Below are 72,089 nucleotides of genomic sequence, written 5' to 3'. Positions count from 1 at the left end.
GCCTTGCCCTACTCGCTGGCGCCTCCATGCCCCTCAAGTTTTGGGATGAGGCATTCCTCACTGCTGTCCATCTCATTAACATCCTTCCCGGTCGTGTCATCAATAATGAAACACCCATGCAATGACTACTTCACACCCAGCCAGACTATTCCTCCCGTCGTGTTTTTGGTTGTGCCTGTTGGCCAAATCTTCGCCCCTACAATCCTCGCAAACTTATGTTCCGTTCCAAACAATGCGTTTTTCTTGGCTATAGTGCACAACACAAGGGTGTCAAGTGTCTCGATGTTTCCACTGGTCGTGTCTACATATCCCGTGATGTTGTTTTCGATGAAACAATCTTCCCTTTCGCTCATCTTCATCCTAATGCCGGTGCCCTTCTTCGCAAAGAGATTCTTCTCCTTCCCTCACACCTATCTGGAATTAATCACGGGGATGATATTTTGAATGATCACTTGACTAACCCCTCTGACCATGCATTTGAGCCTCCTGTTATAGGACATGATGGTGATGCAGCAGAAAAAAATCTGGTTGAAAATGGTCCAGCAGCCTCCTCCAACAGGCCATATTTCATGTGTTCCCCGAGCGGACACAACCCTGCTCCCGTATCTGCATTGGGATCGGGGCTGCCAACCCTGGCACGATCCTTCCCGGGATCCTCACCTTGCCAGGAGGGCAGGGGCAGCGAATCTGCGCCCGACTCTGCGCCCGGGGCGTTGCGCCAGCCTGCGGCTGCCACGCGACCGCGGTCGGACCCAGCAACCCACGCGCGTGCGGCCTCGGGTGATTCATCGCGTCGCGACGCGGCTCCCCCGAGCCCCCCCGCACCCTGCGGACCGGTCGCCTGCACGGTTTCCTCCAGAGCCGCGGGTGTACGTCAGGTGGGCCCGAGCTGAGGCGGGATCTGGTGTGGCTCCTGCTGGCTCGCCCGCCTCTGAGGCTGCGTGTACCTCGCCTCCGCCATCCACATCCGATCCTGCGGGCGACAATGCACCCTCGGGATCGCCGGGATTTGCCCCCTCTGAGCCGGGGGGTCTTGGATCTTCTGTGCCCGCGTCCTCTGCAGCGAACCAGCAGCTTTCTCCACCACGCACACGTCTTCGCGCAGGGGTAATAAATCCGGTAAATTACAAAGTCAAGTATGGCCTAACTTGCTCAACAGGAGAACCCAGTTCGTTTCGCGAAGCATGCACAGATCCAAAGTGGAGAAAGGCCATGGAAGAAGAGTTTCAAGCACTTCAGAGAAATATAACTTGGCACTTGGTTCCTGCACTCCCAGGTAAAAACCTAATTGATTGCAAGTGGGTGTTCAGAATAAAGAAAAAGTCAGATGGTACAATTGACCGTTACAATGCCAGACTTGTTGCGAAGGGGTTCAAGCAAAGGTATGGCATAGATTATGAGGACACGTTTAGTCCTGTTGTCAAAGCTGCTACTATCCGTCTTGTTCTATCCATTGCTGTCTCAAGAGGATGGTGCCTTAGACAACTAGACGTAACAAACGCGTTTCTTCATGGTGTTCTGGAAGAGGAAGTGTATATGAAACAACCTCCTGGATTTGAGGACAAGCATAAACCGTTTCATGTGTGCAGGCTGGATAAATCTTTGTATGGACTAAAGCAGGCTCCTAGAGCGTGGTACTCTCGGTTGAGTTCAAAACTACAAACACTTGGTTTTCGTCCATCTAGATCTGACACATCATTGTTTATTTACAATAAGTCAAATACGGCCATATTTGTTCTTATTTATGTTGATGATATTATTGTCACCAGCTCATCCAATGATGCAGTCACAGCCTTACTGAAAGATCTTAACTCAGAGTTTGCTCTCAAGGATCTAGGAGATCTGCATTTCTTTCTTGGTATTGAGGTTAAGAAAAACTCAAGAAGGTGGTCTCCATCTCTCTCAAGAAAAATATGCAGTTGATCTCTTGAATAGGGTAGGTTTGCAAAGTTGTAAACTGTCACCTACGCCGTTATCTAGCACAGAAAAGTTGTCTCTTGCAGAAGGTGAAATTCTGAACCAGGAAGATAGCACCAAGTATAGGAGTCTGGTAGGGGCACTCCAATACTTAACATTAACCAGGCCTGATATTTCTTTTGCTGTGAATAAAGTTTGCCAATTTCTTCATGCTCCCCTTCATTACATTGGACTGCTGCAAAGCGTATACTGAGATATGTGAAAAATACTTTGAGTGTTGGTCTCACTTTTAACAAGTCATCATCCACACTTGTCAGTGCTTTCTCTGATTCTGACTAGGAAGGATGCTTGGATGATAGACGTTCCACAGGTGGCTTTGCAGTTTTCTTTGGGCCAAACTTAATATCATGGTGTGCAAGGAAACATGCCACAGTTTCCAGGTCAAGTACTGAAGCAGAATATAAGGCATTAGCAAATGCCACAGCAGAAATCATCTGGGTCAAGTCTATGTTGAAAGAACTTGGGATAACTCATATACAGACTCCTTGTCTGTGGTGTGATAATCTTGGTGCTACATACTTGTCAGTTAATCCTGTTTTTCATGCTCGCACAAAGCATATTGAGATTGATTATCATTTTGCCAGAGAAAGAGTTGCCAACAAGGAATTGGAAATTCGTTTTTTGCATTCAAAGGACCAAGTTGCGGACGGCTTTACTAAGGCACTTGCTACAAAACCGTTTGAGGAGTTTAAACGTAATCTTAACTTAGTCAAGTTATGATTATGGGAGGGTGTTAAACAACTATATAGTTAGGCGAGTAGTTAGGAGAATATTGTGTTTTATCTTCTGTATTCTTATCTTCTCCTAGCGCCTCTTATCTCCTCCTATCACCCCCATGTAAATCTCTCACGGTTGAAGATCAACCGAACCTTGTACTCCAAGACACAATCAATATATAAACATGCGGGCTCCTATGTTTGGGAGTTGAGACGCTTCACACAACTTTCACAAGGCTCATAGGTCTAGTGGCTTTTTTATGAATGCATATCAAGCATGAAAGAATTGGCCTTCCTTTATGAAAGAGAATTAGCCATAATGCAAAAATATATTAGCTTTGCTCAAAAGTTACAAAGTTTGAACCATATCCAAGCAAGTGCTACATAAAACAAATATTCAGAACAAGTTGGTGGCAAAAACAACTCAAAGATAGGAAAGCTTGCAATCATGCAGCAGATGATATTCATAGCAGCGGCAGCTGGCGAAGCCCGGATAGAGGATGTGAGCATTAAGAAGGTGAGAACATATCCTCCAATTCATAAGTTCACATATTTTCTTCAGCAGAGATATGTTTCTCAGCTTCTCCGAACACCATATGACATGAATGTATGATTAAATATCATGAGATCATGGACGATGAAAATCTAGCGTTCAATGACTTACCTCACTAGAAGGTCAGGGAACTGTACCACCAAGCCCCATGCCAGTCGTTTTCAGCATTTGAATTTTTCTTTGGAATGCAAATAACTATGCAAGTTTGCCAACGACAGTATGTTGCTACGCAAAAGGCCCTGCAACAGAAGGTAATGAACAATACATGAAACTGGGTTGCAAGTCAACTTCATTGCTGAAACTATCCTATCGTCATGGGTTTTGGTAAAAACATTTGGGCATCTCAAATATCCAATCATATATGGTACAAGGGAAACACCAAGGATTCAACGGAGGTAAGACCCGGACTCTTAACTGAAGAAAGGTCTGCAAAAGCTCAAGTTGTAGCTACAGTTACTGCTAGAAACTTCAGAATGAAAAAGAATTCAGTTTATTCTTACATAAGTTTAGATTTCCACTACTAAACTTATAATCTTGAGTGTATCCTGGATGACCATAGTTACTGCAAATGATGTCAATCAGAAAATTCTTGTCAGCACAAAGCACCAAACCCATACATGCATTGCATTGTACATGAAGAAATGATTAAGACAATGAGAATTTAGTATGCTCATCATTAGCTACTTCACCTTCCAAATTTCCTTTAAACCCTTTTGCAGGATCTCAAAGGAAATATTTTACCATCTCAAATTAACTACTGCAACTATTTGATATTGCTAACCAAAGAAAAAACAACTTTCTCTTACCAAACTCTTCCTGCAGATTATCCATCTTCTCTTCTTTCCTGGATATGCAAGTCTGCTTCGAGCTGGAGAATACAGGAGGCAAAAAGAGAGCTAGGTACAGAAAGATCAGAACGGAATAAATAAGTGCAACAACACCACATAGGTAGGAGGTTCAGTACAACAAAGACCTCTGGCCCGAATTCTGGAACTAAAAAAACAATATTCGATACAGTATTTACAGTGCACCTGCCTAAAGGAAAACATGACAGTTTCTTCCTTCACCAACTCGCGACACATCGATCATGGTACTTGTCTGTTGTCAAGGCCATCTTCAGTTAAAATCAACACTGTCGGCCGCCATCAGTCCTATGCTGCCAATGAAAAGGATCGGAATAATTAACAGCCATAACAATTGACAAGCACTTAAACACATACGTAGGATTGAGGCATCCATCACAAAAATGCATTTCTCAGTTAATTTTTCTGTAGGCAAAGTAAGAACATAATCACAAATAAGTTGGTACAATTTTGTACATGCTGAGATCTAGCATGAGTACAACTACAATTTCCTATTCTTGCACTTAGTCACATAGAGATCTGTGAAGGAAATATGCCCTAGAGGCAATAATAAAGTTATTATTTATTTCCTTATATCATGATAAAAGTTTATTATTCATGCTAGAATTGTATTAACCGGAAACATAATACATGTGTGAATACATAGACGAACAGAGTGTCACTAGTATGCCTCTACTTGACTAGCTCGTTAATCAAAGATGGTTATGTTTCCTAACCATGGACAAAGAGTTGTCATTTGATTAATGGGATCACATCATTAGTTGAATGATCTGATTGACATGACCCATTCCATTAGCTTAGCACCCGATCGTTTAGTATGTTGCTATTGCTTTCTTCATGACTTATACATGTTTCTATGACTATGAGATTATGCAACTCCCGTTTGCCGGAGGAACACTTTGTGTGCTACCAAACTTCACAACGTAACTGGGTGATTATAAAGGAGCTCTACAGGTGTCTCCAAAGGTACATGTTGGGTTGGCATATTTCGAGATTAGGATTTGTCACTCCGATTGTCGGAGAGGTATCTCTGGGCCCTCTCGGTAATGCACATCACTTAAGCCTTGCAAGCATTGCGACTAATGAGTTATTTGCGGGATGATGTATTACAGAACGAGTAAAGAGACTTGCCAGTAACGAGATTGAACTAGGTATGGGATACCGATGATCGAATCTCGGGCAAGTAACATACCGATGACAAAGGGAACAACGTATGTTGTTATGCGGTCTAACCGATAAAAGATCTTCGTAGAATATGTAGGAGCCAATATGAGCATCCAGGTTCCGCTATTGGTTATTGACCGGAGACGTGTCTCGGTCATGTCTACATTGTTCTCGAACCCGTAGGGTCCGCACGCTTAAGGTTACGATGACAGTTATATTATGAGTTTAAGCATTTTGATGTACCAAAGGTTGTTCGGAGTCCCGGATGTGATCACGGACATGATGAGGAGTCTCAAAATGGTCGAGACATAAAGATTGATATATTGGAAGCCTATGTTTGGATATCGGAAGTGTTCTGGGTGAAATCGGGATTTTACCAGAGTACCGGGAGGTTACCGGACCCCCCTGGGAGGTATATGGGCCTTAGTGGGCCTTAGTGGAAGAGAGGAGAGGTGGCCAGAGATGGGCCGCGCGCCCCTCCCCCCTTGGTTCGAATTGGACAAGGAGAGGGGGCCGGCCCCCCTTCCTCCTCTCTCTCCTCTTTCCCCCCCTCCACGAATCCTATTCCAACTAGGAAAGGGGGGGAGTCCTACTCCAAGAAGGAGTAGGACTCCTCCTGGCGCGCCACACCTTGGCCGGCCGGCCCACCTCCCTTGAACCTTTATATACGGAGGCAGGGGCACCCCTAGAGACACAAGTTGATCCACATGATCATATTCTTAGCCGTGTGCGGTGCCCCCTTCCACCATAGTCCTCAATAATATTGTAGCGGTGCTTAGGCGAAGCCCTGCGATAGTAGTACATCAAGATCGTCACCATGCCGTCGTGCTGATGGAACTCTTCCCCGACACTTTGCTGGATCGGAGTCCGGGGATCGTCATCGAGCTGAACGTGTGCTAGAACTCGGAGGTGCCGTAGTTTCGGTGCTTGATCGGTCGGGCCGTGGAGACGTACGACTACATCAACCAAACGCTTCCGTTATCAATCTACAAGGGTACGTAGATCACACTCTCCCCCTCTCGTTGCTATGCATCACCATGATCTTGCGTGAGCGTAGGAATTTTTTTGAAATTACTACGAAACCCAACAGTGGCATCCGAGCCTAGGTTTTATATGTTGATGTTATATGCACGAGTAGAACACAAGTGAGTTGTGGGCGATATAAGTCATAATTCTTACCAGCATGTCATACTTTGGTTCGGCGGTATTGTTGGACGAAGCGGCCCAGACCGACATTACGCGTACGCTTACGCGAGACCGGTTCTCCCGACGTGCTTTGCACATAGGTGGCTTGCGGGTGACAGTTTCTCCAACTTTAGTTGAACCGAGTGTGGCTACGCCCGGTCCTTGCGAAGGTTAAAACAACACCAACTTGACAAACTATCGTTGTGGTTTTGATGCATAGGTAAGATTGGTTCTTGCTTAAGCCCGTAGCAGCCACGTAAAACATGCAACAACAAAGTAGAGGACGTCTAACTTGTTTTTGCAGGGCATGTTGTGATGTGATATGGTCAAGACATGATGCTAAATTTTATTGTATGAGATGATCATGTTTTGTAATCGAGTTATCGGCAACTGGCAGGAGCCATATGGTTGTCGCTTTATTGTATGCAATGCAATCGTGCTGTAATGCTTTACTTTATCACTAAGCGGTAGCGATAGTCGTGGAAGCATAAGATTGGCGAGACGACGACGATGCTATGATGGAGATCAAGGTGTCGCGCCAGTGACGATGGTGATCATGACGGTGCTTCAGAGATGGAGATCACACGCACAAGATGATGATGGCCATATCATATCACTTATATTGATTGCATGTGATGTTTATCTTTTATGCATCTTATCTTGCTTTGATTGATGGTAGCATTATAAGATGATCTCTCACTAAATTATCAAGAAGTGTTCTCCCTGAGTATGCGCCATTGCGAAAGTTCTTCGTGCTGAGACACCACGTGATGATCGGGTGTGATAGGCTCTACGTTCAAATACAACGGGTGCAAAACAGTTGCACACGCGGAATACTCAGGTTATACTTGACGAGCCAAGCATATACAGATATGGCCTCAGAACACGGAGACCGAAAGGTCGAGCGTGAATCATATAGTAGATATGATCAACATAGTGATGTTCACCAATGAAACTACTCCATCTCACGTGATGATCAGACATGGTTTAGTTGATTTGGATCACGTAATCACTTAGAGGATTAGAGGGATGTCTATCTAAGTGGGAGTTCTTTAAGTAATATGATTAACTGAACCTAAATTTATCATGAACTTAGTACCTGATAGTATCTTGCTTGTTTATGTATGATTGTAGATAAATGGCCCGTGCTGTTGTTCCGTTGAATTTTAATGCGTTCCTTGAGAAAGCAAAGTTGAAAGATGATGGTAGCAATTACACGGACTGGGTCCATAACTTGAGGATTATCCTCATTGCTGCATAGAAGAATTACGTCCTGGAAGCACCGCAGGGTGCCAGGCCTGCTGCTGGAGCAACACCAGATGTTGTGAACGTCTGGCAGAGCAAAGCTGATGACTACTCGATAGTTCAGTGCACCATGCTTTACGGCTTAGAACCGGGACTTCAACGACGTTTTGAACGTCATGGAGCATATGAGATGTTCCAGGAATTGAAGTTAATATTTCAAGCAAATGCCCGGATTGAGAGATATGAAGTCTCCAATAAGTTCTATAGCTACAAGATGGAGGAGAACAGTTCTGTCAGTGAGCATATACTCAAAATGTCTGGGTATAATAATCACTTGATTCAAATGGGAGTTAATCTTCCAGATGATTGTGTCATTGACAGAATTCTCCAATCACTGCCACCAAGCTACAAGAGCTTCATTATGAACTACAATATGCAAGGGATGAATAAGACGATTCCCGAGCTCTTCGCAATGCTGAAAGCTGCGGAGGTAGAAATCAAAAAGGAGCATCAAGTGTTGATGGTCAACAAGACCACTAGTTTCAAGAAAAAGGGAAAAGGGAAGAAGGGGAACTTCAAGAAGAACAGCAAGCAAGTTGCTGCTCAAGAGAAGAAACCCAAGTCTGGACCTAAGCCTGAAACTGAGTGCTTCTACTGCAAGCAGACTGGTCATTGGAAGCGGAACTGCCCCAAGTATTTGGCGGATAAGAAGGATGGCAAGGTGAACAAAGGTATATGTGATATACATGTTATTGATGTGTACCTTACTAATGCTCGCAGTAGCACCTGGGTATTTGATACTGGTTCTGTTGCTAATATTTGCAACTCGAAACAGGGACTACGGATTAAGCGAAGATTGGCTAAGGACGAGGTGACGATGCGCGTGGGAAACGGTTCCAAAGTCGATGTGATCGCAGTCAGCACGCTACCTCTACATCTACCTTCGAGATTAATATCAGACCTAAATAATTGTTATTTGGTGCCAGCGTTAAGCATGAACATTATATCTGGATCTTGTTTGATGCGAGACGGTTATTCATTTAAATCGGATAATAATGGTTGTTCTATTTATATGAATAATATCTTTTATGGTCATGCACCCTTGAAGAGTGGTCTATTCTTATTGAATCTCGATAGTAGTAACACACATATTCATAATGTTGAAGCCAAAAGATGCAGAGTTGATAATGATAGTGCAACTTATTTGTGGCACTGCCATTTAGGTCATATCGGTGTAAAGCGCATGAAGAAACTCCATACTGATGGACTTTTGGAACCACTTGATTATGAATCACTTGGTACTTGCGAACCGTGCCTCATGGGCAAGATGACTAAAACACCGTTCTCCGGTACTATGGAGAGAGCAATAGATTTGTTGGAAATCATACATACAGATGTATGTGGTCCGATGAATATTGAGGCTCGTGGCGGATATCGTTATTTTCTCACCTTCACAGATGACTTAAGCAGATATGGGTATATCTACTTAATGAAACATAAGTCTGAAACGTTTGAAAAGTTCAAAGAATTTCAGAGTGAAGTTGAAAATCATTGTAACAAGAAAATAAAGTTTCTACGATCTGATCGTGGAGGAGAATATTTGAGTTACGAGTTTGGTGTACATTTGAAACAATGCATAATAGTTTCGCAACTCACGCCACCCGGAACACCACAGCGTAATGGTGTGTCCGAACGTCGTAATCGTACTTTACTAGATATGGTGCGATCTATGATGTCTCTTACTGATTTACCGCTATCGTTTCGGGGTTATGCTTTGGAGACGGCCGCATTCACGTTAAATAGGGCACCATCAAAATCCATTGAGATGACGCCTTATGAACTATGGTTTGGCAAGAAACCGAAGTTGTCGTTTCTGAAAGTTTGGGGCTGCGATGCTTATGTGAAAAAGCTTCAACCTGATAAGCTCGAACCCAAATCGGAGAAATGTGTCTTCATAGGATATCCAAAGGAGACTATTGGATACTCCTTCTACCACAGATCCGAAGGAAAGACTTTTGTTGCTAAGTTCAGAAACTTTCTGGAGAAGGAGTTTCTCTCGAAAGAAGTGAGTGGGAGGAAAGTAGAACTTGACGAGGTAACTGTACCTGCTCCCGTATTGGAAAGTAGTGCATCACAGAAAACTGTTTCTGTGACACCTACACCAATTAGTGAGGAAGCTAATGATAATGATCATGAAACTTCAAAACAAGATACTACTGAACCTCGTAGATCAACCAGAGTGAGATCCGCACTAGAGTGGTACGGTAATCCTGTTCTGGAAGTCATGCTACTAGATCATGATGAACCTACGAACTATGAAGAAGCGATGGAGAGCCCAGATTCCGCAAAATGGCTTGAAGCCATGAAATCTGAGATGGGATCCATGTATGAGAACAAAGTATGGACTTTGGTTGACTTGCCCAATGATCGGCAAGCAATTGAGAATAAATGGATCTTCAAGAAGAAGACTGACGCCGATGGTAATATTACTGTCTACAAAGCTTGACTTGTCGCAAAAGGGTTTCGGCAAGTTCAAGGGATTGACTACGATGAGACCTTCTCACCTGTAGCGATGCTTAAGTCTGTCCGAATCATGTTAGCAATTGCTGCATTTTATGATTATGAAATTTGGCAGATGGATGTCAAAACTGCATTCCTGAATGGATTTCTGGAAGAAGAGTTGTATATGATGCAATCGGAAGGTTTTGTCGATCCAAAGGGAGCTAACGAAGTGTGCAAGCTCCAGCGATCCATTTATGGACTGGTGCAAGCCTCTCAGAGTTGGAATAAACACTTTGATAGTGTGATCAAAGAATTTGGTTTTATACAGACTTTTGGAGAAGCCTGTATTTACAAGAAAGTGAGTGGGAGTTCTGTAGCATTTCTGATATTATATGTGGATGACATATTACTGATCGGAAATGATATAGAATTTCTGGATAGCATAAAGGGATACTTGAATAAGAGTTTTTCAATGAAAGGCCTCGGTGAAGCTGCTTACATATTAGGCATAAAGATCTATAGAGATAGATCAAGACATTTAATTGGACTTTCACAAAGCACATACCTTGACAAGATTTTGAAGAAGTTCAAAATGGATCAAGCAAAGAAAGGGTTCTTGCCTGTATTACAATGTGTGAAGTTGAGTCAGACTCAATGCCCAACCACTGCAGAAGATAGAGAGAAAATGAAAGATGTTCCCTATGCTTCAGCCATAGGCTCTATCATGTATGCAATGTTGTGTACCAGACCTGATGTGTGCCTTGCTATAAGTCTAGCAGGGAGGTACCAAAGTAATCCAGGAGTGGATCACTGGACAGCGGTCAAGAACATCCTGAAGTACCTGAAAAGGACTAAGGATATGTTTCTCGTATATGGAGGTGACAAAGAGCTCATCGTAAATGGTTACGTTGATGCAAGCTTTGACACTGATCCGGACGATTCTAAATTGCAAACCGGATACGTGTTTACATTAAACGGTGGAGCTGTCAGTTGGTGCAGTTCTAGACAAAGCGTCATGGCGGGATCTACGTGTGAAGCGGAATACATAGCTGCTTCGGAAGCAACAAATGAAGGAGTCTGGATGAAGGAGTTCATATCCGATCTAGGTGTCGTACCTAGTGCATTGGGTCCAATGAAAATCTTTTGTGACAATACTGGTGCAATTGCCTTGGCGAAGGAATCCAGATTTCACAAGAGAACCAAGCACATCAAGAGACGCTTCAATTCCATCCGGGATTTAGTCCAGGTGGGAGACATAGAGATTTGCAAGATACATACGGATCTGAATGTTGCAGACCCGTTGACTAAACCTCTTCCACGAGCAAAACATGATCAGCACCAAGGCTCCATGGGTGTTAGAATCATTACTGTGTAATCTAGATTATTGACTCTAGTGCAAGTGGGAGACTGAAGGAAATATGCCCTAGAGGCAATAATAAAGTTATTATTTATTTCCTTATATCATGATAAAAGTTTATTATTCATGCTAGAATTGTATTAACCGGAAACATAATACATGTGTGAATACATAGACGAACAGACTGTCACTAGTATGCCTCTACTTGACCAGCTCGTTCATCAAAGATGGTTATGTTTCCTAACCATGGACAAAGAGTTGTCATTTGATTAACGGGATCACATCATTAGTTGAATGATCTGATTGACATGACCCATTCCATTAGCTTAGCACCCGATCATTTAGTATGTTGCTATTGCTTTCTTCATGACTTATACATGTTTCTATGACTATGAGATTATGCAACTCCCGTTTGCCGGAGGAACACTTTGTGTGCTACCAAACGTCACAACGTAACTGGGTGATTATAAAGGAGCTCTACAGGTGTCTCCAAAGGTACATGTTGGGTTGGCATATTTCGAGATTAGGATTTGTCACTCCGATTGTCGGAGAGGTATCTCTGGGCCCTCTCGGTAATGCACATCACTTAAGCCTTGCAAGCATTGCAACTAATGAGTTAGTTGCGGGATGATGTATTACAGAATGAGTAAAGAGACTTGCCGGTAACGAGATTGAACTAGGTATGGGATACCGATGATCGAATCTCGGGCAAGTAACATACCGATGACAAAGGGAACAACGCATGTTGTTATGCGGTCTGACCGATAAAAGATCTTTGTAAAATATGTAGGAGCCAATATGAGCATCCAGGTTCCGCTATTGGTTATTGACCGGAGACGTGTCTCGGTCATGTCTACATTGTTCTCGAACCCGTAGGGTCCGCACGCTTAAGGTTACGATGACAGTTATATTATGAGTTTATGCATTTTGATGTACCGAAGGTTGTTCGGAGTCACGGATGTGATCAAGGACATGACGAGGAGTCTCGAAATGGTCGAGACATAAAGATTGATATATTGGAAGCCTATGTTTGGATATCGGAAGTGTTCCGGGTGAAATCGGGATTTTACCGGAGTACCGGGAGGTTACCGGACTCCCCTGGGAGGTATATGGGCCTTAGTGGGCCTTAGTGGAAGCGAGGAGAGGTGGCCAGAGATGGGCCGCGCGCCCCTCCCCCCCTTGGTCCGAATTGGACAAGGAGAGGGGGCCGGCCCCCCTTCCTCCTCTCTCTCCTCTCCCCCCTCCATGAATCCTATTCCAACTAGGAAAGGGGGGGAGTCCTACTCCCAGAAGGAGTAGGACTCCTCCTGGCGCGCCACACCTTGGCCGGCCGGCCCCCCTCCCTTGAACCTTTATATACGGAGGCAGGGGCACCCCCTAGAGACACAAGTTGATCCACGTGATCATATTCTTAGCCGTGTGCGGTGCCCCCTTCCACCATAGTCCTCGATAATATTGTAGCGGTGCTTAGGCGAAGCCCTGGACAGTAGTACATCAAGATCGTCACCACGCCATCGTGCTGACGGAACTCTTCCCCGACACTTTGCTGGATCAGAGTCCGGGGATCGTCATCGAGCTGAACGTGTGCTAGAACTCGGAGGTGCCGTAGTTTCAGTGCTTGATCGGTCAGGCCGTGGAGACATACGACTACATCAACCAAACGCTTCCGTTGTCGATCTACAAGGGTAGTAGATCACACTCTCCCCCTCTCGTTGCTATGCATCACCATGATCTTGCGTGAGCGTAGGAATTTTTTTGAAATTACTACGAAACCCAACAATCTGGGGTATGGTTTATCTCAATAAGAGATCAACGCCTCAAATGGGGCTTGCCCCAAATTATTAAAAGAAATAAAACATGCTCACCAATTCTGAGCTCCTTGACACCTTAACAACACAAATTAGGACCTTATGGAAAGAGTGTAAAGATGCATTAAGCATATGTATTGGCAGGGACGCATTGCATGTTACTTATAGGCACAGAAGATTACAGGGTTAGGTAGTTAGGTTGTAGGATTGATCTCCAAGTCATGATCTATACAAAGGATTGAGGTCAACCAAACACATCCTAACCACATGAGGTACAACGCACGCCCACACATGTATACGGTTTATACATACACCATATACATCCTATACTACACACATTAACACGCCCCCTCAATCACAACTTTATCAAGTTGAGATTGTTCTTGAATTGTTCCAGCTTGTGCCAAGGCTTTAGTGAAACCATTTGCAACTTGATCATTAGTGGGAATAAAACGAATGTCCAATAGCTTCTTGTTGGGGAACGTAGCAGAATTTAAAATTTTCTACGCATCACCAAGATCAATCTATGGAGTTATCTAGCAACGAGGGAAAGGGGAGTGCATCTACATACCCTTGTAGATCGCATGCGGAAGCGTTCAAGAGAACGGGGTTGATGGAGTCGTACTCGTCGTGATCCAAATCACCGATGACCGAGCGCCGAACGGACGGCACCTCCGCGTTCAACACACGTACGGTTGGGAAGACGTCTCCTCCTTCTTGATCCAGCAAGGGGGAAGGAGAGGTTGATGGAGATCCAGCATCACGACGGCGTGGTGGTGGAAGCAACGGCGATCTCGGCAGGGCTTCACCAAGCTCAGCGAGAGGGAGAGGTGTCACGGGAGGGAGAGGGAGGCTCCAGGGGCTAGGGTGCGGCTGCCCTCCCCCTATATATAGGGCCTCTAGGGGGGGCGCCGGCCCTAGAGATTGAATCTCAAGGGGGGGCGGCCAAGGGGGGTGGCTTGCCCCCCAAGCCAAGTGGGGCGCCCCCACCCCCAGGGTTTCCAACCCTAGGCGCAGGGGGAGGCCCAAGGGGGGCGCACCAGCCCACCAGGGGCTGGTTTCCTTCCCAACTTCAGCCCATGGGGCCCTTCGGGATAGGTGGCCCCACCCGGTGGACCCCCGGGACCCTTCCGGTGGTCCCGGTACAATACCGGTGACCCCCGAAACTTTCCTCGATGGCCGAAACTGGACTTCCTATATATAATTCTTCACCTCCGGACCATTCCGGAACTCATCGTGACGTCCGGGATCTCATCCGGGACTCCTAACAACTTTCGGGTTACCGCATACTAATATCTCTACAACCCTAGTGTCACCGAACCTTAAGTGTGTAGACCCTACGGGTTCGGGAGACACGCAGACATGACCGAGACGACTCTCCGGTCAATAACCAACAGCGGGATCTGGATACCCATGTTGGCTCCCACATGCTCCTCGATGATCTCATCAGATGAACCACGATGTTGAGGATTCAATCAATCCCGTATACAATTCCCTTTGTCAATCAGTACGTTACTCGCCCGAGACTCAATCGTCGGTATCCCAATACCTCGTTCAATCTCGTTACCGGCAAGTCACTTTACTCGTACCGTAATGCATGATCCCGTGATCAACCACTTGGTCACATTGAGCTCATTATGATGATGCATTACCGTGTGGGCCCAGAGATACCTCTCCGTCATACGGAGTGACAAATCCCAGTCTCGATTCGTGCCAACCCAACAGACACTTTCGGAGATACCCGTAGTGCACCTTTATAGTCACCCAGTTACGTTGTGACGTTTGGCACACCCAAAGCACTCCTACGGTATCCGGGAGTTGCACAATCTCATGGTCTAAGGAAATGATACTTAACATTCGGAAAAGCTCTAGCAAACGAACTACACGATCTTTGAGCTATGCTTAGGATTGGGTCTTGTCCATCACATCATTCTCCTAATGATGTGATCCCGTTATCAATGACATCTAATGTCCATAGTAAGGAAACCATGATTATCTTTTGATCAATGAGCTAGTCAACTAGAGGCTCACTAGGGACGTGTTGTGGTCTATGTATTCACACATGTATTACGATTTCCGGATAACACAGTTATAGCATGAACAATAGACAATTATCATGAACAAGGAAATATAATAATAACCATTTTATTATTGCCTCTAGGGCATATTTCCAACAGTCTCCCACTTGCACTAGAGTCAATAATCTAGTTACATTGTGATGAATCGAACACCCATAGAGTTCTGGTGTTGGTCATGTTTTTCTCTAGGGAGAGGTTGTTGGGGAACGTTGCAGAAAACTAAAATTTTCCTACTCGTTTCACCAAGATCATCTAGGAGTTCATCTAGCAACGAGTCATTGGATGCATCTACATACCTTTGTAGATCGCGCACGGAAGCGTTCAAAAGAACGGTGATGATGTAGTCGTACTCGACGTGATCCAAATCACCGATGACCAAGCGCCGAACGGACGGCACCTCCGCGTTCAACACACGTACGGGACGGGAGACGTCTCCTCCTTCTTGATCCAGCAAGGGGGAAGGAGAGGTTGATGAAGATCCAGCAGCACGACGGCGTGGTGGTGGATGCAGGGCGTCATAGTAGCAGGGCTTCGCCTATACTACGCGAGAGAGACGTAACGGGGAGAGAGGGAGGCGCCAGGGGCTGGTGTATGAAATCCCTCCTCTCCCCCACTATATATAGGAGGGCCAAGGGGGGGGGTGATGCGCAGCCTAGGAGATCTGATCTCCTAGGTGCGGCGGCCAGGGGGAGGATTCCCTCCACCCCAAGGCACCTTAGAGGTGCCTTCCACCACTTGGACTCCTCCCCCATGGAAACCCTAGGCGCATGGGCCTAGTGGGGCTGGTGCCCTTGGCCCATGCAGGCCAAGGCGCACCCCCTACAGCCCATGTGGCCCCCCGGGATAGGTGGCCCCACCCGGTGGGCCCCCGGGACCCCTCCGGTGGTCCCGGTACAATACCGATAACCCCGAAACTTGTCCCGATGGCCGAAACAGCATTTCCTATATATAATTCTTTACCTCCGGACCATTCCGGAACTTCTCGTGACGTCCGGGATCTCATCCGGGACTCCGAACAACATTCGGGTTTCTGCATATACATATCTTCACAACCCTAGCGTCACCGAACCTTAAGTGTGTAGACCCTACGGGTTCGGGAGACAAGCAGACATGACCGAGACGACTCTCCGGTCAATAACCAACAGCGGGATCTGGATACCCATGTTGGCTCCCACATGCTCCACGATGATTTCATCGGATGAACCACGATGTCGAGGATTCAATCAACCCCGTATGCAATTCCCTTTGTCAATCGATATGTTACTTGCCCGAGATTCGATCGTCGGTATCCCAATACCTCGTTCAATCTCGTTACCGGCAAGTCACTTTACTCGTACCGTAATGCATGATCCCGTGACCAGACACTTGGTCATTTTGAGATCATTATGATGATGCATTACCGAGTGGGCCCAGTGATACCTCTCCGTCATACGGAGTGACAAATCCCAGTCTTGATCCATGTCAACCCAACAGACACTTTCGGAGATACCCGTAGTATACCTTTATAGTCACCCAGTTATGTTGTGACGTTTGATATACCCAAAGCACTCCTACGGTATCTGGGAGTTACACGATCTCATGGTCTAAGGAAAAGATACTTTGACATTGGAAAAATCTAGCAAACGAACTATACGATCTTGTGCTATGTTTAGGATTGGGTCTTGTCCATCACATCATTCTCCTAATGATGTGATCTCGTTATCAATGACATCCAATGTCCATAGTCAGGAAACCATGACTATCTGTTGATCAACGAGCTAGTTAACTAGAGGCTTACTAGGGACATGTTGGTGTCTGTTATTCACACATGTATTACGATTTCTGGATAACACAATTATAGCATGAATAAAGACAATTATCATGAACAAGGAAATATAAAAATAATGCTTTTATTATTGCCTCTAGGGCATATTTCCAACAGTCTCCCACTTGCACTAGAGTCAATAATCTAGTTACATTGTGATGAATCAAACACCCATGGAATTCTGGTGTTGATCATGTTTTGCCCTAGGAGAGGTTTAGTCAACGGATCTGCTACATTCAGGTCCGTATGTACTTTACAAATCTCTATGTCTCCATTTTGAACATTTTCACGAATGGAGTTGAAGCGACGCTTGATGTGCCTTGTCTTCTTGTGAAACCTGGGCTCCTTGGCAAGTGCAATAGCTCCAGTGTTGTCACAAAAGAGTTTGATTGGCCCCGACGCATTGGGTATGACTCCTAGGTCGGTGATGAACTCCTTCACCCATATTGCTTCATGTGCTGCCTCCGAGGCTGCCATGTACTCCGCTTCACATGTAGATCCCGCCACGACGCTCTGCTTGCAGCTGCACCAGCTCACTGCTCCACCATTCAACATATACACGTATCCGGTTTGTGACTTAGAGTCATCCAGATCTGTGTCGAAGCTAGCATCGACGTAACCCTTTACGACGAGCTCTTCGTCACCTCCATAAATGAGAAACATTTCCTTAGTCCTTTTCAGGTACTTCAGGATATTCTTGACCGCTGTCCAGTGTTCCTTGCCGGGATTACTTTGGTACCTTCCTACCAAACTTACGGCAAGGTTTACATCAGGTCTGGTACACAGCATGGCATACATAATAGAACCTATGGCTGAGGCATAGGGGATGACGCTCATCTCTTCTATATCTTCTGCCGTGGTCGGACATTGAGCTGAGCTCAATTTCATACCTTGCAACACAGGCAAGAACCCCTTCTTAGACTGATCCATATTGAAATTCTTCAATATCTTATCAAGGTATGTGCTTTGTGAAAGACCTATGAGGCGTCTCGATCTATCTCTATAGATTTTGATGCCTAATATATAAGCAGCTTCTCCAAGGTCCTTCATTGAAAAACTCTTATTCAAGTAGGCCTTGATGCTGTCCAAGAGTTCTATATCATTTTCCATCAAAAGTATGTCATCTACATATAATATGAGAAATGCTACAGAGCTCCCACTCACTTTCTTGTAAACGCAAGCTTCTCCATAAGTCTGCGTGAACCCAAACGCTTTGATCATCTCATCAAAGCGAATGTTCCAACTCCGAGATGCTTGCACCAGCCCATAAATCGAGCGTTGGAGCTTGCACACCTTGTCAGCATTCTTAGGATCGACAAAACCTTCCGGCTGCATCATATACAATTCTTCCTTAAGGAAACCATTAAGGAATGCCGTTTTGACGTCCATTTGCCATATTTCATAATCATAGAATGCGGCAATTGCTAACATGATTCGGATGGACTTTAGCTTCGCTACCGGTGAGAAAGTCTCATCGTAGTCAACCCCTTGAACTTGTCGATAACCCTTAGCGACAAGTCGAGCTTTATAGATGGTCACATTACCATCCGCGTCTGTCTTCTTCTTAAAGATCCATTTATTTTCTATGGCTCGCCGTTCAACGGGCAAGTCAGTAAAAGTCCATACTTCGTTTTCATACATGGATCCTATCTCGGATTTCATGGCTTCTAGCCATTTGTCGGAATCCGGGCCCGCCATCGCTTCTTCATAGTTCGAAGGTTCACCGTTGTCTAACAACATGATTTCCAAGACAGGGTTGCCGTACCACTCTGGTGCGGAACGTGTCCTTGTGGACCTTCGAATTTCAGTAGGAGCTTGATCAGAAGTATCTTGATCATTATCATTAACTTCCTCTCTAGTCGGTGCAGGCACCTCAGGAACATTTTCTTGAGTTGCGCCAGTTTCCGGTTCAAGAGGTAATACTTCATCAAGCTCTACTTTCCTCCCACTTACTTCTTTCGAGAGAAACTCTTTCTCTAGAAAGGACCCATTCTTGGCAACAAAGATCTTGCCTTCGGATCTTAGGTAGAAGGTATACCCAATCGTTTCTTTAGGGTATCCTATGAAGACGCATTTTTCCGACTTGGGTTCGAGCTTCTCAGGTTGAAGTTTCTTGACATAAGCATCGCATCCCCAAACTTTTAGAAACGACAGCTTAGGTTTCTTCCCAAACCATAATTCATACGGTGTCGTCTCAACGGATTTCGACGGAGCCCTATTTAAAGTGAATGCGGCAGTCTCTAAAGCATAGCCCCAAAAAGATAGGGGTAAATCGGTAAGAGACATCATAGATCGCACCATATCTAATAGAGTGCGATTACGACGTTCGGACACACCGTTACGCTGAGGTGTTCCAGGCGGCGTGAGTTGTGAAACTATTCCACATTTTCTTAAGTGTGTGCCAAACTCGTGACTCAAGTATTCTCCTCCACGATATGATCGTAGAAACTTGATTTTCCTGTCACGTTGATTTTCAACCTCACTCTGAAATTCCTTGAACTTTTCAAAGGTTTCAGACTTGTGTTTCATTAAGTAGATATACCCATACCTACTTAAATCATCAGTGAGGGTGAGAACATAACGATAGCCACCGCGAGCCTCAACACTCATTGGACCGCACACATCAGTATGTATGATTTCCAATAAGTCAGTTGCTCGCTCCATTGTTCCTGAGAACGGAGTCTTGGTCATTTTACCCATAAGGCATGGTTCGCACGTGTCAAATGATTCATAATCAAGAGACTCTAAAAGTCCATCTGCATGGAGCTTCTTCATGCGTTTGACACCTATGTGACCAAGGCGGCAGTGCCACAAGTATGTGGGACTATCATTATCAACCTTACTTCTTTTGGTACTCACATTATGAACATGTGTAGCATCACGTTCGAGATTCATAAAGAATAAACCATTCACCATAGGAGCATGACCATAAAACATGTCTCTCATAAAAATGGAACAACCATTATTCTCGGATTTAAATGAGTAGCCATCTCGAATTAAACGAGATCCTGATACAATGTTCATGCTCAAAGCTGGCACTAAATAACAATTATTAAGGTTTAGAACTAATCCCGAAGGGAGATGCAGAGGCAGCGTGCCGACGGCGATCACATTGACCTTGGAACCATTCCCGACGCGCATCGTCACCTCGTCCTTTGCCAGTTTCCGCTTATTCCGCAGCCCCTGCTTTGAGTTACAAATGTGAGCAACTGCACCGGTATCAAATACCCAGGAGCTACTACGGGCACTAGTAAGGTACACATCAATTACATGTATATCACATATACCTTTTGTTTTTACGGCCTTCTTATCCGCTAAGTACTTAGGGCAGTTCCGCTTCCAGTGACCGCTTCCCTTGCAATAAAAGCACTCAGTCTCGGGCTTGGGTCCATTCTTTGGCTTCTTCCTGGCAGCTTGCTTGCCAGGCGCGGCAACCTCCTTGCCGTCCTTCTTGAAGTTCTTTTTACCCTTGCCTTTCTTGAACTTAGTGGTTTTATTGACCATCAACACTTGATGTTCCTTCTTGACTTCTACCTCCGCTGATTTCAGCATTGAGAACAACTCAGGGATGGTCTTTTGCATCCCCTGCATGTTGAAGTTCATCACGAAGCTCTTGTAGCTTGGTGGAAGCGACTGGAGGATTCTGTCAATGACCGCATCATCCGGGAGATTAACTCCCAGCTGAGACAAGCGGTTATGCAACCCAGACATAGTGAGTATGTGCTCACTGACAGAACTATTTTCCTCCATCTTACAGCTGAAGAACTTATCGGAGACTTCATATCTCTTGATCCGGACATGAGCTTGAAAAACCATTTTCAGCTCTTCGAACATCTCATATGCTCCATGTCTCTCAAAACGCTTTTGGAGCCCCGGCTCTAACCTGTAAAGCATGCCGCACTGAATGAGGGAGTAGTCATCAGCATGTGTGTGCCAAGCGTTCATAACGTCTTGGTTCTGTGGGACGGGTGGATCACCTAGCAGTGCTTGTAGGACATAATCTTTCTTGGCAGCTATGAGGATGATCCTCAGGTTCCGGACCCAGTCCGTATAGTTGCTGCCATCGTCTTTCAGCTTGGTTTTCTCTAGGAACGCGTTGAAGTTGAGGACTACGTTGGCCATTTGATCTATAAGACATATTGCAAAGATTTTAGACTAAGTTCATGATAATTAAGTTCATCTAATCAAATTATTAATGAACTCCCACTTAGATTAGACATCCCTCCAATCATCTAAGTATTACATGATCCGAGTTAACTAGACCGCGTCTGATCATCACGTGAGACGGACTAGTCAACGTCGGTGAACATCTTCATGTTGATCGTATCTTCTATACGACTCATGCTCGACCTTTCGGTCTTCTGTGTTCCGAGGCCATGTCTGTACATGCTAGGCTCGTCAAGTCAACCTAAGTGTTTGCATGTGTAAATCTGTCTTACACCCGTTGTATGTGAACGTCTGAATAAAACACCCGATCATCACGTGGTGTTTTGAAACAGCGAACTGTCGCAACGGTGCACAGTTAGGGGGAACACTTCTTGAAATTATTATGAGGGATCATCTTATTTACTACCGTCGTTCTAAGTAAACAAGATGCAAAACATGATAAACATCACATGCAATCAAATAATAAACGTGACATGATATGGCCAATATCACATAGCTCCTTTGATCTTCATCTTGGGGCTCTATGATCATCTTGTCACCGGCTTGACACCATGATCTCCATCATCATGATCTCCATCATCGTGTCTCCATGAAGTTGCTCGCCAACTATTACTTCTACTACTATGGCTAACGCGTTTAGCAATAAAGTAAAGTAATTTACATGGCGTTTCTTAATGACACGCAGGTCATATAAAAGAATAAAGACAACTCCTATGGCTCCTGCCGGTTGTCATAACATGTTTAGCAATAAAGTAAACTTGATTTTCCTGTCACGTTGATTCTCAACCTCACTCTGAAATTTTTGAAAGGTCTCAGACTTGTGTTTCATTAAGTAGACATACCCATATCTACTCAAGTCATCAGTGAGGGTGAGAACATAACGATAGCCACCGTGAGCCTCAACACTCATTGGACCGCACGCATCAGTATGTATGATTTCCAATAAGTTGGTTGCTCGCTCCTTTGTTCCTAAGAACGGAGTCTTGGTCATTTTACCCATGAGGCATGGTTCGCACGTGTCAAATGATTCGTAATCAAGATACTCCAAAAGTCCATCTGCATGGAGCTTCTTCATGCGTTTGACACCTATGTGACCAAGGCGATAGTGCCACAAGTATGTGGGACTATCATTATCAACCTTACATCTTTTGGTATTCACACTATGAATATGTGTAACATTACGCTTGAGATTCATTAAGAATAAACCATTCACCAGCGGGGCATGACCATAAAACATATCTCTCATATAAATAGAACAACCATTATTCTCGGATTTAAATGAGTAGCCATCTCGAATTAAACGAGATCCTGATACAATGTTCATGCTCAAAGCTGGCACTAAATAACAATTATTGAGGTTTAAAACTAATCCCGTAGGTAAATGTAGAGGTAGCGTGCCGACGGCGATCACATCGATCTTGGAACCATTCCCGACGCGCATCGTCACCTCATCCTTCGCCAGTCTCCACTTATTCCGCAACTCCTGCTTTGAGTTACAAATGTGAGCAACCGCACCGGTATCAAATACCCAGGAGCTACTACGAGTACTGGTAAGGTACAAATCAATTACATGTATATCACATATACCTTTAGTGTTGGCGGCCTTCTTGTTCGCTAAGTATTTGGGGCAGTTCCGCTTCCAGTGACCACTTCCCTTTCAATAAAAACACTCAGTCTCGGGCTTGGGTCCATTCTTTGGCTTCTTCCCGGCAGCTTGCTTACCGGGCGCGGCAACCCCCTTGCCGTCCTTCTTGAAGTTCTTCTTACCCTTGCCTTTCCTAAACTTAGTGGTTTTATTCACCATCAACACTTGATGTTCCTTTTTGATCTCCACCTCTGCTGATTTCAGCATTGAATATACATCAGGAATGGTTTTTTCCATCCCCTGCATATTGAAGTTCACCACAAAGCTCTTGTAGCTCGGTGGAAGCGACTGAAGGATTCTGTCAATGACCGCGTCATCCGGGAGATTAACTCCCACCTGAGTCAAGCAGTTATGCAACCCAGACATTTTGAGTATGTGCTCACTGACAGAACTATTTTCCTCCATCTTACAACTGAAGAACTTGTCGGAGACTTCATATCTCTCGACCCGGGCATGAGCTTGGAAAACCATTTTTAGCTCTTCGAACATCTCATATGCTCAGTGTTGCTCAAAACACTTTTGGAGCCCCGGTTCTAAGCTATAAAGCATGCCGCACTGAACAAGGGAGTAATCATCAGCACGTGACTACCAAGCGTTCATAACGTCCTGGTTCTCTGGGATGGGTGCGTCACCTAGCGGTGCTTCTTGGACATAATCTTTCTTGGCAGCTATGAGGATGATCCTCAGGTTCCGGACCTAGTCCGTATAGTTGCTGCCATCATCTTTCAGCTTGGTTTTCTCTAGGAACGCATTGAAGTTGAGGGCAACATTAGCGTGGGCCATTTGATCTACAAGACATATTGTAAAGATTTTAGACTAAGTTCATGATAATTAAGTTCATCTAATCAAATTATTCAATGAACTCCCACTCAGATAGACATCCCTCTAGTCATCTAAGTGAAACATGATCCGAGTCAACTAGGCCGTGTCCGATCATCACGTGAGACGGACTAGTCAACATCGGTGAACATCTTCATGTTGATCGTATCTTCTATACGACTCATGCTCGACCTTTCGGTCTTTCGTGTTCCGAGGCCATGTCTGTACATGCTAGGCTTGTCAAGTCAACCTAAGTGTATTACGTGTGTAAATCTGGCTTACACCCGTTGTATTCGAACGTTAGAATCTATCACACCCGATCATCACGTGGTGCTTCGAAACAACGAACCTTCGCAACGGTGCACAGTTAGGGGGAACACTTTCTTGAAATTATTACGAGGGATCATCTTATTTAAGCTACCGTCATTCTAAGCAAATAATCACATGCAATCAAACAGTGACATGATATGGCCAATATCATTTGCTCCTTTTGATCTCCATCTTCGGGGCGCCATGATCATCATCGTCACCGGCATGACACCATGATCTCCATCATCATGATCTCCATCATCGTGTCTTCATGAAGTTGTCTCGTCATCTATTACTTCTACTACTATGGCTAACGGTTTAGCAATAAAGTAAAGTAATTACATGACGTTTATGCTGACACGCAGGTCATAAATAAATTAAGACAACTCCTATGGCTCCTGCCGGTTGTCATACTTATCGACATGCAAGTCGTGATTCCTATTACAAGAACATGATCAATCTCATACATCACATATATCATTCATCACATCCTTTTGGCCATATCACATCACACGGCACATGCTGCAAAAACAAGTTAGACGTTCTCTAATTGTTGTTGCAAGTTTTTACGTGGCTGCTATAGGTTTCTTAGCAAGAACGTTTCTTACCTACGCCAAAACCACAACGTGATATGCCAATTTCTACTTACCCTTCATAAGGACCCTTTTCATCGAATCCGATCCGACTAAAGTGGGAGAGACAGACACCCGCTAGCCACCTTATGCAACTAGTGCATGTCAGTCGGTGGAACCAGTCTCACGTAAGCGTACGTGTAAGGTCGGTCCGGGCCGCTTCATCCCACGATGCCTCCGAATCAAGATAAGACTAGTAACGGCAAGTAAATTGACAATATCGACGCCCACAACTACTTTGTGTTCTACTCGTGCATAGAAACTACGCATAGACCTAGCTCATGATGCCACTGTTGGGGAATGTAGCAGAATTTAAAATTTTCTACGCATCACCAAGATCAATCTATGGAGTTATGTAGCAACGAGAGAAAGGGGAGTGCATCTACATACCCTTGTAGATCGCGCGCGGAAGCATTCAAGAGAACGGGGTTGATGGAGTCGTACTCGTCGTGATCCAAATCACCGATGACCGAGCGCCGAACGGACGGCTCCTCCGCGTTCAACACACGTACGGTTGGGAAGACGTCTCCTCCTTCTTGATCCAGCAAGGGGGAAGGAGAGGTTGATGGAGATCCAGCAGCACGACGGCGTGGTGGTGGAAGCAACAACGATCTCGGCAGGGCTTCGCCAAGCTCAACGAGAGGGAGAGGTGTCACGGGAGGGAGAGGGAGGCGCCAGGGGCTAGGGTGCGGCTGCCCTCCCTCCCCCTATATATAGGGCCCCTAGGGGGGCGCCGGCCCTAGAGATTGAATCTCAAGGGGGGGGCGCCGGCCAAGGGGGGTGGCTTGCCCCGCAAGCCAAGTGGGGCGTCCGCCACCCCTAGGGTTTCCAACCCTAGGCGCAGGGGGAGGCCCAAGGGGGGCACACCAGCCCACCAGGGTCTGGTTCCCTTCCCCACTTCAGCCCATGGGGCCCTCCGGGATAGGTGGCCCCACCCGGTGGACCCCCGGGACCCTTCCGGTGGTCCCGGTACAATACCGGTGACCCCCGAAACTTTCCTGATGGCCGAAACTGGACTTTCTATATATAATTCTTCACCTACGGACCATTCCGGAACTCCTCGTGACATCCGGGATCTCATCCGGGACTCTGAACAACTTTCGGGTTACCGCATACTAATATCTCTACAACCCTAGCATCACCGAACCTTAAGTGTGTAGACCCTACGGGTTCAGGAGACACGCAGACATGACCGAGACGACTCTCCGATCAATAACCAACAGCGGGATCTGGATACCCATGTTGGCTCCCACATGCTCCTCGATGATCTCATCGGATGAACCACGATGTCGAGGATTCAATCAATCCCGTATACAATTCCCTTTGTCAATCGGTACGTTACTCGCCCGAGACTCGATCGTCGGTATCCCAATACCTCATTCAATCTCGTTACTGGCAAGTCACTTTACTCGTACCGTAATGCATGATCCCGTGATCAACCACTTGATCACATTGAGCTCATTATGATGATGCATTACCGAGTGGGCCCAAAGATACCTCTCCGTCATACGGAGTGACAAATCCCAGTCTCGGTTCGTGCCAACCCAACAGACACTTTTGGAGATACCCGTAGTGCACCTTTATAGTCACCCAGTTACGTTGTGACGTTTGGCACACCCAAAGCACTCCTACGGTATCCGGGAGTTGCACAATCTCATGGTCTAAGGAAATGATACTTGACATGTGGAAAAGCTCTAGCAAACGAACTACACGATCTTTGAGCTATGCTTAGGATTGGGTCTTGTCCATCACATCATTCTCCTAATGATGTGATCCCGTTATCAATGACATCTAATGTCCATAGTCAGGAAACCATGACTATCTTTTGATCAACGAGCTAGTCAACTAGAGGCTCACTAGGGACGTGTTGTGGTCTATGTATTCACACATGTATTACGATTTCCGAATAACACAGTTATAACATGAACAATAGACAATTATCATGAACAAGGAAATATAATAATAACCATTTTATTATTGCCTCTAGGGCATATTTCCAACACTTCTTGGCTACTCTTTCACGAACAAAATGATAGTCAACTTCAATGTGTTTTGTTCTTGCATGGAATACTGGATTTGCTGACAGGTAGGTAGCACCAATGTTATCACATCACAATCGTGCAACTGAAGAATGATTTATACCAAGTTCAACAAGCAAGGTTTGAACCCATATCAACTCAGCCGTGGCATTTGCTAGGGCTTTATATTCAGCCTCAGTGATGGATCTTGACACGGTTGCTTGTTTTCGTGCACTCCAGGATATAAGATTTGGTCCAAAGAAAACAACAAAACCTCCTGTTGACCTTCTATCATCAGGACAACATGCCCAGTCTGCATCTGAAAATGCACTTACCATAGTGGAGGTTGATCTTGTGAACTTTAGCCCTGTACTCATAGTACCTCTAAGGTATCTCAAAATCCTTTTTACTGCAGTCCAATGCTGAAGAGTGGGAGCATGCAAGAATTGACACACCTTGCTGACAGGAAAACATGTGTCATGCCTTGTAAGTGTTAAGTACTGTAAAGCACCTACCACACTTCTATAGTTTGTAGCGGAGTCCGTTTGTAGCTGCATCAGCTCCCAAAGGCTCCCCTTCTTCCTTGGAAAGTTTTTTAGCAGTTGAAAGTGGCATGTTTGAAACTTTACAATTCATCATACTTGACCTTTTTAATATATTTGACACATATTTTTCTTGGCTTAAGACTATCCCATCAGTTACCTTCTTTACTTCTATTCCCAAGAAGTATTGCAAGTCACCAAGATCCTTTAGAGCAAAATCTCTCTTAAGATCTTCTAACAGTGCATTGGTCGCTTCTTGTGATGAGCTAGCCACAATGATATCATCAACATATACCAACATAAAAATGGTTATTTTTTCCTTTTATAGAAGAAATGTGACGTGTCAGCCTTTGAAGGTCGAAAACCAAGTCTTTGAAGTTTCTCAATTAACCTAGAGTACTATGCTCTAGGTGCTTGTTTTAGACCATATAATGCCTTGTCATGTTTGCAAACATAATGATGCTTGTCTTTTACCTCATACCCAGGTGGCTGTTTCATGTAGACTTCCTCCTCTAGAACACCATGAAGGAACGCATTCTGCACATCCAATTGACGAAGACTCCATCCATTTGATACTGCAACAGAGAGAACAAGTTTGATAGTAGCTGCTTTAACAACTGGACTAAATGTGTCCTCATAGTCTATGTCGTACCATTGTTTAAAACCCTTTGCTACTAATCTAGCCTTGTAGCTGTCTATCTCTCCATAGCCTTTCTTTTGACTCTGTAAACCCGCTTGCAATCAATAATATTTCTGCCTCTTGCTGGAGGAACTAGGTGCCATGTTTTATTCCTAACAAGAGCATTATATTCTTCATCCATAGCATTTTTCCAATTTTTATCTTCAAATTCCTCAGTCAAGTTTCCTCGCTCACCTGTAACAGCTAGGCCTCCAAAATGCATATTATTATACCTGACCGTGCCATCTGTACGAACCTTTGGAACCGCAGCAAAGGACCGTGGCACAGAAGATCCAGGAGGATCCGGCGCGGCGCACGACCCAGAGGCACCCGATCCTAGGCTGATTCCCTCAGAACCGGAGCCGGCCGCTCGTTGGCCACTTGTCGAGGCCCAGCTGGGGAACCGCCAGGAGCGGGAGACCACCTGCCTGGCACGTGAGTGCGGACGGCCCACCTGCTCCACTGGACCCGCCGTGGTTTGTTGTTGCCTCACTCGCGGGGCCGCGGGGAGACGCATGGTCGTCTATCGCTGGCCCGCCTGACCCCGAGGCGGGCGCGCTGCCACCGACTGGCGCAACAGGCGAGGGCGAATCCTCATCGGGATCGCTGCCGTCAGCTTCTGGTGCAGCTGCTGAATCAGCTTTGTGCTCCGTATTTATCCCCTGGTGCTTCATAAAATCATAGTGCACAACCGGATTTCCCCCGAAATTTATAGCAGAATTTTTATGAGAATTACCCAACTGATCATTAGCTATATGTTCGTCCCCATGATCAAGAGGTAAGGTGGAGGAATTTTCAGAGGTAAGGACTTTGGACCTGATAAGAGCACCGACATTGGGGTTTAATTTGGCAAAAGGGAACACCGTTTCATCAAACACAACGTCACGGGAAATATAAACACGTCCAGCAGTTATGTCTAGACACTTGAAACCTTTGTGAAGGTTACTATAGCCAAGGAATACACATTGTTTGGAGCGAAATTCGAGCTTGCGAGCATTAAAAGGACGGAGGCTGGGCCAACATGCGCACCCATAGGTACGAATGGCATGATAGTTTGGTGTCTCTTGAAATAATTTTTCTAGTGGACTCTCAAGATTGATCACCTTACTTGGTGTACGATTGATCAAATATGTGGAAGCTATGAATGCCTCATCCCAAAACTTCAAGGGCATAGATGCATGAGCTAAGAGAGAAAGGCCAACCTCAACAATGTGACGGTGTTTCCTTTTGGCGGAGTCGTTCTGCTGATGAGCATGCAGACAAGAAACATGGTGTGTGATGCCAATTTGGCGAAAAAAGGAATTTAACCTTTCATACTCACCACTCCAATCGGTTTGCATGGTGATGATTTTTTGATCAAAAAGTCTTTCTACAAGTGCTTGAAATTCATGAAACACTTTAAAAACTTCTGACCTATGTTTGAGAAGGAATATCCAAGTAAATTTACTGAAATCATCAATAAAGCTCACATAATAATTTTTCTTATTGATTGAATCACGGGTAGGCCCCCATACATCAGAGTAGATAAGCTCTAAAGGAGCATTCGAGGAACTACTAGAATTTGGATAGGGAAGTTGGTGACTTTTGCCCTTTTGGCATGCATCACACACTCCCTCTTTATTCAACTCATGAACTAAAAAATGAATTTTGTTCTTTCTAAGAACATGCTGGACGATTTATGAGGACAGATGACCTAATCGATCGTGCCACCTTGACGGAGAGATCTTGGTGGCGCCAAAAGCATGCCTGCCCGGGCCTAAAGAAGCCGATGATTGGGGGTAGAGGCCGGCTCTACACCTGCCGTGGAGGAGGGTGCTCCTCGTTGCTTTGTCCTTAATGAAGAAGAAACGAGGGTGAGTTTCAAGAAACACATGATTATCTTGTGATAGACGATGGGCAGAAACAAGATTTTTTGTGGCTTTAGGTGAATAAAGGACATCTTTTAGATGAAGATTACGAGTGGGAGTACGAACATATGCTTGGCCAATATGAGTAATTTTCATACCTGCTCCGTTGGGCATGTTTACTTCATCATGTCCATTGTACCTCTCCCTCATGGTGAGCTTGTCCAACTCGCCGCTGATGTGGTTGGTGGTGCCTGTGTCGACGTACCAGTTGGTGTTGACACGTAGGAGGAGTTGGAAACGGTGCTTGCACTCTTCTCCTTGGCGAATGCGATGTCAAAGCGCCGATAGCACTCAATGGCAGTATGGTTGGTCTTCTTGCAGATCTGACAGAACACCTCAGGGAGCTCGTCTCATCCGCCATGTCCATGGCCACGTCCATCGTGGCCGTTTCCTCGGCCGCCGTTGCCTCCATTGCCACGGCCACCACCGTGGCCACGGCCGCCTCTGTTCCTGCTGCGGCCTCCACCGCGACCGCCACAGGAAGCAGCGTTGGCGGAGGAGTGAGACAATGAGTTGCCACCCTCGAACATGGCGAGGCGGCTCTCGAAGCTGATGAGTTGGGCGTAGAGCTCGTTGGGCTTGATAAGGATGGTCCTGGCGCAGACGAAGGAGACGAAGGAGATGTAGTCGAAGTCCAGGCAGCAAGTATGTACGACACCATATCATCGTCCGTGAGTGGCTTGCCGATGGCATCCATCTCATCGCCGAGGGCCTTCATGCGGCCAAGGTACTCAACAATGGTGGAGTCCCCATTTTTGGTGGTGGAGAGGGCGATCCTCGTGTTGACGATGGCCGCCTGCGTCTGGGAGATGAAGATCTCTGTGATTGCAGTCCATGCTGCTAACTCCATGGTGCAAGATTCGATCTGAACCATCACAGGAGGTGAGATGGAATTGAAAAGGAAACTCAGAACCTGAGAGTCTCGAGCCCTTTCGATCTCGTATGCCGGGTTCGGCACGTCGGTGACTGAGGGAGTCCTGCACTAAGGGGTCCTCGGGCGTCCGTCCTGTTAGCCATGGGCCGGACTGATGGGCTGTGAAGATGCGAAGACCGAAGACTGTACCCGTGTCCGGATGGGACTCTCCTTGTCGTGGAAGGCAAGCTTGGCAACCGGATATGTAGATTCCTTTCTTTGTAACCGACCTTGTGTAACCCTAGATCCTCCCGGTGTCTATATAAACCGGAGGACTTAGTCCGGAGAGAGATTCATTATCATAGCCATACCAGCTAGATCAACTCTTGTAATACTCATACTCATCAATATCAATCAAGCAGGACGTAGGGTATTACCTCCATAGAGAGGGCCCGAACCTGGGTAAACATCGTGTCCCCTGTCTCCTGTTACCATCGACCTTAGACGCACAGTTTGGGACCCCCTACCCGAGATCCGCCGGTTTTGACACCGACATTGGTGCTTTCATTGAGAGTTCCATTGTGTTGTCGCCAAAAGGTTTGATGCCCCCTTCAATCATCAATAATGACGCTGTCCAAGGAGAAACCTTCCTCCCCAGACAAATCTTTGTGTTCGGCAGCTTCGCATTGCGGGCCAATTCGCTCGGCCATCTAGAGCAGATCCAAAGCTACGCCCCTGGCCATCAGGTCAGATTTGGGAGCTTGAACTACGTTGCGGACATCCGTGGAGACTTGATCTTCGCCGGATTCGAGACCGCGGCTGCCACCCCCGGTCACCCCGATGATCATGACCTAAATCTGTCATCAGACCGCATCCAGGAGATCGCTCCTATAATTGCTCTGGCCTTGGAGGCGGAGCAGACTGCGCCATCCGTGGACGGGAGGGTCAACCCCACCACGGAGGCCACAGATTCTACGACGTTGGAGCTGCACATAGACTTAACCTCTCACGACATCTTTGTCACCGGAACTCCGGACTCGTCTCCGACCGTAAGTTCCGAGCCACATGAGCCCGCGGACGCCGAACTTGATCGTTTATAGATCTTCGAGTTTAGCGTCGTAGACATCTTCCAGCACTCGCCGTTGGGCAATGTGCTAAACTCGTTAAAGAACCTGTCCTTGGCAGAGGACTCACAACCAAACTATATTCGGTTTGAACTAGGGGCTGATGGTGGAGAATTTTGCTTCCCATCTGCCACCCACTTTATCGCCACGGTCGAGGATTTGACCGACACACTTGATTACGACTCCGAGGTCATCGACGGTATGGACGACGATGCCGGAGAAGAAGAGGCCCAGAACCCACCGTTCACCGGACGCTGGACGACCACTTCCTCATACGATGTATACATGGTGGATGCACCAAAGGAGAATAGTGGCAATGACAAGGAAGATCCAACTGAGGATAAACCTTCTGAAATATAATCCAAGCGCCGGCGTCAGCGGCGCCGCTCTAAGTCACGCCACAGTAAAGACAGCAACATCGGCACAGGAGAAGATAACACTCTAGAAGGTGTCGAAGACAACGAAGACCTCGTTGAAACAGCTAATGAACAAGATGTACGGGAAGATGGGCAGGCTATCCCTGGTAAGTAGGCCACGCGCGAAGACTCAGAGGACGGAAGTTATCTTCCGCTCTCCGAGGATGAGGTGAGCCTCGGCACCGACGATTTCATCGTGCCCGAGGAACCTCTTGAGCAGGAGCGCTTCAAGCGTCAGCTAATCGCCACTACAAAGAGCCTGAAAAAGAAGCAACAACAGCTTCAAGCTGACCAAGATCTTCTCAATGATAAATGGACCGATGTCCTAACAGCCGAAGAATACGGCCACAAGCGCCCAACCAAAAGCTACCCAAAGCGCAAATTGCTACCTTAGTTTGACGAGGAGGCGCCGGAATACATACCTCCATCGTACAATGCGGCTGACCGACCACCACGCGGACGGGGCAAAACGGCAACTCATGCCGAACACCAGCCAGCCCCACCTCATCGCATAGGTATAGGTAAATTAGCCCACGGTCATACGTACGACCTCCGGCAAAACCTGAACAATAAAGCAGACATACTAGATCAATCTACGGATCGCGAGGACGTGCATCGACACGCGACGACGGCCACATGTTCGGACGTGACAAACTTAGTCATGCGCGGGCTGAAAACCGCAGATGGACTCCATCAGAGCTACGTTGCGACGCGACCCGATATAGAGGCGCCGCACACCCTCATTGCTTCACTGATGAGGTCCTGGATCATAAATTCCCAGAGGGGTTCAAACCCGTGAATATAGAATTGTAACATCCCAAAATTCTAAATTTTGGAATGTTATAATAACTAGATAGATTTGACTGATTGTTTGATTGATTGTCTGAAAGTGAGTGAATTCGAAACTTTTTGAAAGTTAAATGAGAGGGAATAAAGGACTTTCCCAAACTTTCATATTTGCTTTCTGATCTCCATGAATTCAAATTCTTTTCAAATACAAAACCCTTGAGTGAAGATGATATGACTTCTTCCATTTAAATTAAATGAAAGGGTATTTGAAAATAATTGAATTTCATTTGGAAATATTTCAATTCATAAACTTCATGCAGCTCAATGATTTTCATGAGAGAAGATAAAAGGACTTCTTCAAATTATATGAAATATGAGTTGGGAGTTTCAAAGAATTAAATTCAAAGTTTTTTGAATTTATTTTCAATTAGGAGTTATTTGAGTTTATTCAAATTATTTTTCTCCAAAAATAAAATATATGAAAATTAGGGTAACATGATTCCCTACAACAGAAAATTGGAGAGAAATGAATTTGAAATCATTTTGATATTTCTAAAATGATTTTTATTGGATTTTATTAGACCAGTAGCACTCTTTGAATTGTCTGAATTTGTGTGAACTTTATTTAATGCTAGGAAAATGTTCATCTTGTATAAAATCTTTTTCTGAAAATTTTGATATATAATATGCCTATATAAAGTTTTATTTTATTTTCGTTTTTCAGTTTATTGCATTCTGTTTAAAAAAAACTGCGCGCGCGCCTGAAACTAACTAGCGCCTACATGCACAGTATAGTACTTCTAGCGCCCCATTGGTTTTTTAAATAGGCTAGGCCCAGCCAGCCTTTTCTTTTATTTTTATTTTTTTTCTTAGGCCGAATTTTGTAAAGAAGAAAAAAACTGCACCGCAGCGTGCGCGCGGCCGGCCGAAGGCCTTTAGGCCCATCGCCTCTTTTCTTCTCTGTTTCGTATATTTTCGTCTACGTTTAGTCCCACATTGCCTAGCCTTTGACCCCTAAGTCTCTTTTCCACCAATAAATATAGACCCATAGAGCCTCCAAAAATCATCTGATTCAGGTTAAATCAATATTTTGGTTTAACTAGATTCATTTAAGAAAAATATATTTCTTCTCTCCGGCGCGCGACTTCTGGAAATTGTCTCTTCTCTCCAAAGTCGTCTTTTCTCTGCCATATAAAGGTATCTTTCTTTGTTTTTTTATTCTTCTTATACTTCCGTAGTTTATTATTTTTAGACTAATACGATAGAATAATTAGATTATCAATTAGTCTACGTATTTATACGTTAGACCTTAACCGTAGCTATTTTTTCTTTCGTAAAACAGCTTGGCCCTCATTTTTCAAATAGCCATAATTTTTCACTCATTTATCCAAATTAGATGAAACCAGCGCCTATAGCTTCGTCTTGTTTTCACCTATCCAGTGAACCTGTCACATCAACTTTTTGAAATTTTCAAATTTCGAATTTTGTTCAGATTCATATTCAAACTTCTTTTGATCATATCTTTTTTTCCGTAACTCCGTTTGAGTTGATTCTTTTTGCAAATTAAAGCTCTTGACCTAAACTTTCTGATAAGGCCAAATTCACATAATTTTGGTACTGTTAGAATTTTTTTTATGTTGCAAGAGCTATTTGCTTGGTTGATGTTTTCCGAATCGACTTCTTCGATCTTTCTGGTCTTTTGAGTGATTGCTTATGTGTGGTTACTATTGCTTGATTACGATAGATTGACCGGAGTGTGACGAGTAGAGCTATCAAGATTTTTGAGTGCGAATCATCTTCATCAACATTGCAGGCAAGTTCACACTTTGATCATACCTCTTTCATACCCAGTTTTTATTGCATTAGATCAAACCTCCAACATTGCATGATTAGGATCTAATTAAATTGTGGGATGGGAAGTAGTTGAGATAGTACCTATTACCTGTTTATTATCAAACCCTTGGGAGTTACTATTACGTTATGCTTATATTGTCATGCTATGCTCGTAGACGTGGATTGGGTTTTGAGAGTATTCATGATAGATGTGAGATTGTTAATTAATGGTTTACCTGTCTAGGCACCTGGGTAGACCAGGATGGCCTGTTTTTTTATGGACCGCCACCCAGGCTCAAAGGGATCATGAGATTATTCATGCTAGAAACTTCCGTGTGCAGCCACAAGCTATCATTGTTTCTAGCATAGTTGATTACGTTGTGTGAACTCTTACAGTGGTAGACTAGCAGATGTAGGGGTTGTAGGTGGTACGGTCTACCCATCGTAAGGTGCAAACGCCTCTGAAAGACTATGTCTCAGTCATCCGTTTCTCAAACACCATGTAGTGCGAGAAATCCAACGGAGGAGAACGAGTCTTGTGGGCAAAAGTGCGCAAACCTCTGCAGAGTGTATAAACTAATCATGATTAGCCGTGTCCCCGGTTATGGACGTTTTGAGTATCTAGTACTTGGATTATCATGTGAATCTCATCATGTGACTTTAAATAATTTTGTTGGGTTTAATGATGATGCTTAATTGGGATTGAGAATGCTGTCAACCATTCTCAATGTTTAACAACCACCATGATAGTTAAATAAAAATTTATTCCTTTGTAGTAGGTAAAAATTGGCTTTTCGCAAAAACCTTATAACCGTAGAGCCTTTCCACCAGCCAAATATGCATGTAGTGATAGCCATTGTTCATCATTCTCTATAGTGTGAATTTGCCAGTACATTCAATGTACTGACCCTTTGTGGCTGCAACGTCTCATGTTGCAGGATTATCTTACGACGAGTAAGTGACACGTTAGAGTTACGATTTCTACACTCAACTTTGCCGTTGGTGTTGATGGGAATCCACAACCTTGTTACTTCCGCTATTTTGGATTGAGGTAATAGTATTTACGTCTCGAGTACTGTGTGTCAGCATACCGATCCAGGGATGACACTTAAGCACAGAGACTTGATCCATTCGGGTCAGGTCGCTACAAGAATCATACGATGAAACATGGACCCCGTGGTGTGGATCGAAGACTTCATTCTCCACATTCATATGGCTCGCGGCGATGACCTCCACGCCATCAAATACCTCCCTTTAAAATTCAAGGGGCCAGCTCGGCACTGGCTCAACAGTCTGCCTACAAATTCTATTGGCAGCTGGGAGGACTTGGAAGAGGCCTTCCTCGATAACTTCCAAGGTACATATGTTCGACCTCCGGACGCTGATGACTTAAGCCATATAGTTCAACAGCCGGAGACTCCGCCAGGAAATTCTGGACTAGGTTCTTAACTAAAAAGAACCAAATCGGTGATTGTCCGGATGTCGAAGCCCTAGTAGCCTTCAAACACAGCATCCGCGACGAATGGTTCGCTCGCCACCTCGGCCAACAAAAGCCAAAATCCATGGCAGCCCTCACGGCACTCATGACCCGCTTTTGTGCGGGCGAGGACAGTTGGTTGGCCCATAGAAAAAACAATGCAAATGACGCCGGCACCCCTGAAGCTAAAACTAGCAAAGACAAGTCTCGACGCAACAGATACAAATGTCGAAACAACAGTGATAACACCGAGGACACGGTAGTCAATGCCGGATTCAAGGGCTCTAAGTCCGGTCAGCGGAAGAAGCCGTTCCAAAAGAACAATTCAGGCCCATCCAGCTTGGACCGCATACTTGATCGTCCGTGCCAGATTCATGGCACCCCAGACAAGCCACCCAATCATACAAATAGAGATTGCTGGGTTTTTAAACAGGCCGGCAAATTAAACGCCAGAGAACAGGGAAAAGGGATCGCAAAGTGAGGACGATGACAAAGAGTCCCAGCAACCGAACACATGGGGGCAGAAGAAGTTTCCCCCTCAGGTCAAAATGGCGAACATGATATACGCTACCCACATCGCTAAGAGGGAGCGCAAGTGTGCGCTCAGGGACGTCTACGCGATAGAGCTAGTTGCCTCAAAATTCAATCCATGGTCGTCATGCCCTATCACTTTTGATCGCCGGGATCATCTGACCAGTATCCATCACGGTGGCTCAGTCGCACTGGTCCTCGACCCAATAATTGACGGGTTCCACCCGACTCGCGTCCTTATGGACGGAGGTAGCAGCCTCAATCTGCTCTATCAGGATACAGTGCGAAAAATGGGCATTAACCCATCTCAGATCAAGCCCACCAGGACTACCTTCAAAGGAGTCATACGAGGTGTAGAGGCCCGCTGTACGGGCTCAATTACACTAGAGGTTGTCTTCGGATCTCCGGACAACTTCCGAAGCGAGGAGTTAATCTTCGATATCGTCCCCTTCCGCAGCGGCTATCACGCACTGCCCGGATGAACTGCATTTACTCGATTCAATGCAGTACCACACTATGCTTATCTCAAGCTCAAGATGTCGGGTCCACGCGGCGTCATAACAGTCAACGGAAACACGGAAGCTCCCTTCATACAGAAGAGCACACAGCTGCTTTAGCAGCAGAAGTACAGAGTGGCTTTCTCAAGCAGAACCTTAATTCGGCTGCCGAGCCCACGGACACCGTTAAGAGGGTCCGAACTACTCTGCAGCAGGAGAGCTCGGCTCGTCAGGAGCTCGACTAGCAATCCGGCCTCCGTCTCAGTCCCGATCAAGTGGTGGCATTCGTGCCGCGCGTACATAATTACGCACTCAAAATCCCATGGGCATCGACGGAGGCATAGCTAGCTTGTGCTCCATAGTACAGCTCAACCGACATCGGATACACACATACTTTCACTTTTACTTGTTTCCTTTTCAGGTCTCAATCCCACAGGCACCATCTGGTGGTTGGGTTATCGGTCCTCTTGAAGGATAAACAGACCAAGACGACAAGAAACGCAGACATATGGGGGGACTTTTTAGGTGATTATGTTAATGATAACTCTACCTGTTTTTCAGGACCTGCATGCAGCTCTCCCTTGGTTTCGACATGTCAAATAGCATGTTGCTTATCACACTACCTGTATTAATGCGCCTTGACGTACTAATGAAATTACAATAAGAACAATTTGCGGCTGAGCTGTAGGACTCTAGGTTTTTCCCTTTTTCCCTTTTCTGTTTTTTTCTCTTTTTTCAGCTCCCCTGTGGATAACCCTATCAGGTAGCACCCGTAAACTTTGGTATGCTTGATGTTTGCCAGGGGCTTCATAGCACCCCACATTACGGCAACAAAAGTCTGAACACTTTTTATAAGTATAGTTCGGCACCCTGAATTTAGCATTATATGCATTGCCTCTGAATCATGTCTTTGGTCAATAGTTGGGTTGCCCAACTCCTGTGCTTGCTAACTTACGTTCCGCTATATCGGCTAAGGTAGTAAAGGGAGAACTACTGCGTTTGTGCCTTGGTTTATCCAAAGGAGCACCTTAGTAGAGAACACTGAAAACTGACTGTTATGATGCGGCGAGAGCTAGTCAGCTATTCGGAGGTCGCAAATTGTTGGAGATTTATTCCGCATTAAGCGAAGGATTGGTACTCACCGATCATACGCTTATAGCACTCTAGTTTGGATACTAGGGGCTGCGCCCATGTTTTTATTGTCGCACTCCTATGGCTAAGTGAGGGCGTTACAGCTGCACAGTCTGGTTGACTGGTTCGTCGCGCTAAACAACTCCTTTAAGGACCATCTAATTGGATCAAGATTGTTTAGATTCCATCCCGAACACCCCCATACTACCTACGTGAGGGCAGAAGCCGACGGCTGGTTAACCCTTAGATTTTGTACAGCACGGCAGCACAGGAAGTAAAAATTTAAAAACATAACCGGCATTATGTTGCACAATCACTTTGTTTTATCATACAAGGTAGGGGAGCTCGAATACATTCACTCAAAGATAGTGTCTTTCGCACAATGATCCGCAACAATACGGGACCCTTCCAAGACATCGCCAAAGTATCCCTCGGGTGTGCGGTGCTCCTTGCCTTCAGGCGGCCCCTAGGTTGCCAACTTGACAGCATCCATCTTCGCCCACCAGACCTTGACATAGGAGAAGGCCCGACGCGTGTGTTGGGGAAAGTAGCAGAATTTTAAAATTTTCTATGCATCACCAAGATCAATCTATGGAGTCATCTAGCAACAAGGGAGAGAAGAGTGCATCTACATACCCTTGTAGATCGCGCGCAGAAGCGTTCAAGAGAACGGGGTTGATGGAGTCATACTCGACGTGATCCAAATCACCGATGACCTAGTGCCGAATGGACGGCACCTCCGCGTTCAACACATGTACGGTTGGGAAGACGTCTCCTCCAACTTGATCCAGCAAGGGGGAAGGAGAGGTTGATGAAGATCCAGCAGCACGACGGCGTGGTGGTGGATGCAGCAGGATCCCGGCAGGGGTTCGCCAAGCGCAAGCGGGGAGGAGAGGTGTTACGGAGGGAGAGGGAGGCGCCAAGAGCAAAGGGTGCGGCTGCCCTCCCTCCCCCCTCTTTATATAGGGGCCTTGGTGGGGGGGCGTCGGCCCTAGGAGATGGATCTCCAAGGGGGGCGGCGGCCAAGGGGTGGCTTCCCCCCCAAGCCAAGTGGGGGACGCCCCCACCCCTAGGGTTTCCCAACCCTAGGCGCAGGGGAGGCCCAAGGGGGGGGGCGCACCAGCCCACTAGGGGCTGGTTCCCTCCCAATTCAGCCCATGGGGCCCTCCGGGATGGGTGGCCCCACCCGGTGGACCCCCGGGACCCTTCCGGTGGTCCCGGTACAATACCGGCGACCCTCGAAACCTTCCTGATGGCCGAAACTGTACTTCCTATATATAAATCTTTACCTCAGGACCATTCCGGAACTCCTCGTGACGTCCTGGATCTCATCCGGGACTCCGAACAACTTTCGGGTTACTACATACTAATATCTCTACAACCCTAGCGTCACCGAACCTTAAGTGTGTAGACCCTACGGGGTCGGGAGACATGCAGACATGACCGAGACGCCTCTCCGGTCAATAACCAACAGCGAGATCTGGATACCCATGTTGGCTCCCACATGCTCCACGATGATCTCATCGGATGAACCACGATGTCGAGGATTCAATCAATTCATATACAATTCCCTTTGTCAATCGGTACGTTACTTGCCCGAGACTCGATCGTCGGTATCCCAATACCTTGTTCAATCTTGTTACCGGCAAGTCACTTTACTCGTGCCGTAATGCATGATCCCGTGATCAACCACTTGGTCACATTGAGCTCATTATGATGATGCATTACCGAGTGGGCCCAGAGATACCTCTCCGTCACACGGAGTGACAAATCCCAGTCTCGATTCGTGCCAACCCAACAGACACTTTCGGAGATACCTGTAGTGTACCTTTATAGTCACCCAGTTACGTTGTGACGTTTGGCACACCCAAGGCACTCCTACGGTATCCGGGAGTCGCACAATCTCATGGTCTAAGGAAATGATACTTGACATTCGGAAAAGCTACAGCAAACGAACTACACGATCTTTGAGCTATGCTTAGGATTGGGTCTTGTCCATCACATCATTCTCCTAATGATGTGATCCTGTTATCAATGAAATCCAATGTCCATAGTCAGGAAACCATGACTATCTTTTGATCAACGACCTAGTCAACTAGAGGCTCACTAGGGACGTGTTGTGGTCTATGTATTCACACATGTATTACTATTTCTGGATAACACAATTATAGCATGAACAATAGACAATTATCATGAACAACGAAATATAATAATAACCATTTTATTAATGCCTCTAGGACATATTTCCAACAGTCTCCCACTTGCACTAGAGTTAATATTCTAGTTACATTGTGATGAATCGAACACCCATGCAGTTCTGGTGTTGATCATGTTTTGCTCTAGGGAGAGGTTTAGTCAACGGATCTGCCACATTCAGGTCTGTATGTACTTTACAAATCTCTATGTCTCCATTTTGAACACTTTCACGAATGGAGTTGAAGCGACGCTTGATATGCCTGGTCTTCCTGTGAAACCTGGGCTCCTTGGCAAGGGCAATAGCACCAGTGTTGTCACAGAGAGTCATCGGGCCCGATGCATTGGGTATGACTCCTAGGTTGGTAATGAACTCCTTCACCCAGACTGCTTCTTGTGCTGCCTCCGAGGCTACCATGTACTCCGCTTCACATGTAGATCCCGCCACAACGCTCTACTTGCAACTGCACCAGCTTACTGCCCCACCATTCAAAATATACACGTATCCGTTTGTGACTTAGAGTCATCCAGATCTGTGTCGAAGCTAGCATCGATGTAACCCTTTACGACGAGCTCTTCGTCCCCTCCATAAACGAGAAACATATCCTTAGTCCTTTTCAGGTACTTCAGGATATTCTTGACCGCTGTCCAGTGTTCCATGCCGAGATTACTTTGGTACCTTCCTACCAAACTTATAGCAAGGTTTACATCAGGTCTGGTACACAGCATAGCATACATGATAGACCCTATGGCCGAGGCATAGGGGACGACACTCATCTTTTCTCTATCTTCTGCCGTGGTCGGGCATTGAGCCGTGCTCAATCTCGTACCTTGCAATACAGGCAAGAACCCCTTCTTTGACTGATCCATTTTGAACTTCTTCAATATCTTGTCAAGGTACGTACTCTGTGAAAGACCAATGAGGCGTCTCAATCTATCTATATAGATCTTGATGCCTAATATATAAGCAGCTTCTTCAAGATCCTTCATTGAAAAACACTTGTTCAAGTAGGCCTTTATGCTTTCCAAGAATTATATATCATTTCCCATCAACAGTATGTCATCCACATACAATATGAGAAATGCTACAGAGCTCCCACTCACTTTCTTGTAAATGCAGGCTTCTCCATAAGTCTGCGTAAACCCAAATGCTTTGATCATCTCATCAAAACAAATGTTCCAACTCCGAGATGCTTGCACCAGCCCATAAATCGAGCGTTGGAGCTTGCACACCTTGTCAGCATTCTTAGGATCGACAAAACCTTCCGGCTGCATCATATACAATTCTTCCTTAAGGAAACCATTAAGGAATGCCGTTTTGACGCCCATTTGCCATATCTCATAATCATAGAATGCGGCAATTGCTAACATGATTCGGACGGACTTCAGCTTCGCTATGGGTGAGAAAGTCTCATCGTAGTCAACCCCTTGAACTTGTCGATAACCCTTAGCAACAAGCCGAGCTTTATAGATGGTTACGTTACCATCCGCGTCTGTCTTCTTCTTCTTAAAGATCCATTTATTTTCTATGGCTCGCCGATCATCGGGCAAGTCAGTCAAAGTCCATACTTCATTTTCATACATGGGTCCTATCTCGGATTTCATGGCTTCCAGCCATTTGTCGGAATCCGGCCCCGCCATCGCTTCTTCATAGTTCGAAGGTTCACCGTCACTACTAGGAAAAGGCCTACTAATGGCACACTGGTTTTGCCTACTAATGGCGCATTACCAGTGCGCCATTAGTAGCACGCCACTAGTATATCTTACTAATGGCGCACCACAGGTGCGCCATTAGTATCTGGTATACTAATGGCGCACCAACTAGTGCGCCATTAGTATGTAACAGCATGCGCCATTAGTGTGCCTCCCGGGGGGCCATACGTAAGCATGGCTTTGTCATACTAATGGCGCATTCTCTGTTGATGTGCCATTAGTATCCTTTGGCATACTAATGGCGCACCTGGTGGTGATGCACCATTAGTATGAATATTTGTTTTTTTTTCCTTTTCTGATTTTTGCGCAGGTTACAATATATATTATTAGACAGAATATAAAATATATTATTAGACAGAATATAGACAGCAGCACACAGCAACATCAGATTCATCGAATACAATAGAAGATTAGTCTCCGAATACAATTCATCATATTAGTCTTCGAATTCAAAAGACCGAACAAAGATAAAACATTACAAGTCTCAAGACCGCGAGTATTGAGTTTGTCTTCACATTACAAGTCGATATCGATCATCTAAACTACCATCACATAGAAGAGAGTTGTGGTCATCACGATGAGCATCATCGCGATCAAACTGGTCTTCATCCGGTTCCTCCAACGCTCCCTCCTCTCTCCCTCTAGATAGCGGGCGTATCTAGATTCGGCCTCCGCCCTAGTGGTGTACCCTTTGTAACTATTACCGCTGAAACGGTGAACCTGTCTCCGACACTCCTCCCAGTCGTCGTAGACTCCGGGAACCTTACCCTTGTACACGACATACGACGGCATCTCTATGCACAAGCCAAACAACAGACAATACATAAGCAATATGTAAGTATGCAACAAAAGGATCGGAAGAGAAAAGCAAGAAATTAATAGCACGATTCATGGTCCTACTAATAAATAGCATCGATTACATCTAAGTTGAACGACTGTCCAAACCAAAGAGACATACGAATTCATTAAAGTATAATTACAACATGAGCCAATCAATGTTTCAGAACTACACATCATTACTTTTGACTCGACTCATCGGACAGGAACGTGGATGAAGCCGCCGTCTGTCGTGATGGTCATGAAATCGCGGTCCTTGTCACCCTGCATTTGTAGCATTTCATCTATCTCACTGTTGGACGGTTGATATCTGAGGAAGAACTGCCCCGAGGTATGAAGGACATCTTGATGGATGATGTCCGCAAACTCCGACTGGATGCGAAAGAATTCTTGTCTGAGGTCCGCGTCCTGGACTGCCGACAAGCTCGTGGCCCAATCTTTGAGATTATCTGGTAGCAGAAGTTGATGATGGTCCCTCATGATCGCCCGCATGTGATGGAGGGCGTAGTAGGCATCCTTCTGACCGCCAGGCGGCTGCTTGATGCAGCAGAACTTCGTATTGTGTGAGAACATGTGCTTGCCGTACTTACGAACTGCCCTGGTGAAGGTGCCTCCAGATTTGGCGTAGGCGGGGAGAACATCATCAAGAACTTTCTTGACATTTGTGTAGTCTATCTTGGAGTTACGGTTCGGGTCTAAATACGTGGCCATGGAATATTTCGGGCTTAAGAGGATGAGTGTGCAATGTGTGTCACTGCACAGAACACGGAATGTTAGAAAAAAAAGAACGATCAAAATCTAAGAAATCATATGTTACGGGGCGGTTAAGGGATGACTTACTCGAGAAAGTAAGCCACAAGGAAGTTATCCTTATCTAGGTTTGCCAGAATGACGCCTTCGAGGTGTGAACTCGCAACTTGGCGGTCCCCAGCGCTGCTCAAGTGCTTGGCACGCATGTAGAAGGGGTCGACTATCACGATGTCTGGGGTCTTGTCTCTAATGATCTGCATCTCCATACTCAGCGAAAACAGCCGAACGAAGGTGTAGTGCAGCGGATGAAGGTTAAACATAGCAAAGATGTCATCAAATCCCAGGACGATCGTACCCCCGATGTCGCCATCCACAAAGCCCTTGCCCTCTGGCACCTTGGCCACGAAAACCGGGTATGCCACATCCTTCTCTCTGAGACGCCGCTTCTCCAAAGAAAGAACACTGTCGTAAAGACTCCGCATAGCACCGGTTGCAGCATTTAGCATATTTGGCGGTAGCATCGCCCTACCCGCCACATGCACCCTCCTCGAGATATCCTTAGGTGAAGGTGGCCCGCCCTGAGCACGGATCGAACTCGGTGCCGGTTGGCTCGCACCGGCGCCCTTGTTAGTCTTTCGTTTCCGTCCCTTCTTCTTGATCTCCTGTAATGGGACCGAGTTCTGCTCACAGACCGCCTTCTTGAGCATGTTAGGGCTGATAATATTTCGCACCTCAGCTATCTGAGGCTCGGTGAAGGAGGGAGCTGCAGACGTGTCCTGAGAACTGAACGCTAGACGACACCTGTTGCAATTGGATTTCTCCGCCGTACCAGCTAGATCGCGGTCGTCTTGGTTGGGTTCTTGAGAAAGAGGCCCGCAGAACTCGTCAGCGTACCCATGTTCGGCAAAGTACTTATCAACTTTGATAAATGTACCATCGTCGTTGTTGTCGCCGTCCGGATCCTGTGCCATAGGGATGTCCGGCAGGTCCGGTAGCATTGCGGCGTTCTTGCCATGGCTTGGCACCGGCACGACTGGCGGTCTTGTCTGTGGGGTGGTGTCCCCCGCCCCCAAACGAATCTGGCTCTTCGGCCAAAGCAGGGGCCAGTTTACGCAGGTGCTGAGGGTCATCTCATCTTCTTCGTCGGCCCCAGTGGGTCGAATCGGAGGTAACAGCTCGTCGCAGCCTGGCAGCACCTGAACCACTTCAACCCTATACATTGTGGGTGGCATCAGATTACCGTGGAACATGGGGTTGCCCGGTTGAACGATTCTGCCCTTGGCGACATCGACCAACTCGGCGCCCATGAAGTGCAGAAGAGTGCAAGTAACGTCGGCGGTGCCCTGCGAAAACATGTATAGGGCGTCAGGGATGCCCAGTCAAAGGCAAGGAGATGAAGTCATCGGCCGAGAGGCTTGGTTACCGTGATGCCGTCGAGCTCAGCTAATGTCAAGGCACTGCCAACGGCGGGCGTGCAACTGACGGAGGGGGCGCTTGCTGGCGAGGTGCCGGCCGGCGTACACCCGGGTGCATTAAGCTCCAATGCCCGTGCCGGCGCCAGAGACATGAATACCGCCTCCGCCGGAGACACCAATGGCGCTGCCGCCGGAGACACCAATGGTGCCGCCGGAGACACCAATGGCACCGCCTGCGCGCTGTGCGAGTTGCTGGCCGTGAAGCTGGGAACCGGGGGAGGCCCCTATTGGCCGCCCGCAATCCACGTTGTCAGCCCATGAATCAACGTAGGCACCATGGCGTTGAGCGTCGTTCCAAGTTGTTGTTGCACTCGCTCTTGGACAAGCTCCAGAATCCGCGCCACTTGTGCCTTGAGTTCTTCAACCTCGCGCGTCTGGCTTTCCGAGCTGGTATTTTTCTCCTTCCGCACACCAGCGGTATAGTATGACCCCCATTTTGTGGACAAGCCTTTGCCGGCCACACGACCAGCTGATGTCGGCTTAGTGAGCTTATCCTTGTTTTTCATTACGTTCAACGCCCTATTTAAAGGGGTGTCGAAAGGGAAGCTCTTAGATGACCCCGCGCTACTGCTTTCAGTGTCCTGCGAAAGGAACGTGAACCATTTAGAAATATTGGGGATTAATTAGAGTGCAACCATATGGAGCTAATTACGCGGGGGTGTATTCCTTACCAGAAGAAGCTCAAGCGCCGTGGTCTTCGGATCCGTGGTAAGCTCCTTTGTTATCGGGTCCTCCTTGTATCGGGCCCTGACATAGTTCCGGTCTGCTTGTCACCGCTGTATTTCTCGAAGCGGGGCGGTAGGCCTTGCTCGGCACGCTCCGCGTCCTCCTTGTCCCATATAGGCTCCGCCACTCTGTAACCGCCGGGACCGAGTTTGTGTTCCCCTAAGTTCAACTCCTGCATTTCTTTCCCCCACTAACTTGATTCGGAGGTTGCACTGCTCTCGCACTTGATCTTGAACTCCTTGTACTCATCTTCGCTCATCAAAGGATATTTCGCCTTGATCTTCTCATAACTATCACCTTTATCAATCATTCTCTTCACCGTGCTTTTCCAAGTAGACAGGGCCGTGCTCATCTTCGTGAGGGCGGCACTGTTCACTTTATTCCCTGAGAGGCGTGTGTTTTCAAATTCGGCGGGGAACTTGTATCGTTCGTGCAGCTTCGTGAAGAGGAGGTTGCGCAAATTCCCTCGGTCCTTATGCCTAAGGTTCTCGGTGTTGATCGAGACGGTGCTCCGGAGAATGCACCCGAGCTGAAGCGAGTACCCCTTGACTATATGTTTGGGCTCCGTTGGATTCCCGTCGGAGTCCACTTGAGTGAATTCCTCCTTGAGGGTGCGGAGCGCATTCGGGCGCCGGTCCTTCCTTTGCTTCTTCGGTTGGCTGCCATCTGTGTGTGCGCCGCCATCATCAGTGGTGGCATCCTCGGTGGCACCATCAGTGGTGTCATCCCCGACGCCACTAGGGGTTGTGTAATCAGGATCGGTGTCTTCCGCGGTGTCCTCATAGCGGTGAGCTTGTTCCTCCATCTCCTGGGACAGCTCCCAGAATTGCTTGCCGCCCGAACCACCGGCCTCATCGTTGTGGGCCATGTTTCGCTCTAAATAGGAAAAAAGTTTGGTCAAAAAGTTGGTTATTGTCAAGGAACAAGATCATGGTCTCATCATTTAGGGTTTGTTGACACCGAGGCACCCTAAAAGCCTAAGCTTTCATCATTTAGGGTTTGTTGACGCCGAGGCACCCTAAAAGCCTAAGCGTACATCATTTAGGTTCTCATCGACACCGAGGCATCCGGGACAGCCAAGTTAAGTTTTCATCATTTAGGGTTTATCGATGCCGAGGCAACCTAGGTTGGGCCTAATCACTAGGCACTAATCACTTGGCTCTATTGCCACCTATGTTGGGTTTATCATCTAGGGTTTATCGATGCTAAGGAGAATTCTAAGTTGGGCCTAATCACTTGGCTCTATTGCCACCTATGGTTTAATGCAGGAAGAATAAAGGGGCAGTTAATCCTACTTAATTAAGTACTAAGATACCCCGGCCCATGCATTATCGCAAGTACCCCATATGTCCTATTTTTAGCAAAGTCATGCTAAAATTCACGGAAAATTTCAGCATGACCTTTGCTGAAAATAGGACATATGGAGTACCCGAATTTGCCGGAACGGAAGTTAATCGACATTCCGGCAAACTCAAGGGCCTCTCGGGGTACCTGCAAATTCATCACGACACGATGGTCGGAGACAAAACCCAGCAAACTAGCACCACAATGTGCCTCTACTTTCATATGGATGAAAAGGCCACAGACCATATGGCCCTCTGCTTTCATATGGACAAAAATCAGCTCAACTTATGTGAGCTTCCATTCCAGATCTAATAGCAGCAAGTTGTTCACTTGTAGCTCAACTTATGTGAGCTGCCTTCAAGAAAAGAAATCTGCAGTGGCACATCTGCTCTCTGAATACATTGGCAAGAAACAAAACAACACCTAGTACCATCCATCTGCTATGGCCGTATCATGCAGTTTAACTAAGCACTAACAGGTAATTATATAACAGAAAACTTGGCGCGTACGTGTCACTTAGCTTGGGCAAGCAACATACCTCGTCCTCTTGGTTAGTCCAAACAAGCTGTATGCTGAGCCTCAACTCACCACCTCCACATTTTACAGCACCCATGAAATGAAAAACTAAACATAATTGTCAGCCAACAAAACCAAAACACAAACAGGACTTCAAATTTTCACGATCAGGAAGAAAAACAGGGTTTTCAACTACTATATTCAGTTTCATGGCATCCGTTGAACAGTTGAAAAAGAACAAGCTTCATTTATATATCTTGCTGCTAACAAACATAACTAATGTCAGTACTCAAAAAATAGAGTGACCACACAGGGAACAAACAAACTATTCACTTTTTATTTCTTCATAATTGGACCAGACAGAGAACAACTCCTTGGAAGCAAACTTATATGAAAAGGTTCAGCAACTTGAAACATAACTCTTATATGAAAATCTTCTATATGATCAAGTAAGCAGAGCACATGTATATACCTGTATCACTGTCTTGGAGCCAACAAACACCTCAATTTTTCTCCAACCGTGATCGAACCTGATCGCCTATGCTTCTTCTTTCACTCTCCTGCATAAAGTTATTGTTACTACCTGGGAGGGAATATATGCTTGTTTACCACTACTAATACCATTTTTTAATATAATCTTCATTCTCCTGCTATTTCTTTTCTTACAAGTGTTGATGCCATAGTGTCTCAGGTTCTTCCTAGTTAAAACATGTGATTTTGAGAAGGAATTTGCCCAATTTTCGCAGGGAGACAAAACTTAGCTAAAAATTTGATATAACAAGTAGTCCATGAAATTATATTTCCTCTAGGAAAAGTAGAAGATATTATTTTGTTTTTCCTCTAAGGTAAAGGAAATAGCCATCACTTTGAAGTGTCTAATAGATGAAATAATGCATGAGTTAGAAAGATATGTGCAAGTGTCTGAAGGCATCCTGTGAAGCAGAGCTTCCAAATTGATCTTCTTGAAACATTGTTACTAAGTAAGGCTTAATTTCATATTTCTGCAAACTAAGGTAAACCAATTATTACATGCATAAATTTCTCATTTGGAGAAGCCAAGTATCAAAGGTTTCGAACCATGAGAATTCATTGCATTTTTCGGTGACAACACGGCTAGGAAAAAAAGACTCTGATACAGAGACTAATGACGCGATGCCCCCCTCCCTTAGAGGCATTATCACAAACACCTATCAAGCACAATCCTTTCACATGTAAACTTGAGCATGCTTTGGAAAAATCACGCAGCAAGCAAAAAATTGAATAGAGGATGCAAGAGGAAGGAGGGAGGGGGGATGAGGGAAGAGGGAAGAGGGAGGAAGGACGAAGGAGTGGTGGCTACCTGCCTACGGACTGGTCGCCGGCGTAGCTCCGGGCGGCAGCGTTGCTGGGCTGGAGCGCCTGCTCCAGGGAGGGGGTTGCGCCATAAGTAATTTAATCTAGCCATAAGTACATCCATAGCAATGGTGCACCACCGAGGGGTGCGCCATAAGTAATTTAATCTAGCCCGACTTGTCAGGTTATATACAACCTAACCCTATCTACAACCGACCCCGCCCACTAGCCTGATTGGTCAATATGCAGCACACACACCAGGAGGTCCTGGGTTCGATTCCCAAGCTCCCCAATATTTTTCTATGCATTTTAAATCCTGTTTGATATTTATTTGTGTTTAAATATGTTCAAACTTGTTTAAATCATAACAGTAATATTTTTTTATAAAAATAGTAATAACCCCCCCAGGGGTGTGGGGGGCCGGGTGCTCGTCGGAGGTGGTGGAGCGGGGGAGGGTTGCGGTGCGTCGTCGGCGGCGGTGGAGCTAGCTAGCGGGGGAGGGTGCGGGTGGGATCAAGAACGAGATGGAGGGGGAATCGAGATCGAGATGGAGGGGGATCGAGATCAAGTGTCCTCATGAATTCAAAAAGTGCCCATGAAATTTAAAAATATTCATGATATCAAAAAGTTCCCATGAAATACAATCGAGAAATGAAGACTACGATTTAAATACAATCGATCTTAGCTAGCTATCTGTTCACAATCTTCTTGCCCTTCTTTTTCGCAAATGGAGTTCTTCTGTGGAACGGACGTCCTTTAGGTAGGGCGGTCCTGCTTCTTCTTGTGGTGTGTGCTGCTACTTCATCGTCGTCGTCATGTTCGATCTTCGGGTCGCCGTACTTGTCGAAGTCTTGCTCATTGGCTACTCCATCCATTCCGATGATCTTCCTTTTGCCTCTCCTCACGACAACACGACTGGGCTTTGACGGGTCGGTAATGAAGAAGCATTGGTCCACTTGGGAAGCCAGTACCCATGGCTCATTTTTCGCGGTGACGTTTGCGCCCGCGGTCTTGGATTTGGCTTCGGGTATAACCATGGTGGTGAAATACCGGTCTTCTTTTAGGACGCTCTTGGCCCATCTGACACGGAACATTGGGACCTTCTCTCCAGCGTAGCTCAGCTCCCAGATCTCCTCGATCCTTCCGTAGTATCTGTCCTTGTCATTGCCTGTGTAGGATTCCATCGTTACCCCGGAGTTCTGATAACCATCGCTCTTCATGTCCTTGTCCTCGGTGTAGAATGTGTAGCCGTTGATATCGTACGCCTCATAGGTCATCAGGTTGTGCTCGGCGCCCTGTGACAAGGCGAATATGAGTTGTTCTTCCGTGGAAGAATCCTCATGTAAAGGGTACGATAGAAACTTCTGCTTGAACCAATGCGTGAAACATGAGTTGTGCTCTTTGAGTATATCTCCGTCCGTCCTCTGTTGGCCTCGGTCATTGTACGTCTTCTCAATAAAGGTTTTGTGCTCTACCACCCAAGGATCGACCACGTCTATGTGTTGTAGCGCGACTAGGTTTGCTCTTTCAAAGTCGGCGAGTCGACCCTCGAAGTCGACATGCATTTCGCGACGACCCTCACGGTGACCCCATCCAGCGAGCCTGCCGAGGTGCCTGTTGACGGGCAGACCAACGGGGTTCTCGATGCCTAGATAATTCGTGCAGTAGGAGATGCACTCTTTGGTCAGAAAGCCCCTGGCTATACTTCCCTCTGGACGTGACATGTTGCGAACGTATCCTTTGATGACACCATTCATCCTTTCGAACGGCATCATGCTGTGCAGGAACGTCGGCCCGAGTTGGATGATATCCTCCACGATATGGACCAGCAGATGCACCATAACGTCGAAGAATGCGGGCAGGAAGTACATCTCAAGATCGCATAGTATCACCACGATCTCTTCCTGTAGCCTTCTGAGTTGCCTCACGCCAATCGACTTCCGAGAGATGACGTCGAAAAAGTTGCATAGGCCAAATAGCGTTTCACGGATGTGCGCGTCCATGATCCCACGGATTGCAACTGGAAGTATCTGCGTCATCAGCACGTGACAGTCGTGAGACTTCATCCCGCTGAACTTCTGCTTCGCTGGGTCTACGTATCTGCTTATCTTCCCCGCGTAACCGTAAGGAAGTTTTACTCCTGTGAGGCAGGTGAAAAACTGCTCGATCTCCTCCTGACTTAGAGTGAAGCACGCGGGAGGGTAGAAATTTCCGGTCTTCTTGACCTTTTTGCCTTTGCGACGACTTTCTGTGTCCTGCTTCGCCTCATCATCATCATCATCATCATCATTAGCGTGAAGCTCCTGCCTGATGCCCATTGATTTCAAGTCTGCCCTTGCTTTCGGCCCATCTTTGGTCCTCTCTGGCATGTTGAGCAGGGTAACAAGCAGACTCTCGCACACGTTCTTTGTGATATGCATGACATCAAGGCTGTGAGGCACACGGTGGATCTTCCAGTACGGCAAGTCCCAGAAAACAGACCTCGTTTTCCATACCTTCAGCAGCGGCTCTGGCGCCTTTCGCTTCTTTCCCGGCTCTGGCGCCTTTTGCTTCTTTCCCGGCAGTGGCCAGTCTTTCCAATTTTTCAACAGCTCGTCTATTTCCTCGCCGCTCCTCGTACACGGGCGTTTTCGGGGTTCGGTTTCACCATCGAACAGATCCTTGCGTTTCCTCCACGGGTCATCGTCGTGAAGCCACCTTCGATGTCCCATGAACACGGTTTTCGAAGACCCGGGATCTCTATCTAGCTGGCGATATGTTGTGTCATCCATGCACCTTACGCATCCAGAAAATCCGTGGACTACCTGCCCCGCGAGATATCCGTAACCGAGATAGTCGTGCACCGTCATGAGCAGTGCGGCTCTCATAGGGAAATATTCTTTCTCTGCGGCGTCCCACGTATTGGCTGGCATTTTCCACAGCGTGTCTAGCTCCTCCTTCAGCAGCCCCAGATACAGATTGATGTCGTTCCCTGGTTGTTTCGGCCCTTCAATTAGCATACTCATGTGAATGTACTTCCTCTTCATGCACAAACAGGGGGGAAGGTTGTACATCCACACAAACATAGGCCAGGTGCTATGTGTGCTTCTCTGGCTGTCAAACGGATTGACTCCATCGGTGCTCGCGCCCAACACGATGTTCCTTGGATCCTTCCCAAATTCTGGGTATTCGAAGTTCAACGCTTGCCACTGGCTCGCATCCTTAGGGTGACTCAGCATCTTGTCTTTTTTATTTATCTCCAGATCATTTCCGTCATCCTCCCGCTTCTTCTCCTCCCTATCCGCGTGCCAACGCAGGAGCTTTGATACCTTAGGGTCCGTGAAATACCGCTGCAGACGAGGAGTGATCGGAAAGTACCACACCGATTTTCGAGGAGCTTTCTTCCTCTTCTTGTATCGAGTGACGCCGCACACCAGACATATGGTAGACTCCGCGTGCTCGTCCCGATAAATGATACAATTGTTCATGCACACATGGTATTTCACGCGCGGTAAATCCAGAGGACACACGATTTTCTTCGCCTCCTCGAAACTGGTCGGGCACTTGTTCCCCTTGGGAAGACATTCGTGCCAGAATGACATGTTCTCGTCGAAGCATGCGTCGGTCATTTTGTGTTTTACCTTCATCTCCAGATCCATGAGCGTTACTTTCAGGCGGGTATCCTCGGGCCTGCATCCTTCATACAATGGAGTAACCGCATCTATCTCCAGTTGATCCAGCTTGGCTTTCTCTCGGGCGGCAGCTCTTGCGTTATCCGTCTGATTGAGAAGCAGCTCTTGAATATGAGGGTCCTGCACCCAGCCTCCATCGTCGTCTGCTCCGGCATCTTCATCTTCATGATCATGCCCTTCGTCTTGATCTTCCTCATCATCATGTACGACATCTTCTACATGATGACTGTGTACAGCATCACCGTCGTGATCATGTCCTGGAGATTCTTCGTCTTCTCGCCCGCCCTCGCCGTGGTGGTACTTGTCTTGTTGCCCTTCCTCATTTCTTGCCCGGCCCCAGCCATGGACGACTTCATAGTCATCTTCATCACCTTGCCACTGATAGCCATCCATGAAACCACGCAATAGCAGGTGGTCCCGCACCTGCCCGGAATCCGGGTCCGCAATAAGGCTCTTCGGCTTGCATTTTCGACACGGACATCTTATCTCCGTCTCGTTCCTTTGAAGCATCTCGGCCTTCGCGGAGCTCAAAAACCTATTCACGATGCCTTCAGTCATCGTGCGGACCATGGTCGCCTGCGGGGTAGAGCAAAACGATATTTTAGAACCAAGAAAAAATTTGGCATGACCTTCCCTAAAAATAGGACCAAAAGAATGCATAGTGCCAAAATTCTCGCCGAAACGGAAATGAATCAAAACATTCCGGCAAAATATTGGCAACTATCGCATTTCAAATACCGGTACCTTCAAACACAAACATATATGCAACACCACAAACACATGCAACACCACAAACATACATAGATCTAGCTAGGCCACAAAAAGTGCATGTGCACGTTGTTGGAGCGATCTAGGGAGAAAAAAGTAGATCTACATCATGAAGATAGCTTTCCCCTTACTTACCTATCAAAAAAAGGTAATTTCACCACTTAATTTTGATGAATATATGGTGGAAATGAGGTGAGGAGGAGGAGGCAGCCGGAAGCTTGGAGAAGGAGGTGGAGGGAATGAAGTGGGGAAAGTGAGTGAGTAGGTGTGGGGCTGTCCAAAATATCTTGTTGGGGTCTCAGGTTACTAATGGCGCACCACAAGGAAATGCGCCATTAGTAACCCTGGTTACTAATGGCGCACCTGCAGGTGGTGCGCCATTAGAAGTTTTGCAGAAAAGTAAAAAATATAAATATATACACTAATGGTGCACCGTGTAATAGTGCGCCATTACTAGTTTAAACTAGTAATGGCGCACTGTGAAACGGTGCGCCATTAGTAGTTTTGCAAAAAAAAAAAGAATAAGAAAAAAATTACAGTAATGGCGCACTCTCTGCCTGGTGCGCCATTACTAGTTAGAACTAGTAATGACGCATTGTCGACCTGATGCACCATTAGTATGTATGGAAAAATGGAAAAAAAATTAATACTAGTGGCGCACCCTGTTTCTGGTGCGCCATTAGTGTCTTCCACACTAATGGCGCATCACCAACAGGTGCGCCATTAGTATATAGTAGTGGCGCACTACTTCCCTGGTGCGCCATTAGTATCAATCCTATCTATAGCCCTTTTCCTAGTAGTGCGTTGTCTAACAACATGATTATCAAGACAGGGTTGCCGTACCACTCTAGTGCGGAACATGTCCTTGTGGACCTACGAAGTTCAGTAGCAACTTGATCTAAAGTTTCATGATCATCATCAACTTCCTCTCTAGTCGGTGCAGGCACCTCATGAACATTTTCTTGAGCTGCGCCACTTACCGGTTCAAGAGGTAATACTTCATCAAGTTCTACTTTCCTCCCACTTATTTCTTTCGAGAGAAACTCTTTCTCTAGAAAGGACCCAATCTTGGCAACAAAGATCTTGCCTTCGGATCTGAGGTAGAAGGTATACCCAATAGTTTCTTTAGGGTATCCTATGAAGACGCAATTTTCCGATTTGGGTTCGAGCTTTTCAGGTTGAAGTTTCTTGACATAAGCATCGCATCCCCAAACTTTTAGAAACGACAGATTAGGTTTCTTCCCAAACCATAATTCATACGGTGTCGTCTCAACGGATTTCGACAGAGCCCTATTTAAAGTGAATGCGGCAGTCTCTAAAGCATAGCCCCAAAACGACAGCGGTAAACCGTTAAGAGACATCATAGATCGCACCATATCTAATAGAGTGCGATTACGACGTTCGGACACACCATTACGCTGAGGTGTTCCAGGCGGCGTGAGTTGTGAAACTATTCCACATTTTCTTAAGTGTGTGCCAAATTCGTGACTCAAGTATTCTCCCCCATGATCTGATCGCAAGAACTTGATTTTCTTGTCACGTTGATTCTCAACCTCACTCTGAAATTCCTTGAACTTTTCAAAGGTCTCAGACTTGTGTTTCATTAAGTAGACATACCGATATCTACTCAAGTCATCAGTGAGGGTGAGAACATAACGATAGCCACCGCGAGCCTCAACACTCATTGGACCGCACACATCAGTATGTATGATTTCCAATAAGTTGGTTGCTCGCTCCATTGTTCCTGAGAACGGAGTCTTGGTCATTTTACCCATGAGGCATGGTTCGCACGTGTCAAATGATTCGTAATCAAGAGACTCTAAAAGTCCATCTGGATGGAGCTTCTTCATGCGTTTGACACCTATGTGACTAAGGCGGCAGTGCCACAAGTATGTGGGACTATCATTATCAACCTTACATCTTTTGGTATTCACACTATGAATATGTGTAACATTACACTCGAGATTCATTAAGAATAAACCATTCACGACGAAGCATGACCATAAAACATATCTCTCGTATAAATAGAACAACCATTATTCTCGGATTTAAATGAGTAGCCATCTCGAATTAAATGAGATCCTGATACAATGTTCATGATCTAAGCTGGCACTAAATAACAATTATTTAGGTTTAAAACTAATCCCGTAGGTAAATGTAGAGGTAGCGTGCCGACGGCGATCACATCGACCTTGGAACCATTCCCGACGCGCATCGTCACCTCGTCCTTCGCCAGTCTCCGCTTATTCCGCAACTCCTGCCTTGAGTTTCAAATGTGAGCAACCGCACCGGTATCAAATACCCAGGAGCTACTACGAGTACTAGTAAGGTACACATCAATTACATGTATATCACATATACCTTTAGTGTTGCCGGCCTTCTTGTCCGCTAAGTATTTGGGGCAGTTCCGCTTCCATTGACCACTTCCCTTGCAATAAAAACACTCAGTCTCGGGCTTGGGTCCATTCTTTGGCTTCTTCCTGGTAGCTTGCTTACCGGGCGCGGCAACTCCCTTGCCGTCCTTCTTGAAGTTCTTCTTACCCTTGCCTTTCTTGAACTTAGTGGTTTCATTCACCATCAACACTTGATGTTCCTTTTTGATTTCCACCTCTGCTAATTTCAGCAGTGAATATACCTCAGGAATGGTCTTTTCCATCTCCTGCATATTGAAGTTCATCACAAAGCTCTTGTAGCTCGGTGGAAGCGACTGAAGGATTCAGTCAATGACCGCGTCATCCGGGAGATTAACTCCTAGCTGAGTCAAGCGGTTATGCAACCCAGACATTTTGAATATGTGCTCGCTGACAGAACTATTTTCCTCCATCTTACAGCTGAAGAACTTGTCGGAGACTTCATATCTCTCGACCCAGGCATGAGCTTGGAAAACCATTTTCAGCTCTTCGAACATCTCATACGCTCCGTGTCTCTCAAAACGCTTTTGGAGCCCCGGTTCTAAGCTGTAAAGCATGCGGCACTGAACAAGGGAGTAATCATCAGCACGTGACTGCCAAGCGTTCATAACGTCTTGGTTCTCTGGGATAGGTGCGTTACCTAGCGGTGCTTCTAGGACATAATCTTTCTTGGCAGCTATGAGGATGATCCTCAGGTTCCGGACCCAGTCCGTATAGTTGCTGCCATCGTCTTTCAGCTTGGTTTTCTCTAGGAACACGTTGAAGTTGAGGACAACGTGGGCCATTTGATCTACAAGACATATTGTAAAGATTTTAGACTAAGTTCATGATAATTAAGTTCATCTAATCAAATTATTCAATGAACTCCCACTCAGATAGACATCCCTCCAGTCATCTAAGTGAAACATGATCCGAGTTAACTAGGCCGTGTCCGATCATCACGTGAGACGGACTAGTCAACATCGATGAACATCTTCATGTTGATCATATCTTCTATACGACTCATGCTCGACCTTTCGGTCTTCTGTGTTCCGAGGCCATGTCTGTACATGCTAGGCTCGTCAAGTCAACCTAAGTGTATTGCGTGTGTAAATCTGGCTTACACCCGTTGTATTCGAACATTAGAATCTATCACACCCGATCATCACGTGGTGCTTCGAAACAACGAACCTTCGCAACGATGCATAGTTAGGGGGAACACTTTCTTGAAATTATTACGAGGGATCATCTTATTTAAGCTACCGTCGTTCTAAGCAAATAAGATGTAAAATATGATAAACATCACATGCAATCAAAGTGACATGATATGGCCAATATCATTTGCTCCTTTTGATCTCCATCTTCGGGGCTCCATGATCATCGTTGTGACCGGCATGACACCATGATCTCCATCATCATGATCTCCATCATCGTGTCTTCTTGAAGTTGTCTCGTCATCTATTACTTCTACTACTATGGCTAACGCTTTAGCAATAAAGTAAATTAATTACATGACGTTTATGTTGACACGCAGGTCATAAATAAATAAAGACAACTCCTATGGCTCCTGCCAGTTGTCATACTCATCGACATGCAAGTCGTGATTCCTATTACAAGAACATGATCATATCATACATCACATATATCATTCATCACATCCTTTGGCCATATCACATCACAAAACACTTGCTGTAAAAACAAGTTAGACGTCCTCTAATTGTTGTTGCAAGTTTTTACATGGCTGCTATAGGTTTCTAGCAAGAATGTTTCTTACCTACGCCAAAACCACAACGTGATATGCCAATTTCTATTTACCCTTCATAAGGACCCTTTTCATCGAATCCGATCCGACTAAAGTGGGAGAGACAGACACCCGCCAGCCACCTTATGCAACTAGTGCATGTCAATCGGTGGAACCAGTCTCACGTAAGCGTACGTGTAAGGTCGGTCTGGGCCGCATCATCCCATGATGCCGCAGAATCAAAATAAGACTAGTAACGGCAAGCAAATTGACAATATCCACGCCCACAACTGCTTTTTGTTCTACTCGTGCATAGAAACTACGCATAGACCTAGCTCATGATGCCACTGTTGGGGAACGTAGCAGAATTTTAAAATTTTCTACGCATCACCAAGATCAATCTATGGAGTCATCTAGCAACGAGGGAGAGAAGAGTGCATCTACATACCCTTGTAGATCGCGCGCGGAAGCGTTCAAGAGAACGGGGTTGATGGAGTCGTACTCGACGTGATCCAAATCACCTATGACCTAGTGCCGAACGGACGGCACCTCCGCGTTCAACACACGTACGGTTGGGAAGACGTCTCCTCCAACTTGATCCTGCAAGGGGGGAGGAGAGGTTGATGAAGATCCAGCAGCACGACGGCGTGGTGGTGGATGCAGCAGGATCCCGGCAGGGGTTCGCCAAGCGCAAGCGGGGAGGAGAGGTGTTACGGAGGGAGAGGGAGGCGCCAAGAGCAAAGGGTGCGGCTGCCCTCCCTCCCCCTCTTTATATAGGGGCCTTGGGGGGCGCCGGCCCTAGGATATGGATCTCCAAGGGGGGCGGCGGCCAAGGGGTGGCTTCCCCCCCAAGCCAAGTGGGGGGCGCCACCACCCCTAGGGTTTCCCAACCCTAGGCGCAGGGGAGGCCCAAGGGGGGGGGCGAACCAGCCCACTAGGGGCTGTTTCCCTCCCAATTCAGCCCATGGGGCCCTCCGGGATGGGTGGCCCCACCCGGTGGACCCCTGGGACCCTTCCGGTGGTCCCGGTACGGTACAATACCGGCGACCCCCGAAACCTTCCCGATGGCCGAAACTGTACTTCCTATATATAAATCTTTACCTCCGGACCATTCCGGAACTCCTCGTGACGTCCTGGATCTCATCCGAGACTCCGAACAACTTTCAGGTTACTGCATACTAATATCTCTACAACCCTAGCGTCACCGAACCTTAAGTGTGTAGACCCTACGGGTTCGGGAGACATGCAGACATGACCGAGACGCCTCTCTGGTCAATAACCAACAGCGGGATCTGGATACCCATGTTGGCTCCCACATGCTCCACGATGATCTCATCGGATGAACCACGATGTCGAGGATTCAATCAATCCGTATACAATTCCCTTTGTCAGTCGGTACGTTACTTGCCCGAGACTCGATCATCGGTATCCCAATACCTTGTTCAATCTCGTTACCGGCAAGTCACTTTACTCGTGCCGTAATGCATGATCCCGTGAGCAACCACTTGGTCACATTGAGCTCATTATGATGATGCATTACCGAGTGGGCCCAGAGATACCTCTCCATCACACGGAGTGACAAATCCCAGTCTCGATTCGTGCCAACCCAACAGACACTTTCAGAGATACCTGTAGTGTACCTTTATAGTCACCCAGTTACGTTGAGACGTTTGGCACACCCAAGGCACTCCTACGGTATCCGAGAGTTGCACAATCTCATGGTCTAAGGAAATGATACTTGACATTCAGAAAAGCTACAGCAAACGAACTACACGATCTTTGAGCTATGCTTAGGATTGGGTCTTGTCCATCACATCATTCTCCTAATGATGTGATCCCGTTATCAATGACATCCAATGTCCATAGTCAGGAAACCATGACTATCTTTTGATCAACGAGCTAGTCAACTAGAGGCTCACTAGGGACATGTTGTGGTGTATGTATTCACACATGTATTACGATTTCCGGATAACACAATTATAGCATGAACAATAGACAATTATCATGAACAAAGAAATATAATAATAACCATTTTATTATTGCCTCTAGGGCATATTTCCAACAGCGTGCCTTCAATGCAGACGGACCGCTTGATGACATCAAGCCAGGGACAGGCATCAACCAGCCTCTTCACGAGGCCGAAGTAACTGCTGGGTATAGCTTCGGCTGGCCACAGCCAGATTATTAAATCCTTAATGGCCAGTTCGGCCACCCTGTGCAACTCGACCAGCTATTTTAGCTGATCGCTGAAGGCCACCGGATGTTTCGGCACAAGATATTGCGACCAGAACAGCTTCTGCTGGGAGCCCCCTCCTTCGGCTCGAAAGAATTTGGCAGCAGCGTCACACTGCATGGCAGATCAGAAAAAGCCCCTGGAGAACTACGAATCCAGGCCAGTAAAAGATATTTCCTCTTCACATTCTTTCTTTGCATATTGAATGCCTTACCCGCCGCTATCTTCCTGGCCTCCTGGATCTCCTGGAGGGTGCCCTGGGCTTCGCTCCGGGCCGTCTCCACACTCTTACGAGCCTTGGCGAGTTCGGCCTCTTGAGCCGACACATTGTGCTCCAAGGTCTCGCACTTCCTCACCACGTCTTGGAGCTCATGTTGGACTTCGTTGACCCGGGCCTTGAACCTCTTACGGGCAGCCTGCTCCTTGACAGCCTTCCCCTCGGTTTCGACCAGGGCTGCCTTCAGGGCTTCGACCTCGGTCGTCGCCTCTGTTCACATCATGGTATTTCGGTCATTGCATATCATTTTCCCTTTTTCAAATAAATAACAGGTTATTACTTACCTTGTTTTTCCTGGAGCTGCCTCTTCACCTGGCTCAGCTCCTCCTCGACCTTCGCCAGTTTCTGCTTCAGTTTGGAGACTTCGGCAGTATGCGAGGCCGCGGCCAGCAGCGACGCCTGTGCATACATTTTAGACAAATTTAGTTTCCCGCAATAGGAGATTGATCCTCTGTCCGGTTTTTTCTTTCCGAACACCAGACAGTGTCTCAGGGGCTACTATCTATATTGGGATTTTCACCTTTTTGCGCCGCTTACCTCAAAACCTATCAACAGGCTATTGCAAGCTTCGGTTAGTCCGCTCTTGGCGGACTGAACCCTTTCAACTGTCGTGCCCATAAGGACACTGTGCTCATACACAATGGAAGCTCCTCGCAGCGCTTCCAGCAGATTTTTCGGTGCCCCTAGTTGGACAGGGGTCACCGGGGAAATATGCATCCCCCTTCCCTCGAAGGAAGTTGTGAGCCGGATTCCGGAGCCGCATCGAACTCCGGAATCGAGTCCAGCTGAGGGCCGAACTGAATACGGCCCTCCCCGCCAATCTCCATGGGGATTGACTCCCCCTGGTGTCCGGCGACGGGAGTTTCGCCTTCTGGCGCCTCCTAAGCCTCTCCCCCGCCTGGAACAGTCCTTTGGGACAGCACCTCCGCATCATCCTTGGCCTTGGGGGAGTGAGCGGCTGGCGGTGAATTGCTGGCCATCGCCTTGGAATCCAGCGAGCCTCCTGACGAGAATCACGGGGAGCTGTTGTGGGCCGGACTACAATAACATAATCAATCATGTTAATACAATAAGGGGGAGACACTTTATGTGCAGATATAAATCTTAGCACTTACGATGCGCCACGAGGCTTAGTGCGGGGGCATCTCTCCGGACCGTTGTCAATGTCCCATGCGGAGTAATCCACGAGGGGGCCCTTCCCCTTCTTGGGCACCTCTGCCTCCAGAATTATGGAGGCCGCCCTCTTCTTCCTCCCCCCATAAGGGGAAGCGTCGCTTTCCTCCTCCTCCTCATCCTCGTCGTCTTCGGCGGCGGGGGAACGGGTCTTGTCTTCGGACGTCACGTCTGAAGTGCCTTTGCGGCGGGGGCCACTCCGGACCCCCTTGGCCTTTCCTGTGGCCTTCTTCTCTGGTGCCTTATAAGGTGCCAGCTCCAGCATCTTCGCTATACGCGGGATGACTGGTTCTTCAGGCAGGGGAGCCGGACACCAGATCTGCTTCGCCCTCTTCAACCAGTACTGAAAAAGCAATGATAATAAAAGCTTAGATATCGTCCTTGAAACAAGCAAGTAGGGGATGTGTTGAAAATAACATACCTTGTTGGGGAGGTGATTTATGTCGTGACCACGGTCCGAATCTGTGGCCGGCGGTATCTCGTTGCCCTTGAAGAGCAACTTCCAGGCATTTTCGTGAGTTGTTTCGAAGAGCCTCTCGAAGGTGTGGTGTTTTTTCGGGTTGAAATCCCATAGAGGGCGGCTTCGGCTCTGGCAGGGGAGGATCCGGCGCACCAGCATCACTTGGATTACATCGACAAGTTTGATGTCCCTATCGATCATGCTTTGAATGCGCGTTTGCAGCGCAATCAGCTCGTCTGACGAACACCAGTTCAGGCTCTTCTCGGCCCAGGAGGTGAGTCACACGGGAGCACCGGATTTGAATTCGGCAGCCGCGGCCCAGGTGGCATCGCGGGGTTCGGTAATGTAGAACCATTGTTTCTGTCATTCCTTAACAGACTCCACGAATATGCCTTTTGGCCAAGAGACGTTGGTGAGCTTGCTCACTATGGCGCCCCCGCACTCTGCATGCTGGCCATTCACCACCTTCGGCTTCACATTGAAGATTTTGAGCCACAACCCGAAGTGGGGTTGGATGCGGAGGAAGGCCGCGCACACAACGATGAACACCGAGATATTAAGGAAGGACTTCGGGGATAGGTCGTGGAGGTCTATCCCATAGTAGAACATTATCCCGCGGACGAAGGGGTGGAGTGGAAACCCTAGCCCGCGGAGGAAATGGGGGATGAATACTACCCTCTCATTGGGATTCGACGTGGGAATGATTTGACCCTGGGCTAGAAGACGGTGGGCGATTTCCTTCTCCAGGTACCCGGCCGCCCGAAACTCGGCGTGTCCTCCTCCTTGACGGAGGAAGCCATCCACTTGCCTTGACCTTCGGATCCGGACATGGTTGATGCTTTCTCGAGTGGGAACAAATGAGAACTTGGGCGCTGGAGCTGAAGAGTGGAAAGGCAGAAGAAGAGAGAAGGCGTGGGAGAAGAAAGGGGAATCTTATCTCCTTATAAGGGCAGCGAATATCAAACGCCATCCTGCTCGCCTTAAAACTCGGCTATTCCCGAGGGCTGTGTAAACGGCACGGTTGGGGTTACCCATGCCCGTATTGATGAGAATCCCGTAATAAGGGGACACGATCTCTGCTTTGACAAGACGTGCCAATGGAAACCGCGTCTCGAAACATGGAGTGGCAGACGAAAAATGGTTTGAAATTATGACCGAACGGACGTGATGTCATGTTGTAAAAAGTTATCAGTGGATTGGACTCATAGATTATTGTATTCTCTCTACGGTTGTGTGTGGTGTGTGTTACAGGTGCGGACACGATCAATTCGTTCGAAGACTATTTTGGAGTTCGGAAGGAGGAACCCGCCTTGCAATGCCAAAGATAGAACTACATGCCGGATATCTTGTCATTGAAGCCAGGTTCTGGGGCTACTGAGGGAGTCCTGGACTAAGGGGTCCTCGAGCGTCCGGCCTGTTAGCCATGGGTCGGACTGATGGGCTATGAAGATGCGAAGACCGAAGACTGTACCCGTGTCCAGATGGGACTCTCCTTGGCGTGGAAGGCTAGCTTGGCAACCGGATATGTAGATTCCTTTCTTTGTAACCGACCTTGTGTAACCCTAGATCCCCCGGTGTCTATATAAACCGGAGGACTTAGTCCGAAGAGAGATTCATTATCATAGCCATACCAGATAGACCTCTAGGGTTTAGCCATTACGATCTCGAGGTAGATCAACTCTTGTAATACTCATACTAATCAATATCAATCAAGCAAGACGTAGGGTATTACCTCCATAGAGAGGGCCCGGACCTAGGTAAATATCGTGTCCCCTGTCTCCTATTACCATCGACCTTAGACGCACAGTTCGGGACCCCCTACCCGAGATCCGCCAGTTTTGACACCGACAGTGACCTTGTTGTCTTTGTTAGATAGCTTGAGCGCTGGCACCTCCCTCTCTAGATCGAGATAGGTGACCAGCTGAGCTCCATGGATGGTGGCCATAGCTTGTGCACGCCAGACGTTGAAGTTGGAGCGATGGAGTTTTTCAGCGATGGGGATGAGTACGGATGCAGCGGCTGTAGTGGAGCTTGAGGAAGACATGGCGGCACAAGGCAGATGTGCTTAGAGGAGAATGGCTCTGAATACCATGTAAATGTGTGTTAAGCGTATGCATTGGCAGGGATGCGTTGCGTGTTACTTATAGGCATAGAATATTATAGGGTTAGGTAGTGAAAGTGCGTTATATCGACTAGAGGGGGGTGAATAGGCGATTTTTATGAATTCTTCACTGAGGAATTTGCAGGTGAGGAAATTTCTTAGCGAAGAACTACTAGCAGCGGAATAAGTACTCAAAAGTAAACATAACAGAACACAAGCATAGTCAGTATGATGAAATGAAGACAAGCACAGAGTACAGAAAGCGTAAGCACAGGATAACACAGGATGAAGACAAACAGATTGAAGAAATTGAACTGAGGAAATTATGAAAGTCTTCAGTCAAAGTCTTCAAACACAGATACGAACAAGCACTCAACACAGTTATGAGGAAATGAAAGAGTTGAGGAAATAGAACCAGTGAGCATGGTGAAGACAATGATTTGGTAGACCGGTTCCAACTGCTGTCTTACTTGTACATCTGGTTGGAGCGGCTAGGTATTTAAACCTGAGGACACACAGTCCTCACCGTATTCTCCTTGAGCTAAGGTCACACAGACCTCGCTCAGTCACTCGTGGTAAGTCTTCAGGTGACTTCCGAACCTTCACAAACTTGGTCACTCGATGATCCACAATTCCTCTTGGATGCTCTAGACCTTGACACCTAACTGCCTGGAAGAAGCACAGTCTTCAAAGGTAAAAAGCGTTGGATCCACAGGATCAATCTCTTTAGTGATGCTCAATCACTTGGGGTTTGTAGATGTTTGGGTTTGGGTTTTCCTCACTTGATGATTTTCGCTCAAAGTCCTCGGAGGATGGGATGCTCTCAAATGACAAGTGTCAGTTTCTCTCAGAGCATCCAACCAGCTAGTGGTTGTAGGGAGCGGCTATTTATAGCCTAGGGAGAAGCCCGACATGATAAGACATAAATGCCCTTCAATGATATGACCGTTAGGTGGGTAGATATTTTGGGACAGCTGGCGCATAGCACAGCAACGGTCGGGAATTTGAGTATCAAATTCCTCAGGGCTATCATGTTCCTCACTATGTAGGCAATCCGCACTAGCGAATTCCTAACTCCTCAGTCAGAAAAAATTCCTCAGAGACCAGAAAAACTTCGTCTCTGTCAGTGAAGAATATGACTGAACTGTATGAGATTTCCAATGGCCTCACTCGAAGGTCACTCGAAGGGATTGGTAGGTGTAGGATTTTGAGTTGAGCATCACATGGAAGATTTTCCTTAGTATTTCCTCGACCCCCTTTAATAGTACGATGTTTCCTATGACTCAAGAAAGAGAAAATGAAACTACGAAAACAAAAGTCTTCACGCTTCATGTTCCTCGAACGAATACCAAGTCCTCACGATTGCACCAATTTCTTCACTTTCAAAGTCTTCAGAAAGTCTTTAGAAATCCAAAGTCTTCAGTCGAAGAACTTCATTTTTAGGGGTCGACTTTCTCTGCAAATATCAAACTCCTCATAGATTTATAGACATGTGTACACTCAAAAACACATTAGTCCCTTAACCTATAAGTCTTCAATACACCAAAATCACTAAGGGGCACTAGATGCACTTACAATCTCCCCCTTTTTGGTGATTGATGAGAATATAAGTTAAGTTTTCAACGGGGATAAACATATGAACTGTAAATACTAATATTGAGGAATTTGATTGCAAGATATAGAAGAACTCCCCCTGAAGATGTACATGATGAGGAATTTGCTTTTGAAGCATTGCACACTTGAAGAGTAGAATCATGGAGATCTTATGATGAAATATGGTGACTGATGTAATTCAGCATGCGTGCATTAACATATATGAGGAATAAGCATGCAGAAAAACACATCAAAAGTATCCGAGCACCATCGGGTGTAAGTTTACAACTCGATCCAATAAAGTTTCAGAAGAACGAGAGTTGTAACTTAGCAAATAAAAACGCCCATATAGACAGACCCGCTTGAATACTAACTCAAAATTCACTACAAAAAAAAGACACATCCATGACATTTTGGGCCGAACGAAAAAAATTTATGTCATACATATGACACTTCTATGACGATAATTGTGACAAAACCCGGTATCATCATAGATGTGGTGGGCTCCTACTTCTATAACAAAAAATCATGACAGAAAATGGGCTTTTCATCCTGGGCGGGCCGGAGACGCAGCTGCATGACATTCTTTGGGCCGTCCATGACAGAACAAACCGTGGTAGAAGCGAGGGGGAGGAAAATTTTGGGGAGTTCCCGGTTACGGTGGGAGGTCGGGGGCCGAGCGATGCGCGTTTCTCTCGTACACATATGCGCGTGTGTGTGTGAGGTGTTGGCTCTAACTGAACCCGAGCGATTGCACTGCAGGCTACGCGTTACTGAACCGGAGCGATCGATCGATGGCTATTAACTGAACCCGATCGAGCGATTCCTTCTCTACTACTGCTAGCTGAAGCCGATCGATGGGATGAACAGTGAGCGTTGCGGGGGGGGGGGGGGTTGGATGAACAGTTCCCGGTGGGGTTGGATGAACAGGACCCCGTGGTGTTGCCTCTGGATGAACAGGACCCCGATCGATCGAGCCGGTTGGGGCTGGATGAACAGGACCCCGTGGAGGGCTGGATGAACAAGACCACCTAGTGGAGGGCAGGATGAATAGTAGACGGTGGAGGGAAGGATGAACAGTAGACGGTGGAGGGGTGGTTGAACAGGAGCCCGTGGAGAGGGCTGGTTGAACAGTAGCCGGTGGAGTAGCACACGGTGGAGGCTGGATGAACAGGAGCCCATGGATGAACAGTCGCAGGTGGAGGCTGGAGGAGGTCGACGATGGATGAACAGTAGCTCGTGGAGGCTGGAGGGGGTCGAAGGTGGAGATGAACAGTATCTCGTGGAGTCCCGTTTTGCGGTACGCCACACCCCTTCCGATGAACAGGACCCCCGTTTCGACCGTAGCGCTCCAACACAAGTCCGTTTCGTTCGTTTTGCGGTACGCCACACCCCTCTCGATCAACAGGACCCCCGTTTCGACCATAGGAGGTCAGTTTCCTCCGTTTTGCGGTACGCCAGACCCCTCCCGATGAACAGGATCCCGTTTCGAACGTGGTCGTTTCCTCCGTTCTGCGGTATGCCATGCCTCGTTTCCATCGCATGTTCCGTCCAAGCCCTCCCGATGAACACGACGCATTCCGTTGCCTCCCCATGAACACGACGACGCTGTTTCTTCGTTCCGACCCATCAATGTACACGAGCCATGGCCGTACGTATGCGCGAGTAGGCGTTCGAGACCCCGCCCGTATGTACACATACGTGGCCGTATTTTATTTCTTGCACCCTGGTCGCTCTACGTACGTGTACATGCTACGTGCGCGCCTCTACTAAGACACGTGCGCGCCTCTACATCGACCAGTATGTACGTACACGTTCGCGACCAGAATGACAACGCTACGTACGCTTCGACCAGGTGGGTCCCGACTGTCAGGCACTTCCTTGCCTGCGAAGATGTAGCTGGTGGGTCCCAGCAGTCAGGGGGTGAATTGTTTTTTTTGCCCGGACCCACTTCCTTGCATGCGAAGATGTAGCTGGTGGGTCCCAGAAGTCAGGGGGAAACGTTTTTTTTCGTGAAATACAGTGGCCCGTCTGGTGGGTCCCAACTGTCAAGTGGAGGAATCATTATTTTCTGCGTAATAAGGAGGCACTTCTTTGCTGCGGTCGTGGACCCAACTGTCAGCCTCTCCACGTACAGTCCACGTCCGATGGAAGTCGTTCCTTGACCACGTTGACCACGTCGCGCCGAGAGCAACAGGGCGGTGGACGACGGCGAGGCCTAGGAAGGGGACGACACAGAGGCAGGGAAGACTCGGCAGTTGTTTCCCACGCGGAGGGGAGTATGATTGTACGAGGGTTTACTGGTCCGTCTGCCGTCGCCGGAGAATAACAGCAGGTGTGGGTGAGTAGAGGAATGGCTAGGCCAGCGATGGGAGTACGGTCGGGCGGTGAGGCCTGTGCGGCAGCACAGCCGGCCGCGAGGAGGAGGGAGCAGGCAGCCCCGCCGGCCCTTGTTTGAGCGGCTGGAGCAGGAAGAGCAGAGATTGAAGAAGCACGACGGCCGTTGGATGGACATCCAACAGTCAGTGCTTGTGCGTCAACCTTTTTTTAGGAAAGCCTCAAATCTATGGAAAACAGCATATAGCCCATCTGCCATTATTTCTAATAATTTACAGCCAATTTGCTAATTCTTAATGTTTTTTTGGAGCCCATATTCTTTTTGTTAGCATTACAACCCATATTGTGGCAATGGTTAAAAAATTATACGAAATTTTGCATATTTCGGTGCGGTCTGAACTATTTTTAATTCCAAAATTTCGACTCACATTCAAACTGATTTTAAAAATAAATGTATATCAATATAAAATCCAACAAATTCTCCACGCATAAAAATTAATGTAATTTAAAATCTTGAAATGAAAAGAAAAGATATTTGAAACTAATTGTCGGTTTGATGTGTTTTAAAAATGTACAGCCCATTTCTCATTGATGATGGGCCATTTTCTCGGCCAGCCGAATGAAAGCTCTCCTCGTCTTGAAAGATTTGCAGCCCAACAGGCCTGACAAAGCGACTTACTTGGCAAATCAAAAAAAAAACTGTGCTGTGGTCGTGGACCCAGCTGTCAGCCTCTCCACGTACAGTACTCTTCCGATGGAAGTCACGTTGACCACGCCGCGCAGAGAGCACCACGGTGGTGGACGACAGCGAGGCCTAGGAGGGGACAACGCGGCAGTGGAAGCCCGCGCGGAGAGGACTACGAGGGTTCACTGGTTCGCCTTCCGTCGCCGCAGGGCCTGGCCAGCGGTGGGAATAGTAGGGGGCGGTGAGGCCTCTGTGGCAGCATAGCCGGCCACGGGAGGCAGGAGCATGCGGCAGGACTGGCGCTGCTTTGGGCGGCTGGAGCAAGAAGACCAAAGGTTGAAGAAGCACTACGGCCGTTGGATGGACATCGCACGGTAGGCCCACAACGCCCTTCGTCCCCGTCAACTTAGTAGGTCCACAAGTCAGCCTCCCAGCAAGGTGGGTCCCAGCTAGCCGGGGGAGTATTCATTTTTTGTGTGTAATAAGGAGGCACTTCCGGTGGGTCCGAGCTGACAGCGGGGGGAACATTTTTCTCGCAAAATACGGTGGCCCGTCCGGTGGGTCCCATCAGTCAGGGGGAAACGATTTTTTTGCAAAATACTGGTGGCCCGTCCGGTGGGTCCCTGCTGTCAGGTGGAGGAATCATTATTTTCCGCGTAATAACGGGGCACTTCCTTGCTGCCGCCGTGAACCCAGCTGCCAGCCTCTCCACGTACAGTCCACGTCCGATGGAAGTCGTTCCTTCCACATTGACCACGCCGCGCCGAGAGCACCAGGGCGGTGGATGACGGCGAGGCCTAGGAAGGGGACGAAATGGAGCTGGTGAGGACGCGGCAGTGGATGCCCACGCGGAGAGGAGTATGAGGGTTCACTCGTTCGGCTGCGGTGTGAGGCTGCCGTCGCCGCAGGGCCTGGCCAGCGGTGGGATTAGTAGGGGGCGGTGAGGCCTCCACGACAGCACAGCCGGCCACGGGAGGCAGGGGTAGGCGGCACGACCGGTGCTGCTTTGGGCGGCTGGAGCAAGAAGACCAGAGGTTGAAGAAGCACTACGGCTGTTGGATGGACATTGTACGGTCACTGTAGCTAGAACCGTTTATATTGACTATGTTGACAAAGCCCTTGGTACGTCAACTTAGTAGGCCCACAGGTCAGCTTCTGAAACGGTGCGCCCCAGATGTTAGGGGGAGAAATCATTTTTTGGGCGGGTGAAGCTAGAATATCCGAGATTGAAGAAGAAGCACGGCATCCGTTGGATGGACATCCAACGGCCACTGCTGCTAGAACCATGTGTTGACTATAAGTTGACAAAGCCTTGCATATGCGTCAACTCTTTTTTTTAGGGGACGCGTCAACTTAGTAAGGCCAGAAGTGTGTGGTAGAGAACTTATAGCCCATTTGATATTTCTAAGAATCTGTAGCCCATTTTTGAATTCTAATGGAATTTACTACAACCCATTTACAGTTTGTTAAAAGTACAGCCCATTTCAACCAACCGTTCAAAACAGAATTCAATAAAATTTCCCACATTTTGATGGGATCCAAAATATTTTTATCCCGAAATTTCTAGTCAGATTAAATACAATTTCAATATAAATTTATATTACGTAAAAATCCAACGAAACATTGCGCTCGCAACAATTAATGAAATTAAAATTTTCAATATCCAAAAATAATGTTTTATAAAGTAATCACGTGTTTGGTGCATTTTTTATAGTTATTGTCCAGTTTTTATAATTACATCCCATTTATTATTTCTTAAAGCCCATTTTCTTGTTAAGCCTAATGCATCCCTCCTAGGAAAGATTTGTAGCCCAGCGGGGCGGAGAATAACAACTTGACCTTGCCTGGGTATTCCTAAAAAAGTATAGCTGGGCTAGCCATTTTCAGCTTGAAAAAAATTAATATCTGGGCTGGATATCTGGCCTGGGCTAGACGGGCCATAGCCCGCCCAGTTAATACCTGCAGCGATCTTTTCGTTGTTGTTCAGAGGAGAAAAATTAATATCTGGGTTAAACATCGAAAAACTCTGCAGTGCTCACACCTCAAAAACACAAATACTGCTCGAGCTGCTTGGTCCCAGCTGTCGGCCGCTTCTTGTGCAATTCTCTCGTTTATTGACTAGTACTACATAGGTTGACAATGGTGTGGGACTGTGATGTCAGGAAACCAGTGGGAAGCAAAATAAATAACTCCAGCGAGCGCTTCCACCTCTGCCTCATTGTCTCCCGTGGAAACCCCTTTCCTCCCTTTTTTTTGCTCGGGCAAGGACCAATGCATGCAGCACGTCCATGCAGTTATTAGGCAAGAAGTAAAAGCGCTTTGCATGCTATGAATTACGATGGCCTGCATGGGTAGCTAATAAGGCATCCTCTTAACTGTTGTGATTAAATATTGTGTTTAGAAGAGAGAATATTCTTATTTTCCACCAATCTGCTTGCACCTAGGTCGTGATGCACCTTCTAATACGACTTATTCACCTAGACGGAGGGAGTATAGTTTTATATATATATATATATATATATATATATAATAAGGAGGCACTTGCGTATGTAGGCTATGGACCTGGTGGGTCCCCATTGTTATCCTCTCCAAGTAAAGTCATCTCCTCGCCCGCGCACGCTTTCCGCCCGCCCCGCTTCCTGGTGCAGGCGATTGCTCCGCCTTCAAACGACACAAGTGCCGTCCATCCGTCCATCTGCACCCCACATTAATGATACGCGGTTGTCGAGGTGGCTACGCCGGCGCCACACGTCCGTCCCTTCGCCCGCCCACCATTACTATATAAACTGCTACGCCGGCCATAGCTGCAGTCATCCGCATCCGTTCCCTTTCTCCTGTCCACACCACTACTGCCCACTATGGCTTCCTCATGCTCCAGCGCTCTTTGGGACAGGCGGACGACGGACCACAAGGAGATGGCAGCCATTGCTGCCGACCGGCTCGCCGCCAGGCAACCGGAGGACGGTGATGTCCCAATGGAGAACATGGTAGTCGATGATCCGGTGCCAACCCCCTCCTCCGTGACATCCTCGCCCGTGCATTGCACCATGACCATCGGCGAGGCCCGTGCCCAATATATGGACAGTGTGAGGCAGATGCGTCAGGAGCAGTTCCGGGAGACGCAGGCCGACGCCTCCAACAACCACCATCTCC

At 46.9% G+C, this 72,089-nt stretch overlaps 1 pseudogene; it reads right to left on the bottom strand.

Moving 5' to 3' along the window:
* Window positions 1-30,306: 30,306 nt before the first annotated feature.
* LOC147972107 (uncharacterized) lies at window positions 30,307-62,379 on the bottom strand (annotated as a pseudogene).
* Between the last annotated feature and the right edge of the window lie 9,710 nt (window positions 62,380-72,089).

The sequence above is a fragment of the Triticum urartu genome, chromosome 5A, assembly GCF_056163025.1.
Source record: "Triticum urartu cultivar PI428250 chromosome 5A, HENAU_Tu73, whole genome shotgun sequence".
Classification (NCBI taxonomy): Eukaryota; Viridiplantae; Streptophyta; class Magnoliopsida; order Poales; family Poaceae; genus Triticum; species Triticum urartu.
Note: the sequence above shows the minus strand (reverse complement) of the source record. Positions and strands in the feature narration are given on the sequence as shown.